The sequence below is a fragment of the Amphiura filiformis genome, chromosome 2, assembly GCF_039555335.1.
Source record: "Amphiura filiformis chromosome 2, Afil_fr2py, whole genome shotgun sequence".
Classification (NCBI taxonomy): Eukaryota; Metazoa; Echinodermata; class Ophiuroidea; order Amphilepidida; family Amphiuridae; genus Amphiura; species Amphiura filiformis.
Genome location: NC_092629.1, coordinates 65406120 through 65478208, shown reverse-complemented (window position 1 = coordinate 65478208; position 72089 = coordinate 65406120). Strand labels below are relative to the sequence as shown.

The window sequence follows — 72089 nt, the reverse complement described above, 5'->3', positions numbered from 1 at the left end:
GGGGACTATCCAGTATGTCATGTATGTCAATGTTGACGCCATACACAATATTTCCTATATTCCTGTGGCACAATAAAATACTAATGTAATGTACGTAACAACTAAAAAATGAGAAAAGATGTAACTTACAACCATCTATCATAAAAGAGCACATGGTTTATTTGTAGTACTTCACTTCACACCAACACCCATAAGACACAAGCGGGTTACTTGCAACGTTAAAATGGCACAAAATATTACACAGCAAAGAAATATGCGGAACAAGTAGTAGATATTTAATATGTACCTGTTCAAAATACATTATGACCAGTGTTGTAGGTCTCGAGACCGGCCTCGGTCTCGAGACCGGTCTCGAGACCAGCCAAACCTGGTCTTGGTCTCGGTCTCGGTCTCGGACCTGCTGGTCTCGGTCTTGGTCTCGGTCTCGGCCCCCCTGGTCTCGAGGTCGCGGTCCGAGACCGGGTTCGAGACCGGCAAAATTGCACCATTCTGGTTATCTGGCAGCAATTCTGCTCAAAGTTTCCATCAATAATAAATCATAGAAGATTAACTAGAAGGCTATATATTTGTACACAAATACGGCTATACCCGCATGTTGTCGGTGTACCCAAACTTACAGTCCTTATTTGCTGAGGACTTAAAATAAAGAAATTGTAAAAGTAGCCCAATTTGGCAGAAAATGTGTAAAAAGTGGAAGTCCAAGTCACAAGCTTTAATTGAATGTAGGTTGCACTGTCGTAGCACTTAAAATAAAGAAATTGTAAAAAGTCCCCTCCCAGGGGAGTCGTCACTCTTACTCTCCATAGGTTGCTGTTGTCAGTCTCTCTTATTCACAGTGAGGCTATGCAATATGATTAGAGGGAAACTATTCCAAAGGGAGTATGTAAATTAAATGGAACAGCCATTTCAGAGGGAGTATGTAAATTAAACAGAACAGCCTTTTTTGGAGACATTTCAGAGGGAGTATGTAAATTAAATGGAACAGCCAATGGGTATGTAACTTAACTGGAACAGCCTTAACGCGTCACGCTGGTATTTCCAATTATGATATAATACGATCTGTCTGTTTAGTCCTACGTGTGTGGGGTGGATGGGTGTGTGGGTGTTAGTAACAATTTAATCCTATGTGCTATCTGTGTTCAAATTCTAAGCCCGGAAGCTGCTTTCTTTGATGAGAAACGGCCCGCCCTTTGTTTTAACATTTGGGGCCCTGGGGCCCATAATATTTGACTTACGAGGCCCATGTACATAATTATATTGAAGTATAATTCTCTAGTGCTATCAGTAGACTCAAGCTGGCCACTGTAGCTACTTTATTTACTGAGTAACGGCCGGCCCTATGTTTTAGCGTTTGGGGCCCTGGGGCCAATATTATGTGATATATGGGGCTCATATGTACATATAACAATGTAATTATCAGGTGCAATCTGTGTACAAACTCTGAGCCATAACACTGCTTTATATGATGAGAAATGGCCGGCCCTTTGTTTTAACATTTGGGGCCCTGGGGCCCAGTATATATCGTCGGTCGCAACACATAGTGACGTACGTGAAGGGCTAAATACGTTTCCGATCAAAATTTTTTTGAGTGATATGCTACTAGTAACGGAGTCGATACTCCTCCACTGTTATCTCTAGGTGGCCCGATTCCATTTGTAATTGAACTTTAAGGTTCAAACTATTAAACTATATCTTTTATAGTGAACAAGGAATACTATATAGGATAATAGCTAGCTCTAAACCTATGCGTCACTATGTGAAACGGAAAATTTTGAAAATCACTCTACGCCACTATGTGTTGCGACCGACGAATTATGACTTATAGGGCTCATGTACATATGTTAAAGTATGATTCTCAAGTGCTATCAGTAGACTCAAGCTGGGCATTGTAGCTGCTTTATTTACTGAGTAACGTCCGGCCCTATGTTTTAGCGTTTGGGGCCCTGGGGCCCATATTATGTGACATATGAGAGTTATATATACATATGACAATATAATACTAAAGACCTATCTGTGTACCAAATCTGAACCCTGTAGCTACTTTATTTGCTGAGAAACGGCCGGCCCTATGTTTTAACATTTGGGCTCCTGGGGCCCCTAGCCTTGTACATCTGGGGCCAAAATGGGCAAAAGGCACATCTACAACTTAGGGCTCATACATATGCAACTTATGAGCCCTAGTGATCTTGTACTTTTAGAGCTAGGCTTGTCAATCTGTTGAACCATATTTTAACATTTGGGCCCTTGGGGCCCACAATATATAACATATGGGGCTCTTGTATGTTTTGAAATATATAGTGCCCCTAGGGCTATCAGTTTACCAACTCAGGGCCCTGTGGCTGCTTCATTTGATGAGAAACGGCGTGCTTTGTATTTTCACATTTGGGCCCCTGGGGCCCGTGACCTTTGACCTCTGGGGCCAAGATGGGCAAAAGGCACATCTACGGGGTAGGGCCCATAAGTGTACCACATATGGGCTCCAGGGCCTTTGTAGTTTTAGCGCTAGCCTTGACAGAATGATGTGTTTGATGGAGAAGGAGGAGGAGGAGAAGGAGGAGAAGAAACCACAGAATAAGACTAGAAGGCTATATATTTGTACACAAATACGGCTATACCCGCATGTTATCGGTGTACCCAAACTTACAGTCCTTGTTTGCTGAGGACTTAAAATAAAGAAATGGTAAAAAGTCGCCCAATTGGGCAGAAAATGTGTAAAAAGTGAAAGTCCAAGTCACAAGCTTTAATTGAATGTAGGTTGCACTGTCGTAGCACTTAAAATATAGCCTTGATCAAGACTTTCTCCTTACTTTTTCTCTATTCATGCTCTTCATAGGACCCATGTATAATCAGTGGTAGAACTGGACTCCTCAAATTTTTAGTCAGGTCAGATTTTTTGTGCGGGTGGCGCTGGCTACATCATGAGCTAGGGAGGATTTGTGCCTTGTGGGCATGGTGGGCATTCTGCTCAAACACTACCCCTGCAGTGCACAGTATGCCTGGAGTAAAGTAAGATAAGAAAGTCCGCTATCTGGCCTAACAATTCAAATGTCAAATAGATTTTTACAAAGTTATGATGGAAAATAATTATTTCGAAAGAATAAGATGTGGTAAAGCTTCCATGAATTTTACGTTCACTAACTATGGACGCCAAAGGACTTGAAACAAGTCTATTAAAATAAAGAAATTGTAAAAAGTCCCTCACAGGGGAGTCGTCTCTCTTATTCTCCATAGGCTGCTGTTGTCAGTCTCTCTTACTCACAGTGAGGCTATGCAATATGATTCAGGGGAAACTATTCCAGAGGGAGTATGTAAATTAAATGGAACAGCCATTTCAGAGGGAATATGTAAATTATACGGAACAGCCTTTTGGGGGCCATTTCAGAGGGAGTATGTAAATTAAATGGAACAGCCAATGGGTATGTAATTTAACTGGAACAGCCTTAACGCTTCAAGCTGGTATTTCCAATTATGATAATACGATCTGTCTGTTTAGTCCTACGTGTGTGGGGTGGATGGGTGTGTAGGTGTTAGTAACAATATACTTCTCAGGTGCTATCTGTGTACATATTCTGAGCCCGGAAGCTGCTTTCTTTGATGAGAAACGGCCGGCCCTTTGTTTTAACATTTGGGGCCCTGGGGCCCAATATATATATGACTTATGGGGCTCATGTACATATGTTAAAGTATGATTCTCAAGTGCTATCAGTAGACTCAAGCTGGGCATTGTAGCTGCTTTATTTACTGAGTAACGGCCGGCCCTATGTTTTAGCGTTTGGGGCCCTGGGGCCCATATTATGTGACATATGGGGATTATATATACATATGACAATATATATATACATATGTTAAAGTATGATTCTCAAGTGCTATCAGTAGACTCAAGCTGGGCATTGTAGCTGCTTTATTTAGTGAGTAACGGCCGGCCCTATGTTTTAGCGTTTGGGGCCCTGGGGCCCATATTATGTGACATATGGGGATTATATATACATATGACAATATAATACTAAAGACCTATCTGTGTACCAAATCTGAACCCTGTAGCTGCTTTATTTACTGAGTAATGGCTGGCCCTATGTTTTAGCGTTTGGGGCCCTGGGGCCCATATTATGTGGTATATGGGGCTCATATGTACATATAACAATGTAATTCTCAGGTGCAATCTGTGTACAAACTCTGAGCCCTAAAGCTGCTTTAATTGATGAGAAACGGCCGGCCCTTTGTTTTAACATGTGGGGCCCTGGGGCCCATATTTTTTTACTTATGAGGCTCATGTACATTATGTTGAAGTATAATTCTCAAGTGCTATCAGTAAACTCAAGCTGGGCATTGTAGCTGCTTTATTTACTGAGTAACGGCCGGCCCTATGTTTTAGCGTTTGGGGCCTTGGGGCCCATATTATGTGACATATGGGGGTTATACATACATTTTACAATATAATACTAAAGACCTACCTGTGTACCAAATCTGAACCCTGTAGCTACTTTATTTGCTGAGAAACGGCCGGCCCTTTGTTTTAACATTTTGGCCCCTGGGGCCCCTAGCCTTGTAAATCTGGGGCCAAAACGGGCAAAAGGCACATCTACAACTTAGGGCCCATACATATGCCATGTATGAGCCCTAGTGATCTTGTACTTTTAGAGCTAGGCTTGTCAATCTGTTGCACCATATTGTAACATTTGGGCCCCTGGGGCCCATAATATATAACATATGGGGCTCTTGTATATTTGTAAATATAGAGTGCCCCTAAGGCTATCAGTGTACCAACTGAGGGCCCTGAGGCTGCTTCATTTGATGAGAAACGGCGTGCTTTGTATTTTCACATTTGGGCCCCTGGGGCCCGTGACCTTTGACCTCTGGGGCCAAGATGGGCAAAAGGCACTTCTACGGGTATGACCCATAAGTGTACCACATATGGGCCCCAGGGCCTTTGTAGTTTTAGCGCTAGCCTTGACAGAATGTTGTGTTTGATGGAGAAGGAGGAGAAGGAGGAGAAGGAGAACTAGAAGGCTATATATTTGTACACAAATACGGCTATACCCGCATGTTATCGGTGTACCCAAACTTACAGTCCTTATTTGCTGAGGACTTAAAATAAAGAAATTGTAAAAAGTCGCCTAATTGGGCAGAAAATGTGTAAAAAGTGAAAGTCCAAGTCACAAGCTTTAATTGAATGTAGGTTGCACTGTCGTAGCACTAAAAATAAAGAAATTGTAAAAAGAGCGAGTATGTAAATTAAATGGAACAGCCATTTCAGAGGGAGTATGTAAATTACACGGAACAGTCTGTTTTGGGGCTATTTCAGAGGGAGTATGTAAATTAAATGGAACAGCCAATGGGTATGTAATTTAACTGGAACAGCCTTAACGCTTCACGCTGGTATTTCCAAATATGATATAATACGATATGTCTGTTTAGTCCTACGTGTGGGGGTGGATGGCTGTGTGGGTGTTAGTAACAATATAATTCTCAGGTGCTATCTGTGTACATATTCTGATCCCGGAAGCTGTTTTCTTTGATGAGAAACGGCCCGCCCTTTGTTTTAACATTTGAGGCCCTGGGGCCCATAATATTTGACTTATGAGGCCCATGTACATGTACATAATTATGTTGAAGTATAGTTTTCTAGTGCTATCAGTAGACTCAAGCTGGCCACTGTAGCTACTTTATTTACTGAGTAACGGCCGGCCCTATGTTTTAGCGTTTGGGGCCCTGGGGCCAATATTATGTGATATATGGGGCTCATATGTACATATAACAATGTAGTTCTCAGGTGCAATCTGTGTACAAACTCTGAGCCATAAAGCTGCTTTATATGATGAGAAACGGCCGGCCCTTTGTTTTAACATTTGGGGCCCTGGGGCCCAATATATATGACTTATGGGGCTCATGTACATATGTTGAAGTATGATTCTCAAGTGCTATCAGTAGACTCAAGCTGGGCATTATAGCTGCTTTATTTACTGAGTAACGGCCGGCCCTATGTTTTAGCGTTTGGGGCCCTGGGGCCCATATTATGTGACATATGGGGATTATATATACATATGAAAATATAATACTAAAGACCTATCTGTGTACCACATCTGAACCCTGTAGCTACTATATTTGGTGAGAAACGGCCGGCCCTTTGTTTTAACATTTGGGCCCCTGGGGCCCCCAGCATTGTACATCTGGGGCCAAAATGGGCAAAAGGCACATCTACAACCTAGGGCCCATACATATGCCACATATGAGCCCTAGTGAACTTGTACTTTTAGAGCTAGGCTTGTCAATCTGTTGCACCATATTTTAACATTTGGGCCCCTGGGGCCCATAATATATAACATATGGGGCTCTTGTATATTTGTAAATATAGAGTACCCCTAGGGCTATCAGTGTACGAACTCAGGGCCCTGAGGCTGCTTCATTTGATGAGAAATGGTGTGCTTTGTATTTTCACATTTGGGCCCCTGGGGCCCGTGACCTTTGACCTCTGGGGCCAAGATGGGCAAAAGGCACTTCTACAGGGTAGGGCCCATAAGTGTACCACATATGGGCCACAGGGCCTTTGTAGTTTTAGCGCTAGCCTTGTCAGAATGATGTGTTTGATAAAGGAGGAGAAGGAGGAGAAGAAGATGAAACCCAAGGATGGCAATATACCCGTCCATGCTTCGCATGCGGGTATAACTAGAAGGCTATATATTTGTACACAAATACGGCTATACCCGCATGTTATCGGTGTACCCAAACTTACAGTCCTTATTTGCTGAGGACTTAAAATAAAGAAATTGTAAAAAAGTCGCCCAATTGGGCAGAAAATGTGTAAACAGTGAAAGTCCAAGTCACAAGCTTTAATTGAATGTAGGTTGCACTGTCGTAGCACTTAAAATAAAGAAATTGTAAAAAGTCCCCTCCTAGGGGAGGCGTCTCTCTTACTCTCCATAGGTTGCTGTTGTCAGTCTCTCTTATTCACAGTGAGGCTATGCAATATGATTAGGGAAAACTATTCCAGAGGGAGTATGTAAATTAAATGGAACAGCCATTTCAGAGGGAGTATGTAAATTAAACGGAACAGCCTAATTTGGGGCCATTTCAGAGGGAGTATGTAAATTAAATGGAACAGCCAATGGATATGTAATTTAACTGGAACAGCCTTAACGCTTCACGCTGGTATTTCCAATTATTATATTATAATACGGATCTGTCTGTTTAGTCCTATGTGTGTGGGGTGGGGGTGTGGGTGTTAGTAACAATATATTTAATTCTCAGGTGCTATCTGTGTACAAATTCTGAGCCCGGAAGCTGCTTTATTTGATGAGAAACGGCCGGCCCTTTGTTTTAACATTTGGGGCCCTAGGGCCCATTATATTTGAGTTATGAGGTCCATGTACATATGTTGAAGTATAATTCTCTAGTGCTATCAAGCGACTCAAGCTGGGCACTGTAGCTGCTTTATTTACCGAGTAATGGCCGGCCCTATGTTTTAGCGCTTGGGGCCCTGGGGCCCATATTATGTGATATATGGGGCTCATATGTACATATAACAATGTAATTTTCAGGTGCAATCTGTGTACAAACTCTGAGCCCTAAAGCTGCTTTATATGATGAGAAACGGCTGGCCCTTTGTTTTAACATTTGGGGCCCTGGGGCCCATTGTATTTGACTTATGAGGCTCATGTACATATGTTGAAGTATAATTCTATAGTTCTATCAGTAGGCTAAAGCTGGGCATTGTAGCTTCCGTATTTACTGAGTAACGGCCGGCCCTATGTTTTAGGGTTTGGGGCCCTGAGTCCCATATTGTGTGACACATGGGGCTCATATACACATAACAATATAATGCTGAAGACCGTTTAGTGTATCAAATCTGAACCCTGTAGCTGCTTTATTTACTGAGTAACGGCCGGCCCTATGATTTATCGTTTGGGGCCCTGGGGCCCATATAATGTGATATATGGGGCTCACATGTACATATAACAATATAATTTTCAGGTGCAATCTGTGTACAAACTCTGAGCCCTAACGCTGCTTTATTTGATGAGAAACGGCCGGCCCTTTGTTTTATCATTTGGGGCCCTGGGCCCATAATATTTGACTTATGAGACTCATGTACATATGTTGAAGTATGATTCTCTAGTTCTATCAGTAGACTCAAGCTGGGCATTGTAGCTGCTTTATTTACAGAGTAACGGCCGGCCCTATGTTTTAGCGTTTGGGGCCCTGGGGCCCATATTATGTGACACATGGGGCTCATATATACATATAGTAATATAATGCTTAAGACCTATTAGTGTACCAAATCTGAACCCTGTAACTATTTTATTTGTTGAGAAATGGCCGGCCCTTTGTTTTAACATTTAGGCCTCTGGGGCCCCTAGCCTTTAACATCTGGGCCCAAAATGGGCAAAAGGCACATTGAAAACTTAGGGCTCATACATATACCACATATGAGCCCTAGTGCCCTTATAGTTTTAGAGCTAGCCTTGTCAATCTGTTGCCCCTTATTTTAACATTTGGGGCCCTGGGGCCCATAATATATGACATATGGGGCTCATGTAAACTTGTATATATAGAGTACCCCTGGGGCTATCAGTGTACCAACTCAGGGCCCTGAGGCTGCTTCATCTGATGAGAAACGGCATGGTTTGTGTTTTTACATTTGGGCCCCTGGGGCCCGTGACCTTTGACCTCTGGGGCCGAGATGGGCAAAAGGCACATCTGTGGGGTAGGGCCCATAAAGTGTGCTACATATGGGCCCTGGGGCCCTTGTAGTTTTAGCGCTAGCCTTGACAGAATGATGTGTTTGATAGAAGAAGGAGAAGGAGAAGGAGATGAAACCACAGGATGGCAATATACCCGTCCATGCTTCGCATGCAGGTATAACTAGAAGGCTATATATTTGTACACAAATACGGCTATACCCGCATGTTATCGGTGTACCCAAACTTACAGTCCTTATTTGCTGCACTCTCGTGCAAATAAAGAACTTGTAAAAAGTCCCCTCCCAGGGGAGTTGTCTCTCCATAGATTGATGTTATCAGTTTCTTTTATTCACAGTGAGGCTATACAATATGATTAGGGGAACACTATTCCAGAGGGAGTATGTCAATTAAATGGAACAGCCATTTCAGAGGGAGTATGTAAATTAAACGGAACAGCCTATTTTGGGACCATTTCAGAGGGAATATGTAAATTAAATGGAACAGCCAATGGGTATGTAATTTAACTGGAACAGCCTTAAGGCTTCACGCTGGTATTTCCAATTATTATATTAATAATTATAATACGGATATGTCTGTTTAGTCCTACGTGTGTGGGGAGGGGGTATTGGGGTGTTAGTAACAATATAATTCTCAGGTGCTACTGTGTACAAATTCTGAGCCCGGAAGCTGCTTTATTTGATGAGAAACAGCCGGCCCTTTGTTTTAACATTTGGGGCCCTGGGGCCCATAATATTTGACTTATGAGGTCCATGGACATATGTTGAAGTTTAATTCTCTAGTGCTATCAGTAGACTCAAGCTGGGCACTGTAGCTGCTTTATTTACTGAGTAACGGCCGGCCCTATGTTTTTGCGTTTGGGGCCCTGGGGCCCATATAATGTAATATATGGGGCTCACATGTACATATAACAATGTGATTTTAAGATGCAATATGTGTACTAACTCTGAGCCCTAAAGCTGCTTTTATTTACAGAGTAACGGCCGGCCCTATGTTTTAGCGTTTGGGGCCCAGGGGCCCATATTATGTGACATATGGGGTTCATATATACATATGACAATATAATACTGAAGACCTATCTGTGTACCAAATCTGAGCCCTGTGGCTACTTTATATGCTGAGAAACGGCCGGCCCTTTGTTTTAACCTTTGGGCCCCTGGGGCTTCTAGCCTTGTACATCTGGGGCCAAAATGGGCAAAAGGCACATCTACAATTTAGGGCTTATACATGTCCAACATATGAGCCCTAGTGCCCTTGTAGCTTTAGAGCTAGGCTTGTCAATCTGTTGCCCCTTATTTTTAACATTTGGGCCCCTGGGGCCCATAATATATAACATATGGGGCTCATGTATACTTGCATTTATAGAGTACCCCTGGGGCTATCAGTGTACCAACTCACGGCCCTGAGGTTGCTCCATCTGATGAGAAACGGCATGGTTTGTGTTTTGACATTTGGGCCCCTGGGGCCCGTGACCTTTGACCTCTGGGGCCGGGATGGGCAAAAGGCATATCTACGAGGTAGGGCCCATAAGTGTACCACATATGGGCCCTGGGGCCCTTGTAGTTTTAGCGCTAGCCTTGACAGAATGATGTGTTTGATAGGAGGAGAAGGAGAAGGAGGAGAAGGAGATGGAGAAGAAACCACAGAATGGGAAGATACCCTGCATGCGCTGCATGCGGGTATAACTAGAAGGCTATATATTTGTACACAAATACGGCTATACCCGCATGTTATCGGTCTACCCAAACTTACAGTCCTTATTTGCTGAGGACTTAAAATAAAGAAATTGTAAAAAAGTCGCCCAATTGGGCAGAAAATGTGTAAACAGTGAAAGTCCAAGGCACAAGCTTTAATTGAATGGAGGTTGCACTGTCGTAGCACTTAAAATAAAGAAATTGTAAAAAGTCCCTCCCAGGGAGGCGTCTCTCTTACTCTCCATATGTTGCTGTTGTCAGTCTCTCTTATTCACAGTGAGGCTATGCAATATGATTAGGGAAAACTATTCCAGAGGGAGTATGTAAATTAAATGGAACAGCCATTCCAGAGGGAGTATGTAAATTAAACGGAACAGCCTATTTTGGGGCCATTTCAGAGGGAGTATGTAAATTGAATGGAACAGCCAATGGATATGTAATTTAACTGAACAGCCTTAACGCTTCACGCTGGTATTTCCAATTATTATATTATAATACGGATCTGTCTGTTTAGTCCTATGTGTGTGGGGTGGGGGTGTGGGTGTTAGTAACAATATATATAATTCTCAGGTGCTATCTGTTCACAAATTCTGAGCCCGGAAGCTACTTTATTTGATGAGAAACGGCCGGCCCTTTCTTTTAACATTTGAGGCCCTAGGGCTCATTATATTTGAGTTATGAGGTCCATGTACGTTGAAGTATAATTCTCTAGTGCTATCAAGCGACTCAAGCTGGGCACTGTAGCTGCTTTATTTACCGAGTAATGGCCGGCCCTGGGTTTTAGTGCTTGGGGCCCTGGGGCCCATATTATGTGATATATGGGGCTCAGATGTACATATAACAATGTAATTTTCAGGTGCAATCTGTGTACAAACTCTGAGCCCTAAAGCTGCTTTATATGATGAGAAACATTTGGGGCCCTGGGGCCCATTCCCATTGTATTTGACTTATGAGGCTCATGTACATATGTTGAAGTATAATTCTATAGTTCTATCAGTAGGCTAAAGCTGGGCATTGTAGCTTCTTTATTTACTGAGTAACGGCCGGCCCTATGTTTTAGGGTTTGGGGCCCTGAGGCCCATATTGTGTTACACATGGAGCTCATATACACATATAACAATATAATGCTGAAGACCGTTTAGTGTATCAAATATGAACCCTGTAGCTGCTTTATTAACTGAGTAACGGCCGGCCCTATGATTTAGCGTTTGGGGCCCTGGGGCCCATATAATGTGATATATGGGGCTCACATGTACATATAACAATATAATTTTCAGGTGCAATCTGTGTACAAACACTGAGCCCTAAAGCTGCTATATTTGATGAGAAACGGTCGGCCTTTGTTTTAACATTTGGGGCCCTGGGGCCCATAATATTTGACTTATGAAACTCATGTACATATGTTGAAGTATGATTCTCTAGTTCTATCAGTAGACTCAAGCTGGGCATTGTAGCTGCTTTATTTACAGAGTAACGGCCGGCCCTATGTTTTAGCGTTTGGGGCCCTGGGGCCCATATTATGTGACACATGGGGCTCATATATACATATAGTAATATAATGCTTAAGACCTATTAGTGTACCAAATCTGAACCCTGTAACTATTTTATTTGCTGAGAAATGGCCGGCCCTTTGTTTTAACATTTGGGCCTCTGGGGCCCCTAACCTTTAACATCTGGGCCCAAAATGGGCAAAAAGCACATTGAAAACTTAGGGCTCATACATGTACCACATATGAGCCCTAGTGCCCTTATAGTTTTAGAGCTAGCCTTGTCAATCTGTTGCCCTTATTTTAACATTTGGGGCCCTGGGGCCCATAATATATGACATATGCGGTTCATGTAAACTTGTATATATAGAGTACCCCTGGGGCTATCAGTGTACCAACTCAGGGCCCTGAGGCTGCTTCATCTGATGAGAAACGGCATGGTTTGTGTTTTTACATTTGGGCCCCTGGGGCCCGTGACCTTGACCTCTGGGGCCGAGATGGGCAAAAGGCACATCTGCGGGGTAGGGCCCATAAGTGTACTACATATGGGCCCTGGGGCCCTTGTAGTTTTAGCGCTAGCCTTGACAGAATGATGTGTTTGATAGAAGAAGGAGAAGGAGGAGAAGGAGATGGAGATGAAACCCAAGGATGGCAATATACCCGTCCATGCTTCGCATGCGGGTATAACTAGAAGGCTATATATTTGTACACAAATACGGCTATACCCGCATGTTATCGGTGTACCCAAACTTACAGTCCTTATTTGCTGAGGACTTTTAAAAATAAAGAAATTGTAAAAAGTCTCCCAATTGGGCAGAAAATGTGTAAAAAGTGAAAGTCCAAGTCACAAGCTTTAATTGAATGTAGGTTGCACTGTCGTAGCACTTAAAATAAAGAAATTGTAAAAAGTCCCCTCCCAGGGGAGTCGTCTCTCTTACTCTCCATAGGTTGCTGTTGTCAGTCTCTCTTACTCAGGTAGTATGTAAATTAAATGGAACAGCCATTTCAGAGGGAGTATGTAAATTAAACGGAACAGCCTTTTTGGGGGCCATTTGAGGAGGGAGTATGTAAATTAAATGGAACAGCCAATGGGTATGTAATTTAACTGGAACAGCCTTAACGCTTCACGCTGGTATTTCTAATTATGATATAATACGATCTGTCTGTTTAGTCCTACGTGTGTGGGGTGGATGGGTGCGTGCGTGGGTGTTAGTAACAATATAATTCTCAGGTGCTATCTGTGTACAAATTGCCGAGGACTTAAAATATAGACATTGTAAAAAGTCGCCCAATTGGGTGGAAAATGTGTAAAATTGAAAGTCCAAGTCACAAGCTTTAATTTAATGCAGGTTGCACTCTCGTAGCACTTAAAATAAAGAACTTGTAAAAAGTCCCCTGCCAGGGGAGTTGTCTCTCCATAGATTGCTGTTGTCAGTCTCTCTTATTCACAGTGAGGCTATGCAATGTGATTAGGGGAAAACTATTCCAGAGGGAGTATGTAAATTGAATGGACCAGCCATTTTAGAGGGAGTATGTAAATTAAACGGAACAGCCTATTTTGGGACCATTTCAGAGGGAGTATGTAAATTAAATAGAACAGCCAATGGGTATGTAATTTAACTGGAACAGCCTTAACGCTTCACGCTGGTATTTCCAATTATTATATTAATAATTATAATACGGATATGTCTGTTTAGTCCTACGTGTGTAGGGTGGGGAGGGGGTATGTGGGTGTTAATAACAATATAATTCTCAGGTGCTACTGTGTACAAATTCTGAGCCCGAAGCTGCTTTATTTGATGAGAAACGGCCGGCCCTTTGTTTTAACATTTGGGGCCATGAGGCCCATAATATTTGACTTATGAGGCCCATGGACATATGTTGAAGTTTAATTCTCTAGTGCTATCAGTAGACTCAAGCTAGGCACTGTAGCTGCTTTATTTACTGAGTAACGGCCGGCCCTATGTTTTAGCGTTTGGGGCCCTGGGGCCCATATAATGTAATGTATGGGGCTCACATGTACATATAACAATGTGATTTTCAGGTGCAATCTGTGTACTAACTCTGAGCCCTAAAGCTGCTTTATTTACAGAGTAACGGCCGGCCCTACGTTTTAGCGTTTGGGGCCTGGGGCCCATATAATGTAATATATGGGGCTCACATGTACATATAACAATGTGATTTTCAGGTGCAATCTGTGTACTAACTCTGAGCCCTAAAGCTGCTTTATTTACAGAGTAACGACCGGCCCTATGTTTTAGCGTTTGGGGCCCAGGGGCCCATATTATGTGACATATGGGGTACATATGTACATATGACAATATCATACTGTAAACCTATCTGTGTACCAAATTTGACCCCTGTAGCTACTTTATTTGCTGAGAAACGGCCGGCCCTTTGTTTTAACCTTTGGGCCCCTGGGGCCTCTAGCCTTGTACATCTGGGGCCAAAATGGGCAAAAGGCACATCTACAATTTAGGGCTTATACATGTGCAACATATGAGCCCTAGTGCCCTTGTAGCTTTAGAGCTAGGCTTGTCAATCTGTTGCCCCATATTTTTTTAACATTTGGGGCCCTGGGGCCCATAATATATAACATATGGGGCTCATGTATACTTGTGTTTATAGAGTACCCTTGGGACTATCAGTGTACCAACTTATGGCCCTGAGGCTGCTTCATCTGATGAGAATCGGCATGGTTTGTGTTTTTACATTTGGGCCCCTGGGGCCCGTGACCTTTGGCCTCTGGGGCCGAGATGGGCAAAAGGCACATCTACGGGGTAGGGCCCATAAGTGTACCACATATGGGCCCTGGGGCCCTTGTAGTTTTAGCGCTAGCCTTGACAGAATGATGTGTTTGATAGGAGAAGAAGGAGGAGGAGGAGGAGGAGGAGAAGAAACCACAGGATGGGAAGATACCCTGCATGCGCTGCATGCGGGTATAACTAGAAGGCTATATATTTGTACACAAATACGGCTATACCCGCATGTTATCGGTCTACCCAAACTTACAGTCCTTATTTGCTGAGGACTTAAAATAAAGAAATTGTAAAAAGTCGCCCAATTGGGCAGAGTATGTAAATTAGATGGAACAGCCATTTCAGAGGGAGTATGTAAATTAAACGGAACAGCATTTTTTGGGGACATTTCAGAGGGAGTATGTAAATTAAATGGAACAGCCAATTGGTAATAGTCTCTCTTACTCACAGTGAGGCTATGCAATATGATTCAGGGAAACTATTCCAGAGGGAGTATGTAAATTAAATGGAACAGCCATTTCAGAGGGAGTATGTAAATTATACGGAACAGCCTTTTGGGGGCCATTTCAGAGGGAGTATGTAAATTAAATGGAACAGCCAATGGGTATGTAATTTAACTGGAACAGCCTTAACGCTTCACGCTGGTATTTCCAATTATGATAATACGATCTGTCTGTTTAGTCCTACGTGTGTGGGGTGGATGGGTGTGTGGGTGTTAGTAACAATATACTTCTCAGGTGCTATCTGTGTACATATTCTGAGCACGGAAGCTGCTTTCTTTGATGAGAAACGGCCGGCCCTTTGTTTTAACATTTGGGGCCCTGGGGCCCAATATATATGACTTATGGGGCTCATGTACATATGTTAAAGTATGATTCTCAAGTGCTATCAGTAGACTCAAGCTGGGCATTGTAGCTGCTTTATTTACTGAGTAACGGCCGGCCCTATGTTTTAGCGTTTGGGGCCCTGGGGCCCATATTATGTGACATATGGGGATTATATATACATATAACAATATAATACTAAAGACCTATCTGTGTACCAAATCTGAACCATGTAGCTGCTTTATTTACTGAGACATGGCTGGCCCTATGTTTTAGCATTTGGGGCCCTGGGGCCCATATTATGTGGTATATGGGGCTCATATGTACATATGACAATGTAATTCTCAGGTGCAATCTGTGTACAAACTCTGAGCCCTAAAGCTGCTTTAATTGATGAGAAACGGCCGGCCCTTTGTTTTAACATGTGGGGCCCTGGGGCCCATATTTTTTTTTTTACTTATGAGGCTCATGTACATAATGTTGAAGTATAATTCTCAAGTGCTATCAGTAAACTCAAGCTGGGCATTGTAGCTGCTTTATTTACTGAGTAACGGCCGGCCATATGTTTTAGCGTTTGGGGCCTTGGGGCCCATATTATGTGACGTATGGGGGTTATACATACATTTGGCAATATAATACTAAAGACCTACCTGTGTACCAAATCTGAACCCTGTAGCTACTTTATTTGCTGAGAAACGGCCGGCCCTTTGTTTTAACATTTTGGCCCCTGGGGCCCCTAGCCTTGTAAATCTGGGGCCAAAACGGGCAAAAGGCACATCTACAACTTAGGGCCCATACATATGCCATGTATGAGCCCTAGTGATCTTGTACTTTTAGAGCTAGGCTTGTCAATCTGTTGCACCATATTGTAACATTTGGGCCCCTGGGGCCCATAATATATAACATATGGGGCTCTTGTATATTTGTAAATATAGAGTGCCCCTAGGGCTATCAGTGTACCAACTGAGGGCCCTGAGGCTGCTTCATTTGATGAGAAACGGCGTGCTTTGTATTTTCACATTTGGGCCCCTGGGGCCCGTGACCTTTGACCTCTGGGGCCAAGATGGGCAAAAGGCACTTCTACGGGGTAGGGCCCATAAGTGTACCACATATGGGCCCCAGGGCCTTTGTAGTTTTAGCGCTAGCCTTGACAGAATGATGTGTTTGATGGAGAAGGAGAAGGAGAAGGAGAACTAGAAGGCTATATATTTGTACACAAATACGGCTATACCCGCATGTTATCGGTGTACCCAAACTTACAGTCCTTTTTTGCTGAGGACTTAAAATAAAGAAATTGTATGTGTAAAAAGTGAAAGTCCAAGTCACAAGCTTTAATTGAATGTAGGTTGCACTGTCGTAGCACTTAAAATAAAGATATTGTAAAAAGTCCCCTCCCAGGGGAGTCGTCTCTCTTACTCTCCATAGGTTGCTGTTGTCAGTCTCTCTTACTCAGATAGTATGTAAATTAAATGGAACAGCCATTTCAGAGGGAGTATGTAAATTAACCGGAACAGCCTTTTTGTAATTTTTCCAATTGGCGTTAAAAATGTTTAATACACACCTACATTTGTAATGCTTGTTTGGGGAGTAAACAAAATATTCTGTGTCCGTGGCCTGAACTAAAGGTCTGTAGTGCAAATCTGTCTGATTATCCAGCGTTTAGAGACTGTGTAGTCAACCGTTGCTGTCAAAAGACCTTTGATTCTGGGTACTTGTCCGAGTATTTAATGACAATGTACCATTATGCCTACTGCGAATACGGTGGCATAGCACAATTCTCCACTGACGTATATAGAACATCATTAACAAACTTTAGTACTTCTCGGACCTAAAGATTATAAGAGATTATACACTTGGATGATGTTGTATTCATACTTGCGTCTACCAGCATCTACTGTGACGTCGCCCGAAGCTAGCCTTTCGAATATGCTTCTTGTGTGGCATGTGTAAATAACGAGTTATGTATGAAGCATGCACGCAAGGTTAACATCGTAACACGTCTGCGCATGTCCGTAGGTGCTAGACAAAGTATAAACTTTCATTTAACATTCTAACCAAGCACATGCACCTCAAATCTAATCTTCTACCTCTCTTCTGGCAAACATAGTCCAAGGGTCCCTTAAACGTACTATAGTAACAATATACTTCTTATGTGAAAGCTATTCCAGAGGGAGTATGTAAATTAAATGGAACAACCATTTCAGAGGGAGTATGTAAATTAAATGGAACAGCCTATTTTGTGGCCATTTCAGAGGGAGTATGTAAATTAAATGGAACAGCCAATGGGTATGTAATTTAACTGGAACAGCCTTAACGTTGATGTCATCTATATTATAATTACACTATTCTCTGTGGATCTGTTTAGTCCTACGTGTATGGGGTGGGTGTTAGTAACAATATAATTCTCAGGTGCAATCTGTCTACAAACTCTGAGCCCTGCTTTATTTGATGAGAAACAACCGGCCCTTTGTTTTAACATTTGGGGCCCTGGTGGGGCCCATAGTATTTGATTTATGAGGCTCATGAACATATATTGAAGTATAATTCTCAGGTGCTCTCAGTAGACTCAAGCTGGGCACTGTAGCTGGTTTATTTACTGAGTAATGGCCGGCCCTATATTTTAGCGTTTTTGGCCCTGGGGCCCATATTATGTGACACATGGGGCTCATATGTACATATAACAATATAATTCTCAGGTGCAATCTGTGTACAAACTCTGAGCCCTGAAGCTGCTTTATTTGATGAGAAACGGCCGGCCCTTTGTTTTAACATTTGGGGCCCTGAGGCCCATAATATTTGACTTATGGGGCTCATGTACATATGTTGAAGTATAATTTTCAAGTGCTATCAGTAAACTCAAGCTGGGCATCGTAGCTGCTTTATTCACTGAGTAACGGCCGGCCCTATGTTTTAGCGTTTGGGGCCCTGGGGCCCATATTATGTGACATATGGAGGTTATATATACATATGACAATATAATAATTAAGACCTATCTGTGTACCAAATCTGAACCCTGTAGCTACTTTATTTGCTGAGAAACGGCCGGCCCTTTGTTTTAACATTTGGGCCCCTGTGGCCCCTAGCCTTGTAAATCTGGGGCCAAAATGGGCAAAAGGCACATCTACAACTTAGGGCCCATACATATGCCATATATGAGCCCCAGTGATCTTGAACTTGTAGAGCTAGGCTTGTCAATCTGTTGCACCATATTTTAACATTTGGGCCCCTGGGGCCCATAATATATAACATATGGGGCTCTTGGATATTTGTAAATATAGAGTACCCCTAGGGCTATCACTGGACCAACTCAGGGTATATAACAATGTGATTTTCAGGTGCAATCTGTGTACTAACTCTAAGCCCTAAAGCTGCTTTATTTACAGAGTAACGACCGGCCCTATGTTTTAGCGTTTGGGGCCCAGGGGCCCATATTATGTGACATATGGGGTACATATATACATATGACAATATAATACTGAAAACCTGTCTGCGTACCAAATCTGAGCCCTGTAGCTACTTTATTTGCTGAGAAACGGCCGGCCCTTTGTTTTAACATTTGGGCCCCTGGGGCCTCTAGCCTTGTACATCTGGGGCTAAAATGGGCAAAAGGCACATCTACAATTTAGGGCTTATACATGTGCAACATATGAGCCCTAGTGCCCTTGTAGCTTTAGAGCTAGGCTTGTCAATCTGTTGCCCCAAATTTTTAACATTTGGGGCCCCGGGCCCATAATATATAACATATGGGGCTCATGTATACTTGTATTTATAGAGTACCCCTGGGGCTATCAGTGTACCAACTCTCATCTAATGAGAAACGGCATGGTTTGTGTTTTACATTTGGGCCCCTGGGGCCCGTGACCTTGACCTCTGGGGCCGAGATAGGCAAAAGGCACATCTGCGGGGTAGGGCCTATAAGTGTACCACATATGGGCCCTGGGGCCCTTGTAGTTTTAGCGCTATGCTTGACAGAATGATGTGTTTGATGGGAGGAGAAGGAGGAGGAGAAGGAGATGGAGAAGAAACCACAGAATGGGAATATACCCGTCCATGCTTCGCATGCGGGTATAAGAAACCACAGGATAACAATATACCCGTCCATGCTTCGCATGCGGGTATAAGGATAACAATATACCCGTTCATGCTTCAAATGCGGGTATAACTAGAAGGCTATATATTTGTACACAAATACGGCTATACCCGCATGTTATCGGTGTACCCAAACATACAGTCCTTATTTGCTAAGGACTTAAAATAAAGAAATTGTAAAAACTCGCCCAATTGGGCAGAAAATGTGTAAAAAGTGAAAGCCCAAGTCACAAGCTTTAATTGAATGTAGGTTGTCAGTCTCTCTTATTCACAGTGAAGCTATGCAATATGATTAGGGGAAAACTGTTCCGGAAGGAGTATGTAAATTAAATGGAACAGCCATTTCAGAGGGAGTATGTAAATTAAACGGAACAGCCTATTCTGGGGCCATTTCAGAGGGAGTATGTAAATTAAATGGAACAGCCAATGGGTATGTAATTTAACTGGAACAGCCTTAACGCTTCACGCTGGTATTTCCAATTACCATCATATAATATTATAATACGGATCTGTCGTACGTGTATGGGGTGGGTGGGTGTATGTTAGTAATAATATAATTCTCAGGTGCTATCTGTGTACAAATTCTGAGCCCGGAAGCTGCGTTATTTAACGAGAAACGGCCGGCCCTTTGTTTTAACATTTGGGGCCCTGGGGCCCATAATATTTGACTTATGAGGCCCGTGTACATATGTTAAAGTATAATTCTCTAGTGTTATCAGTAGACTCAAGCTGGGCGCTGTAGCTGCTTTATTTACTGAGTAATGGCCGGCCCTATGTTTTAGCGTTTGGGGCCCTGGGGCCCATATTATGTAATATTTGGGGCTCATATGTACATATAACAACGTAATACTCAGGTGCAATCTATGTACAAACTCTGAGCCCTAAAGCTGCTTTAATTGATGAGAAACGACCGGCCCTTTGTTTTAACATGTGGGGCCCTGGGGCCCATAATTTTTGACTTATGAGGCTCATGTATATATGTTTAAGTATAATTCTCTAGTTCTATCAGTAGACACAAGCTGGGCATTGTAGCTCCTTTTATTTACCGAGTAACGGCCGGCCCTATTTTTTAGCGTTTGGGGCCCTGGGGCCCATGTTGTGTGACACATGGGGCTCATATATACATATAACAATATAATGCTTAAGACCTATTAGTGTACCAAATCTGAACCCCGTAGCTACTTTATTTGCTGAGAAACGGCCGGCCCTTTGTTTTAACATTTGGGCCTCTGGGGCCCCTAGCCTTGTACATCTGGGGCCAAAATGGGCAAAAGGCACATCTTCAACCTAGGGCCCATACATATGCCACATATTCTTCATTCTTCATCTGATACAGTGCATCCCTCAGAAATGAGTATTGCTGCACCTTGAATATTAACATGGCGAGGCGAACAAAAGTGCTAGTGATGAACGTGAAGAAAGTTTATTATATACAGTGCTTCGTGCGAGTAAAAATAGCATCAGCAATTATGGAAGCTGGATGCTAGCAAGTCCGTGCCGAAATGCTTCTACGGACGGTGCTGCAACGAGGATGGAGGAAGATCATTCCATAGCTTGATGGTATATGGAAAGAACGAGTACTGGAAAGCTAAAACTCTTGCACGCGGTTGGATGAACTTGTGACTGTGGCCTCTCAGTGAGTCAATGTTCCTGCCACTTCTGATGGTGAGGTAGTCAGCAGCTGGAATATCCACAATGGATGCTACAATTTTGTAACACATCGCCACCTGCGATCTCATCCTCCGTTGGTGTAGTGTATCCCACTGCAGTGACTGAAGCATGTCAGTGACGCTACTGGTACGGCGATAATCACTAGTTACAAATCGTGCTGCCCGTCTCTGTACAGCTTCTAGACTCTGGATATTACGTTGCGTGTGGGGTGCCCAGGCAGATGATGAATACTCGAGAATTGGGCGGACAAAGCTCTCGTAGCACTTGGTCTTAATGTCAGGAGGACATTTGCTGACATTTCGCCGCAGGAAACCAAGTGTCTGGTTTGCCTTTTTGGTTATGGTGTTGATGTGAGCATTCCAGGATAAGTCAGAGCTGATGGTTACTCCCAGGTACTTGGAATTGGTTGTTAAGGCTAGATGTTGGCCATGTAGTGAATAAGTGGTGTGAATGGGAGATCGCTTGTTGGTAATACGCAGGACTTCACATTTATCAGGATTGAATGACATACCCCACTGCTTTTCCCATGTCTGGAGACAGTTTAGATCTTCTTGTAACAATCTGGCATCATCGGGACTTTTGATGACTCGGTAGAGCAGAGAGTCATCTGCAAATAGGCGCGTGGCTGATGTGACACACTCTGGCAAGTCGTTAATAAAAACCAGGAAAAGCAAGGGGCCCAGGACGGACCCCTGCGGGACTCCAGATGTTACAGATGTTACAGATGAGACTTGCCCCTCAAGTAGAACACGCTGGGAGCGATTGGATAAGAAGTCCTCAATCCATGCCAAGGTGTTACCACCTATCCCGTAATGAGATAACTTATGAAGGAGGCGCTTATGTGGCACAACATCGAAGGCTTTGGAGAAGTCTAATAATATTGCGTCAATTTGTTGTCTCTCAAGTGATCTTATACTTTTAGAGCTAGGCTTGTCAATCTGTTGCACCATATTTTAACATTTGGGCCCCTGGGGCCCATAATATATAACATATGGGGCTCTTGTATATTTGTAAATATAGAGTACCCTAGGGCTACCAGTGTACCAACTCAGGGCCCGGAGGCTGCTTCATTTGATGAGAAATGGCGTGCTTTGTATTTTCATTTGGGCCCCTGGGGGCCGTGACCTTTGACCTCTGGGGCCACGATGGGCAAAAGGCACTTCTACGGGTAGGACCCATAAGTGTACCACATATGGGCCCCAGGGCCTTTGTAGTTTTAGCGCTAGCCTTGACAGAATGATGTGTTTGATGGAGGAGGAAAAGGAGGAAAAGGAGGAGAAGAAACCACAGGATGGGAAGATACCCTGCATGCTATTGCATGCGGGTATAAGGAGAAGAAACCAAAGGATAACAATATACCCGTTCATGCTTCGCATGCGGGTATAACTAGAAGGCTATATATTTGTACACAAATACGGCTATACCCGCCAGTGATGTATCGTTCGAGTCCGGACTCGGACTCGAGTCCGGACTCGAGTCCACTTTATGTTGGACTCGGACTTGGCTCGGACTCGGACACAAAAAGACTCGGCTCGGCTCGGACTCGGACACGAAAGGACTCGGACTCGAAGCCGAGTCCTGTCCGAGTCCAATTAAATGCATGTAAAATGTGAAATGATTATCTAAAAATTTCAAAATAGATCTCAAATTTGTTGACTTTACTTATTAATTTGGCCATTTTCCAAATTAATTGAGGCTGTAAAATCTGTGATCTGCCATATATCCTACATAGCCACCAAATTATTTAGATTTATCTGTCACTTGGCAGAATCATATTATTTATATCATTAATGAAATAATTTATAATTACTTAAATGCATAATTTTATTAAATATTTGGACTACAAAAAATATCTAAGAGTTCTTTCATAGAACTTTCCAATCCATTAAAACTCTTGAAAGAGAGAAACATGCACACTGGACCCTACATTTCAGCTCCCACTCAGTAAAATGGTACTCATCCATAGTGGTTTGTGTGTGCTATTCACTGCACATTTGTGTGGGACAATTTTGAAAAAATGTTTAGAATTATTACAGGTGAATTTCTGTTAATATTATTATTATGACAATGATGATGATGATGATAACGATGATGACGTATGTGATGATAATGGTGATGATGATGATGATGATGATGATCTTATATTTCTGTAATGTATAATTTCAAATTTTGAATACATTGCAATTCATTTACATGTACATGTATGCTTCTCTAGCCTGGGCGCAAAAGTTTACATGTAGTGTGACACACACACACAAAACATCCCCACATGACTGCTGTCTGATACAGGTGATCTGATACATACGTTCAGGTGTTACATATATGGGTCTTTGAAATATTGTGTGTAGGGGTGGTTGGATGACTTAGATTGAGTCTTTAAAATGTCAACTGATGTGTGAGGTGGGGTGGGTGGGTTTGGTAGGGTGGGTGTGTACAATGTATAGGGAAAGCGGTGTGTGCTATGGTGTAGTGAGTGACCTTTGACCACTGACCTTCTTTTTCTACAATTTTATCATCAAAATGCCATAAAATTATGCGGAATCTTTGAAATTTTCTTTTTTTCAGTAAATTTGTATTGTAAATTTTCAAATTGGAAACAAAATATAAAATGTTGCTCCATTTTTTGGAAATAATGACCCATTTTATACCAAATGACCCCCTTCTTTAAAAATGTTATACCCAATTACCCCTTTTTCATCTTGTTATACCCATGGAAGACCCATTTTTGTACAAACAGGCTCCTACTACTAAAGCAATGCCAGTAGACAGATACATGTCACATTAAAGTTGAATGACCTCCCCCCACCACACCTCTGGGCATGGACTCTGACCGAGTCCGGACTCGGTTCTTATTTTTGTTGGACTCGGACTTGGCTCGGACTCGGCACCCCGGACTTGGACTCGAGTCCGGACTCGGACACAAAAGGACTCGGACTTGGCTCGGACTCGGATACTAATGGACTCGGCTCGGCTCGGACTCGGACAAGCTGGACTCGGGTACAAGTCTGATACCCGCATGTTATCGGTGTACCCAAACTTACAGTCCTTTTTTGCTGAGGACTTAAAATAAAGAAATTGTATGTGTAAAAAGTGAAAGTCCAAGTCACAAGCTTTAATTGAATGTAGGTTGCACTGTCGTAGCACTTAAAATAAAGAAATTGTAAAAAGTCCTCCCAGGGGAGTCGTCTCTCTTACTCTCCATAGGTTGCTGTTGTCAGTCTCTCTTACTCAGGTAGTATGTAATTAAATGGAACAGCCATTTCAGAGGGAGTATGTAAATTAAACGGAACAGCCTTTTTGGGGCCATTTCAGAGGGAGTATGTAAATTAAATGGAACAGCCAATGGGTATGTAATTTAACTGGAACAGCCTTAACGCTTCACGCTGGTATTTCCAATTATGATATAATACGATCTGTCTGTTTAGTCCTACGTGTGTGGGGTGGAGGGGTGCGTGCGTGGGTGTTAGTAACAATATAATTCTCAGGTGCTATCTGTGTACAAATTGCTGAGGACTTAAAATATAGAAATTGTAAAAAGTCGCCCAATTGGGTGGAAAATGTGTAAAAATTGAAAGTCCAAGTCACAAGCTTTAATTTAATGCAGGTTGCACTCTCGTAGCACTTAAAATAAAGAACTTGTAAAAAGTCCCCCTGCCAGGGGAGTTGTCTCTCCATAGATTGCTGTTGTCAGTCTCTCTTATTCACAGTGAAGCTATGCAATATGATATGGGGAAAACTATTCTAGAGGGAGTATGTAAATTAAATGGAACAGCCATTTTAGAGGGAGTATGTAAATTAAACGGAACAGCCTATTTTGGGACCATTTCAGAGGGAGTATGTAAATTAAATAGAACAGCCAATGGGTATGTAATTTAACTGGAACAGCCTTAACGCTTCACGCTGGTATTTCCAATTATTATATTAATAATTATAATACGGATATGTCTGTTTAGTCCTACGTGTGTAGGGTGGGGAGGGGGGGTATGTGGGTGTTAATAACAATATAATTCTCAGGTGCTACTGTGTACAAATTCTGAGCCCGGAAGCTGCTTTATTTGATGAGAAACGGCCGGCCCTTTGTTTTAACATTTGGGGCCATGGGGCCCATAATATTTGTCTATTGCTATCAGTAGACTCAGGCTGGGCACTGTAGCTGCTTTATTTACTGAGTAACGGCCGGCCCTATGTTTCAGCGTTTGAGGCCCTGGGGCCCATATAATGTAATATATGGGGCTCACATGTACATATAACAATGTGATTTTCAGGTGCAATCTGTGTACTAACTCTGAGCCCTAAAGCTGCTTTATTTACAGAGTAACGGCCGGCCCTATGTTTTAGCGTTTGGGGCCCTGGGGCCCATATAATGTAATATATGGGGCTCACATGTACATATAACAATGTGATTTTCAGGTGCAATCTGTGTACTAACTCTGAGCCCTAAAGCTGCTTTATTTACAGAGTAACGGCCGGCCCTATGTTTTAGCGTTTGGGGCCCTGGGGCCCATATAATGTAATATATGGGGCTCACATGTACATATAACAATGTGATTTTCAGGTGCAATCTGTGTACTAACTCTGAGCCTTAAAGCTGCTTTATTTACAGAGTAACGACTGGCCCTATGTTTTAGCGTTTGGGGCCCAGGGGCCCATATTATGTGACATATGGGGTACATATATACATATGACAATATAATACTGAAAACCTATCTGTGTACCAAATCTGAGCCCTGTAGCTACTTTATTTGCTGAGAAACGGCCGGCCCTTTGTTTTAACATTTGGGCCCCTGGGGCCTCTAGCCTTGTACATCTTGGGCCAAAATGGGCAAAAGGCACATCTACAATGTAGGGCTTATACATGTGCAACATATGAGCCCTAGTGCCCTTGTAGCTTTAGAGCTAGGCTTGTCAATCTGATGCCCCATATTTTTAACATTTGGGGCCCTGGGGCCCATAATATATAACATATGGGGCTCATGTATACTTGTATTTATAGAGTACCCCTGGGGCTATCAGTGTACCAACTCACGGCCCTGAGGCTGCTTCATCTGATGAGAAACGGCATGGTTTGTGTCTTTACATTTGGGCCCCTGGGGCCCGTGACCTTTGACCTCTGGGGCCAAGATGGGCAAAAGGCACATCTAAGGGGTAGGGCCCATAAGTGTACCACATATGGGCCCTGGGGCCCTTGTAGTTTTAGCGCTAGCCTTGACAGAATGATGTGTTTGATAGGAGAAGGAGGAGAAGGAGAACTAGAAGGCTATATATTTGTACACAAATACGGCTATACCCGCATGTTATCGGTGTACCCAAACTTACAGTCCTTATTTGCTGAGGACTTAAAATAAAGAAATTGTAAAAAGTCGCCCAATTGGGCAGAAAATGTGTAAAAAGTGAAAGTCCAAGTCACAAGCTTTAATTGAAAGTAGGTTGCACTGTCATAGCACTTAAAATAAAGAAATTGCAAAAAGTCCCCTCTCAGGGGAGTCGTCTCTCTTACTCTCCATAGGTTGCTGTTGTCAGTATCTCTTACTCACAGTGAGGCTATGCAATATGATTAGGGAAAACTATTCCAGAGGGAGTATGTTAATTAAATGGAACAGCCATTTCAGAGGGAGTATGTAAATTAAACAGAACAGCCTTGTGGGGGCCATTTCAGAGGGAGTATGTAAATTAAATGGAACAGCCAATGGGTATGTAATTTAAATGGAACAGCCTTAACGCTTCACGCTGGTATTTCCTATTATGATATAATACGATCTGTCTGTTTAGTTTTACGTGTGTGGGGTGGATGGGTGTGTGGGTGTTAGTAACAATATACTTTATGGGAAAGCTATTCCAGAGGGAGTATGTAAATTAAATGGAACAACCATTTCAGAGGGAGTATGTAAATTAAATGGAACAGCCTATTTTGTGGCCATTTCAGAGGGAGTATGTAAATTAAATGGAACAGCCAATGGGTATGTAATTTAACTGGAACAGCCTTAACGTTGATGCCATCTATATTATAATTACACTATTCTCTGTGGATCTGTTTAGTCCTACGTGTATGGGATGGGTGTTAGTAACAATATAATTCTCAGGTGCAATCTGTGTACAAACTCTGAGCCCTGAAGCTGCATTTATTTGATGAGAAACAACCGGCCCTTTGTTTTAACATTTGGGGCCCTGGTGGGGCCCATAGTATTTGATTTATGAGGCTCATGAACATATATTGAAGTATATTCTCAGGTGCTCTCAGTAGACTCAAGCTGGGCACTGTAGCTGGTTTATTTACTGAGTAATGGCCGGCCCTATATTTTAGCGTTTGGGGCCCTGGGGCCCATATTATGTGACACATGGGGCTCATATGTACATATAACAATATAATTCTCAGTTGCAATCTGTGTACAAACTCTGAGTCCTGAAGCTGCTTTATTTGATGAGAAACGGCCGGCCCTTTGTTTTAACATTTGGGGCCCTGGGGCCCATAATATTTGACTTATGGGGCTCATGTACATATGTTTAAGTATAATTTTCAAGTGCTATCAGTAAACTCAAGCTGGGCATCGTAACTGCTTTATTCACTGAGTAACGGCCGGCCCTATGTTTTAGCATTTGGGGCCCTGGGGCCCATATTATATGACATATGGAGGTTATATATACATATGACAATATAATAATAAAGACCTATCTGTGTACCAAATCTGAACCCTGTAGCTACTTTATTTGCCGAGAAACGGCCGGCCCTTTGTTTTAACATTTGGGCCCCTGTGGCCCCTGGCCTTGTAAATCTGGGACTAAAATGGGCAAAAGGCACATCTACAACTTAGGGCCCATACATATGCCATATATGAGCCCCAGTGATCTTGTACTTTTAGAGCTAGGCTTGTCAATCTGTTGCACCATATTTTAACATTTGGGCCCATGGGGCCCATAATATATAACATATGGGGCTCTTGGATATTTGTAAATATAGAGTACCTCTAGGGCTATCACTGGACCAACTCAGGGCCCTGAGGCTGCTTCATTTGATGAGAAACGGCGTGCTTTGTATTTTTACATTTGGGCCCCTGGGGCCCGTGACCTTTGACCTCTGGGGCCAAGATGGGCAAAAGGCACTTCCACGGGGTAGGGCCCATAAGTGTACCACATATGGGCCCTGGGGCCCTTGTAGTTTTAGCGCTAGCCTTGACAGAATGATGTGTTTGATGGGAGAAGGAGGAGGAGGAGGAGGAGAAGAAACCACAGAATGGCAATATACCCGTCCATGCTTCGCATGCGGGTATAAGGAGAAGGAGAAGGAGAACTAGAAGGCTATATATTTGTACACAAATACGGCTATACCCGCATGTTGTCGGTGTACCCAAACTTACAGTCCTTATTTGCTGAGGACTTAAAATAAAGAAATTGTAAAAAGTCGCCCATGTGTAAAAAGTGAAAGTCCAAGTCACAAGCTTTAATTCAATGTAGGTTGCACTGTCGTAGCACTTGAAATAAAGAAATTGTAAAAAGTCCCCTCCCAGGGGAGTCGTCTCTCTTACTCTCCATATAGGTTGCCGTTGTCAGTGTCTCTTACTCACAGTGAGGCTATGCAATATGATTAGGGGGAAACTATTCCAGAGGGAGTATGTAAATTAAATGGAACAGCCATTTCAGAGGGAGTATGTAAATTAAACGGAACAGCCTTTTTTGGGGGACATTTCAGAGGGAGTATGTAAATTAAATGGAACAGCCAAATGGGTATGTAATTTAACTGGAACAGCCTTAAAACGCTTCACGCTGGTATTTCCAATTATGATATAATACGATCTGTCTGTTTAGTCCTACGTGTGTGGGGTGGATGGGTGTGTGGGTGTTAGTAACAATATCATTCTCAGGTGCTATCTTTGTACAAATTCTGAGCCCGGAAGCTGCTTTCTTTGATGAGAAATGGCCCGCCCTTTGTTTTAACATTTGGGGCCCTGGGGCCCATAATATTTGACTTATGAGGCCCATGTACATAATTATGTTGAAGTATAATTCTCAAGTGCTATCAGTAGACTCAAGCTGGGCACTGTAGCTGCTTTATTTACTGAGTAACAGCCGGCCCTATGTTTTAGCGTTTGGGGCCCTGGGCCCATATTATGTGACATATGGGGCTCATATGTACATATAACTATATAATTCTCAGGTGCAATCTGTGTACAAACTCTGAGCCCTGAAGCTGCTTTTATTTGCTGAGAAACGGTCGGCCCTTTGTTTTAACATTTGGGTCCCTGGGGCCCATAATATTTGACTTATGGGGCTCATGTACATATGTTGAAGTATAATTCTCAAGTACTATCAGAAAATTCAAGCTGGGCATTGTAGCTGCTTTATTTACTGAGTAACGGCCGGCCCTATGTTTTAGCTTTTGGGGCCCTGGGGCCCATATTATGTGACATATGGGGGTTATATATACATATGACAATATAATACTACTAAAGACCTATCTATGTACCAAATCTGAACCCTGTAGCTACTTTATTTGCTGAGAAACGGCCGGCCCTTTGTTTTAACATTTAGGCCCCTGGGGCCCTAGCCTTGTACATATGGGGCCAAAATGGGCAAAAGGCACATCTACAACTTAGGGTCCATACATATGCCACATATGAACCCTAGTCATCTTATACTTATAGAGCTAGGCTTGTCAATCTGTTGCACCATATTTTAACATTTGGGCCCCTGGGGCCCATAATATATAACATATGGGGCTATTGTATATTTGTAAATATAGAGTACCCCTAGGGCTATCAGTGTACCAACTCAGAGCCCTGAGGCTGCTTCATTTGATGAGAAATGGCGTGCTTTGTATTTTCACATTTGGGCCCCTGGGGCCCGTGACCTTTGACCTCTGGGGCCAAGATGGGCAAAAGGCACTTCTACAGGGTAAGGCCCATAAGTGTACCACATATGGGCCCCAGAGCCTTTGTAGTTTTAGCGCTAGCCTTGACAGAATGATGTGTTTGATGGAGGAGGAAAAGGAGGAGGAGGAGGAGGAGAAGAAACTAGAAGGCTATATATTTGTACACAAATACGGCTATACCCGCATGTTATCGGTGTACCCAAACTTACAGTCCTTTTTTGCTGAGGACTTAAAATAAAGAAATTGTATGTGTAAAAAGTGAAAGTCCAAGTCACAAGCTTTAATTGAATGTAGGTTGCACTGTGGTAGTACTTAAAATAAAGAAATTGTAAAAAGTCCCCTCCCAGGGGAGTCGTCTCTCTTACTCTCCATAGGTTGCTGTTGTCAGTCTCTCTTACTCAGGTAGTATGTAAATTAAACAGAACAGCCTTTTTGGGGGACATTTCAGAGGGAGTATGTAAATTAAATGGAACAGCCAATGGGTTTGTAATTTAACTGGAACAGCCTTAACGCTTCACGCTGGTATTTCCAATTATGATATAATACGATCTGTCTGTTTAGTCCTACGTGTGTGGGGTAGACGGGTGCGTGCGTGGGTGTTAGTAACAATATAATTCTCAGGTGCTATCTGTGTACAAATTGCTGAGGACTTAAAATATAGAAATTGTAAAAATTGGGTGGAAAATGTGTAAAAATAGAAAGTCCAAGTCACAAGCTTTAATTTAATGCAGGTTGCACTCTCGTAGCACTTGAAGAACTTGTAAAAAGTCCCCTGCCAGGGGAGTTGTCTCTCCATAGATTGCTGTTGTCAGTCTCTTTCTTATTCACAGTGAGGCTATGCAATGTGATTAGGGGAAAACAATTCACGAGGGAGTATGTAAATTAAATGGAACAGCCATTTTAGAGGGAGTATGTAAATTAAACGGAACAGCCTATTTTGGGACCATTTCAGAGGGAGTATGTAAATTAAATAGAACAGCCAATGGGTATGTAATTTAACTGGAACAGCCTTAACGCTTCACGCTGGTATTTCCAATTATTATATTAATAATTATAATACGGATATGTCTGTTTAGTCCTGCTTGTGTAGGGTGGGGAGGGGGTATGTGGGTGTTAATAACAATATAATTCTCAGGTGCTACTGTGTAGAAATTCTGAGCCCGGAAGCTGCTTTATTTGATGAGAAACGGCCGGCCCTTTGTTTTAACATTTGGGGCCATGGGGCCGATAATATTAGACTTATGAGGCCCATGGACATATGTTGAAGTTTAATTCTCTAGTGCTATCAGTAGACTCAAGCTGGGCACTGTAGCTGCTTTATTTACTGAGTAACGGCCGGCCCTATGTTTTAGCGTTTGGGGCCCTGGGCCCATATAATGTAATATATGGGGCTCACATGTACATATAACAATGTGATTTTCAGGTGCAATCTGTGTACTAACTCTGAACCCTAAAGCTGCTTTATTTACAGAGTAACGACCGGCCCTATGTTTTAGCGTTTGGGGCCCTGGGGCCCATATAATGTAATATATGGGGCTCGCATGTACATATAACAATGTGATTTTCAGGTGCAATCTGTGTACTAACTCTGAGCCCTAAAGCTGCTTTATTTACAGAGTAACGACCGGCCCTATGTTTTAGCGTTTGGGGCCCAAGGGCCCATATTATGTGACATATGGGGTACATATGTACATATGACAATATAATACTGAAAACCTATCTGTGTACCAAATCTGAGCCCTGTAGCTACTTTATTTGCTGAGAAACGGCCGGCCTTTTGTTTTAACATTTGGGCCCCTGGGGCCTCTAGCCATGTACATCTGGGGCCAAAGTGGGCAAAAGGCACATCTACAATTTAGGGCTCATACATGTGCAACATATGAGCCCTAGTGCCCTTGTAGCTTTAGAGCTAGGCTTGTCAATCTGTTGCCCCATATTTTTAACATTTGGGGCCCTGGGGCCCATACTACATAACATATGGGGCTCATGTATACTTGTGTTTATAAAGTACCCCTGGGGCTATCAGTGTACCAACTCAGGGCCCTGAGGCTGCTTCATCTGATGAGAAACGGCCGGGTTTGTATTTTTACATTTGGGCCCCTGGGGCCCGTGACCTTTGACCTCTGGGGCCGAGATGGGCAAAAGGCACATCTGCGGGGTACGGCCCATAAGTGTACCACATATGGGCCCTGGGGCTCTAGTAGTTTTAGCGCTAGCCTTGACAGAATGATGTGTTTGATGGAGGAGGAGAAGGAGGAGGAGGAGGAGGAGAAGAAGATGAAACCCAAGGATAAGAAGATACCCTGCATGCTCTGCATGCGGGTATAAGGAGAAGGAGAACTAGAAGGCTATATATTTGTACACAAATACGGCTATACCCGCATGTTATCGGTGTACCCAAACTTACAGTCCTTATTTGCTGAGGACTTAAAATAAACAAATTGTAAAAACTCGCCCAATTGTTCAGAAAATGTGTAAAAAGTGAAAGCCCAAGTCACAAGCTTTAATTGAATGTAGGTTGCACTGTCGTAGCACGTACAATAAAGAAATTGTAAAAAGTCCCCTCGCAGGGGAGTCGTCTCTCTAGGGGGAAAACTGTTCCGGAAGGAGTATGTAATTTAAATGGAACAGCTATTTCAGAGGGAGTATGTAAATTAAACGGAACAGCCTATTCTGGGGCCATTTCAGAGGGAGTATGTAAATTAAATGGAACAGCCAATGGGTATGTAATTTAACTGGAACAGCCTTAACGCTTCACGCTGGTATTTCCAATTACCATCATATAATATTATAATACGGATCTGTCTTACGTGTTTGGGGTGGGTGGGTGTATGTTAGTAACAATATAATTCTCAGGTGCTATCTGTGTACAAATTCTGAGCCCGGAAGCTGCTTTATTTGATGAGAAACGGCCGGCCATTTGTTTTAACATTTGGGGCCCTGGGGCCCATAATATTTGACTTCTGAGGCCCATGTACATATGTTAAAGTATAATTCTCTAGTGTTATCAGTAGACTCAAGCTGGGCGCTGTAGCTGCTTTATTTACTGAGTAATGGCCGGCCCTATGTTTTAGCGTTTGGGGCCCTGGGGCCCATATTATGTAATATGTGGGGCTCATATGTACATATAACAATGTAATTCTCAGGTGCAATCTGTGTACAAACTCTGAGCCCTAAAGCTGCTTTAATTGACGAGAAATGGCCGGCCCTTTGTTTTAACATGTGGGGCCCTGGGGCCCATAATTTTTGACTTATGAGGCTTATGTATATATGTTTAAGTATAATTCTCTAGTTCTATCAGTAGACTCAAGCTGGGCATTGTAGCTGCTTTATTTACCGAGTAACGGCCAGCCCTATTTTTTAGCGTTTGGGGCCCTGGGGCCCATATTGTGTGACACATGGGGCTCATATATATATATATATAACAATATAATGCTTAAGACCTATTAGTGTACCAAATCTGAACCCTGTAGCTACTTTATTTGCTGAGAAACGGCCGGCCCTTTGTTTTAACATTTGGGCCTCTGGGGCCCCTAGCCTTGAACATCTAGGGCCAAAATGGGCAAAAGGCACATCTACAATTTAGGGCTTATACATGTGCCACATATGAGCCCTAGTGCCATTATAGCTTTAGAGCTAGCCTTGTCAATCTGTTGCCCCTTATTTTTAAAATTTGGGGCCCTGGGGCCCATAATATATAACATATGGGGCTCAAGTATACTTGTTTTTATAGAGTACCACTGGGGCTATCAGTGTACCAAATCACGGCCCTGAGGCTGCTTCATCTGATGAGAAACGGCATGGTTTGTGTTTTTACATTTGGGCCCCTGGGGCCCGTGACCTTTGACCTCTGGGGCCGAGATGGGCAAAAGGCACATCTGCAGGGGTAGGGCCCATAAGTGTACCACATATGGGCCCTGGGGCCTTTGTAGTTTTAGCGCTAGCCTTGTCAGAATGATGTGTTTGATGGAGGAGGAGAAGGAGGAGAAGAAGATGAAACCCAAGGATAAGAAGATACCCTGCATGCGCTGCATGCGGGTATAAGAAACCACAGGATGGGAAGATACCCTGCATGCTATTGCATGCGGGTATAACTAGAAGGCTATATATTTGTACACAAATACGGCTATACCCGCATGTTATCGGTGTACCCAAACTTACTGTCCTTATTTGCTGAGGACTTAAAATAAAGAAATTGTAAAAAAGGCGCCCAATTGGGCAGAAAATGTGTAAACAGTGAAAGTTCAAGTCACAAGCTTTAATTGAATGTCGGTTGCACTGTCGTAGCACTTAAAATAAAGAAATTGTAAAAAGGCTCCTCCCAGGGGAGGCGTCTCTCTTACTCTCCATAGGGTGCTGTTGTCAGTCTCTCTTATTCACAGTGAGGCTATGCAATATGATTAGGGGAAAACTATTCCAGAGGGAGTATGTAAATTAAATGGAACAGCCATTCCAGAGGGAGTATGTAAATTAAACGGAACAGCCTATTTTGGGGCCATTTTAGAGGGAGTATGTAAATTAAATGGAACAGCCAATGGATATGTAATTTAACTGGAACAGCCTTAACGCTTCACGCTGGTATTTACAATTATTATATTATAATACGGATCTGTCTGTTTAGTCCTATGTGTGTGGGGTGGGGGTGGGGGTGTTAGTAACAATATATATAATTCTCAGGTGCTATCTGTGTACAAATTCTAAGCTGCTTTATTTGATGAGAAACGGCCGGCCCTTTGTTTTAACATTTGGGGCCATGGGGCCCATTATATTTGAGTTATGAGGTCCATGTACATATCTTGAAGTATAATTCTCTAGTGCTATCAAGCGACTCAAGCTGGGCACTGTAGCTGCTTTATTTACTGAGTAATGGCCGGCCCTATTTTTTAGCGCTTGGGGCCCTGGGGCCCATATTACGTGATATATGGGGCTCATATGTACATATAACAATGTAATTTTCAGGTGCAATCTGTGTACAAACTCTGAGCCCTAAAGCTGCTTTATATGATGAGAAACGGCTGGCCCTTTGTTTTAACATTTGGGGCCCTGGGGCCCATTGTATTTGACTTATGAGGCTCATGTACATATGTTGAAGTATAATTCTGTAATTCTATCAGTAGGCTAAAGCTGGGCATTGTAGCTTCTTTATTTACTAAGTAACGGCAGGCCCTATGTTTTAGGGTTTGGGGCCCTGAGGCCCATATTGTGTGACACATGGGGCTCATATACACATATAACAATATAATGCTGAAGACCGTTTAGTGTATCAATCTGAACCCTGTAGCTGCTTTATTTACTAAGTAACGGCCGGCCCTATGATTTAGCGTTTGGGGCCCTGGGGCCCATATAATGTGATATATGGGGCTCACATGTACATATAACAATATAATTTTCAGGTGCAATCTGTGTACAAACTGTGAGCCCTAAAGCTGCTTTATTTGATGAGAAACGGCCGGCCATTTGTTTTAACATTTGGGGCCCTGGGGCCAATAATATTTGATTTATGAGACTCATGTACATATGTTGAAGTATGATTCTCTAGTTCTATCAGTAGACTCAAGCTGGGCATTGTAGGTGCTTTATTTACAGAGTAACGGCCGGCTCTATGTTTTAGCGTTTGGGGCCCTGGGGCCCATATTATGTGACACATGGGGCTCATATATACATATAGTAGTATAATGCTTAAGACCTATTAGTGTACCAAATCTGAACCCTGTAACTATTTTATTTGCTGAGAAATGGCCGGCCCTTTGTTTTAACATTTGGGCCTCTGGGGCCCCTAGCCTTTAACATCTGGGCCCAAAATGGGCAAAAGGCACATTGAAAACTTAGGGCTCATACATGTACCACATATGAGCCCTAGTGCCCTTATAGTTTTAGAGCTAGCCTTGTCAATCTGTTGTCCCCTATTTTAACATTTGGGGCCCTGGGGCCCATAATATATGACATATGGGGCTCGTGTAAACTTGTATATATAGAGTACCCCTGGGGCTATCAGTGTACCAACTTAGGGCCCTGAGGCTGCTTCATCTGATGAGAAACGGCATAGTTTGTGTTTTTACATTTGGGCCCCTGCGGCCCGTGACCTTTGACCTCTGGGGCCGAGATGGGCAAAAGGCACATCTGCGGGGTAGGGCCCATAAGTGTTCCACATATGGGCCCTGGGGCCCTTGTAGTTTTAGCGCTAGCCTTGACAGAATGATGTGTTTGATAGAAGAAAGAGGAGAAGGAGGAGAACTAGAAGGCTATATATTTGTACACAAATACGGCTATACCCGCATGTTATCGGTGTACCCAAACTTACAGTCCTTATTTGCTGAGGACTTAAAATAAAGAAATTGTAAAAAGTCGCCCAATTGGCAGAAAATGTGTAAAAAGTGAAAGTCAAAGTCACAAGCTTTAATTGAATGTAGGTTGCACTGTCGTAGCACTTAAAATAAAGAAATTGTAAAAAGTCCCTCCCAGGGGAGTTGTCTCTCTTACTCTCTATAGGTTGCTGTTGTCAGTATCTCTTACTCACAGTGAGGCTATGCAATATGATTAGGGGAAACTATTCAAGAGGGAGTATGTAAATTAAATGGAACAGCCATTTCAGAGGGAGTATGTAAATTATACGGAATAGCCTTTTTTGAGGCCATTTCAGAGGGAGTATGTAAATTAAATGGAACAGCCAATGGGTATGTAATTTAACTGAACAGCCTTAACGCTTCACGCTGGTATTTCCAATTATGATATAATACGATCTGTCTGTTTAGTCCTACGTGTGTGGGGTGGATGAGTGTGTGGGTGTTAGTAACAGTATAATTCTGTGTACATATTCTTAGCCCGGAAGCTGCTTTCTTTGATGAGAAACGGCCCGCCCTTTATTTTAACATTTGGGGCCATGGGGCCCATAATATTTGACTTATGAGGCCCATGTACATAATTATGTTGAAGTATAATTCTCTAGTGCTATCAGTAGACTCAAGCTGGCCACTGTAGCTACTTTATTTACTGAGTAACGGCCGGCCCTATGTTTTAGCGTTTGGGGCCCTGGGGCCAATATTATGTGATATATGGGGCTCATATGTACATATAACAATGTAATTCTCAGGTGCAATCTGTGTACAAACTCCGAGCCATAAAGCTGCTTTATATGATGAGAAACGGCCGGCCCTTTGTTTTAACATTTGGGGCCCTGGGGCCCAATATATATGACTAATGGGGCTCATGTACATATGTTGAAGTATGATTCTCAAGTGCTATCAGTAGACTCAAGCTGGGCATTGTAGCTGCTTTATTTACTGAGTAACGGCCGGCCCTATGTTTTAGGGTTTGGGGCCCTGAGGCCCATATTGTGTGACACATGGGGCTCATATACACATATAACAATATAATGCTAAAGACCGTTTAGTGTACCAAATCTGAACCCTGTAGCTGCTTTATTTACTGAGTAACGGCCGGCCCTATGATTTAGCGTTTGGGGCCCTGGGGCCCATATAATGTGATATATAGGGCTCACATGTACATATAACAATATAATTTTCAAGTGCAATCTGTGTACAAACTCTGAGCCCTAAAGCTGCTTTATTTGATGAGAAACGGTCGGCCCTTTGATTTTAACATTCGGGGCCCTGGGCCCATAATATTTGATTTATGAGGCTCATGTACATATGTTGAAGTATAATTCTCTAGGTCTATCAGTATACTGAAGCTGGGCATTGTAGCTGCTTTATTTACTGAGTAACGGCCGGCCCTATGTTTTAGCGTTTGGGGCCCTGGGCCCATTTTTTGTGACACATGGGGCTCATATATACATATAACAATACAATGCTGCAGACCTATTAGTGTACCAAATCTGAACCCTGTAGCTACTTTATTTGCTGAGAAACGACCAGCCCTTTGTTTTAACATGTGGGCCTCTGGGGCCCCTAGCCTTGAACCTCTAGGGCTAAAATGGGCAAAAGGCACATCTACAATTTAGGCCTCATACATGTGCCACATATGAGCCCTAGTGCCCTTGTAGCATTAGAGCTAGCCTTGTCAATATGTTGCACCTTGTTTTTAACATTTGGGGCCCTGGGGCCCATAATATATAACATATGGGGCTCATGTATACTTGTATTTATAGAGTACCCCTGGGGCTATCAGTGTACCAACTCAGAGCCCTGAGGCTGCTTCATCTGATGAGAAACGGCATGGTTTGTGTTTTTACATTTGAGCCCCTGGGGCCCGTGACCTTTGACCTCTGGGGCCGAGATGGGCAAAAGGCACATCTGCGGGGTAGGGCCCATGAGTGTACCACATATGGGCCCTGGGGCCCTTGTAGTTTTAGCGCTAGCCTTGACAGAATAATGTGTTTGATGGAGGAGGAGGAGAAGGAGGAGGAGAAGATGAAACCCAAGGATGGGAAGATACCCTGCATGCTCTGCATACGGGTATAAGGAGAACTAGAAGGCTATATATTTGTACACAAATACGGCTATACCCGCATGTTATAGGTGTAGCCAAAATTATAGTCCTTATTTGCTGAGGACTTAAAATAAAGAAATTGTAAATAGTCGTCCAATTGGGCAGAAAATGTGTAAAAAGTGAAAGTCCAAGTCACAAGCTCCCAGGGAGTCGTCTCTCTTACTCTCCATAGGTTGCTGTTGTCAGTCTCTCTTACTCACAGTGAGGCTATGCAATATGATTAGGGGAAACTATTCCAGAGGGAGTATGTAAATTAAATGGAACAGCCATTTCAGAGGGAGTATGTAAATTAAACGGAACAGCCTTTTTGGGGACATTTCAGAGGAGTGTGTAAATTAAATGGAACAGCCAATGGGTATGTAATTTAACTGGAACAGCCTTAACGCTTCACGCTGGTATTTCCAATTATGATATAATACGATCTGTCTGTTTAGTCCTACGTGTGTGGGGTGGGTGGGTGTGTGGGTGTTAGTAACAATATAATTCTCAGGTGCTATCTGTGTACAAATTCTGAGCCCGGCAGCTGCTTTCTTTGATGAGAAACGGCCCGCCCTTTGTTTTAACATTTGGGGCCCTGGGGTCCATAATATTTGACTTATGAGGCCCATGTACTGTACATAATTATGTTGAAGTATAATTCTCAAGTGCTATCAGTAGACTCAAGCTGGGTAGTGTAGCTGCTTTATTTACTGAGTAACGGCCGGCCCTATGTTTTAGCGTTTGGGGCCCTGGGCCCATATTATGTGACATATGGGGCTCATATGTACATATAACTATATAATTCTCAGGTGCAATCTGTGTACAAACTCTGAGCCCTGAGGTTGTTTTATTTGATGAGAAACGGCCGGCCCTTTGTTTTAACATTTGGGGCCCTGGGGCCCATAACATTTGACCTATGGGGCTCATGTACATATGTTGAAGTATAATTCTCAAGTACTATCAGAAAACTCAAGCTGGGCACTGTAGCTGCTTTATTTACTGAGTAACGGCCGGCCCTATGTTTTAGCTTTTGGGGCCCTGGGGCCCATATTATGTGACATATGGGGGTTATATATACATATGACAATATAATACTAAAGACCTATCTGTGTACCAAATCTGAACCCTGTAGCTACTTTATTTGCTGAGAAACGGCCGGCCCTTTGTTTTAACATTTAGGCCCCTGGGGCCCCTAGCCTTGTACATATGGGGCCAAAATGGGCAAAAGGCACATCTACAACTTAGGGCCCATACATATGCCACATATGAGCCCTAGTCATCTTATACTTATAGAGCTAGGCTTGTCAATCTGTTGCACCATATTTTAACATTTGGGCCCCTGGGGCCAATAAAATATAACATATGGGGCTCTTGTATATTTGTAAATATAGAGTACCCCTAGGGCTATCAGTGTACCAACTCAGGGCCCTGAGGCTGCTTCATTTGATGAGAAACGACGTGCTTTGAATTTTCACATTTGGGCCCCTGGGGCCCGTGACCTTTGACCTCTGGGGCCAAGATGGGCAAAAGGCACTTCTACGGGGTAGGGCCCATAAGTGTACCACATATGAGACCTGGGGCCCTTGTAGTTTTAGCGCTAGCCTTGACAGAATGTTGTGTTTGATGGGAGAAGGAGGAGGAGAAGAAACCACAGGATGGGAAGATACCCTGCATGCTATTGCATGCGGGTATAACTAGAAGGCTATATATTTGTACACAAATACGGCTATACCCGCATGTTATCGGTGTACCCAAACTTACAGTCCTTATTTGCTGCACTCTCGTGCAAATAAAGAACTTGTAAAAAGTCCCTCCCAGGGAGTTGTCTCTCCATAGATTGCCGTTGCCAGTCTCTCTTATTCACAGTGAGGCTATACAATATGATTAGGGGAAAACTATTCCAGAGGGAGTATGTAAATTAAATGGAACAGCCATTTCAGAGGGAGTATGTAAATTAAACGGAACAGCCTATTTTGGGACCATTTCAGAGGGAGTATGTAAATTAAATGGAACAGCCAATGGGTATGTAATTTAACTGGAACAGCCTTAAGGCTTCACGCTGGTATTTCCAATTATTATATTAATAATTATAATACGGATATGTCTGTTTAGTCCTACATGTGTGGGGAGGGGGTATTGGGGTGTTAGTAACAATATAATTCTCAGGTGCTACTGTGTACTTTATTTGATGAGAAATGGCCGGCCCTTTGTTTTAACATTTGGGGCCCTGGGGCCCATAATATTTGACTTATGAGGTCCATGGACATATGTTGAAGTTTAATTCTCTAGTGCTATCAGTAGACTCAAGCTGGGCACTGTAGCTGCTTTATTTACTGAGTAACGGCCAGCCCTATGTTTTAGCGTTTGGGGCCCTGGGGCCCATATAATGTAATATATGGGGCTCACATGTACATATAACAATGTGATTTTAAGATGCAATATGTGTACTAACTCTGAGCCCTAAAGCTGCTTTATTTACAGAGTAACGGCCGGCCCTATGTTTTAGCGTTTGGGGCCCAAGGGCCCATATTATGTGACATATGGGGTTCATATATACATATGATAATATAATACTAAAGACCTATCTGTGTACCAAATCTGAGCCCTGTAGCTACTTTATTTGCTGAGAAACGGCCGGCCCTTTGTTTTAACCTTTGGGCCCCTGGGGCCTCTAGCCTTGTACATCTGGGGCCAAAATGGGCAAAAGGCACATCTACAATTTAGGGCTTATACATGTGCAACATATGAGCCATAGTGCCCTTGTAGCTTTAGAGCTAGGCTTGTCAATCTGTTGCCCCTTATTTTTAACATTTGGGCCCCTGGGGCCCATAATATATAACATATGGGGCTCATGTATACTTGTATTTATAGAGTACCCCTGGGGCTATCAGTGTACCAACTCACGGCCCTGAGGATGCTCCATCTGATGAGAAACGGCATGGTTTGTGTTTTTACATTTGGGCCCCTGGGGCCCGTGACCTTTGACCTCTGGGGCCGGGATGGGCAAAAGGCACATCTACGGGGTAGGGCCCATAAGTGTACCACATATGGGCCCTGGGGCTCTTGTAGTTTTAGCGCTAGCCTTGACAGAATGATGTGTTTGATAGGAGGAGAAGGAGATGGAGAAGGAGAAGGAGATGGAGAAGAAACCACAGAATGGGAAGATACCCTGCATGCGCTGCATGCGGGTATAACTAGAAGGCTATATATTTGTACACAAATACGGCTATACCCGCATGTTATCGGTGTACCCAAACTTACAGTCCTTATTTGCTGAGGACTTAAAATAAAGAAATTGTAAAAAGTCGCCCAATTGGGCAGAAAATGTGTAAAAAGTGAAAGTCCAAGTCACAAGCTTTAATTGAATGTAGGTTGCACTGTCGTAGCACTTAAAATAAAGAAATAGTAAAAAGTCCCTCCCAGGGGAGTCGTCTCTCTTACTCTCCATAGGTTGCTGTTGTCAGTCTCTCTTACTCACAGCGAGGCTATACAATACGATTAGGGAAACTATTCCAGAGGGAGTATGTAAATTAAACGGAACAGTCATTTCAGAGGGAGTATGTAAATTAAACGGAACAGCCTTTTTGGGGCCATTTCAGAGGGAGTATGTAAATTAAATGGAACAGCCAATGGGTATGTAATTTAACTGGAACAGCCTTAACGCTTCACGCTGGTATTTCCAATTATGATATAATACGGTCTGTCTGTTTAGTCCTACGTGTGTGGGGTGGATGGGTGCGTGCGTGGGTGTTAGTAACAATATAATTCTCAGGTGCTATCTGTGTACAAATTGCTGAGGACTTAAAATATAGAAATTGTAAAAAGTCGTAAAAAAGTGTAAAAATTGAAAGTCCAAGTCACAAGCTTTAATTTAATGCAGGTTGCACTCTCGTAGTACTTAAAATAAAGAACTTGTAAAAAGTCCCCTGCCAGGGGAGTTGTCTCTCCATAGATTGCTGTTGTCAGTCTCTCTTATTCACAATGAGGCTATGCAATGTGATTAGGGGAAAACTATTCCAGAGAGAGTATGTAAATTAAATGGAACAGCCATTTTAGAGGGAGTATGTAAATTAAACGGAACAGCCTATTTTGGGACCATTTCAGAGGGAGTACGTAAATTAAATAGAACAGCCAATGGGTATGTAATTTAACTGGAACAGCCTTAACGCTTCACGCTGGTATTTCCAATTATTATATTAATAATTATAACACGGATATGTCTGTTTAGTCCTACATGTGTAGGGTGGGGGATATGTGGGTGTTAATAACAATATAATTCTCAGGTGCTACTGTGTACAAATTCTGAGCCCGGAAGCTGCTTTATTTGATGAGAAACGGCCGGCCCTTTGTTTTAACATTTGGGGCCATGGGGCCCATAATATTTGACTTATGAGGCCCAGGACATATGTTGAAGTTTAATTCTCTAGTGCTATCAGTAGACTCAAGCTGGGCACTGTAGCTGCTTTATTTACTGAGTAACGGCCGGCCCTATGTTTTAGCGTTTTGGGGCCCTGGGGCCCATATAATGTAATATATGGGGCTCACATGTACATATAACAATGTGATTTTCAGGTGCAATCTGTGTACTAACTCTGAGCCCTAAAGCTGCTTTATTTACAGAGTAACGACCGGCCCTATGTTTTAGCGTTTGGGGCCCAGGGGCCCATATTATGTGACATATGGGGTACATATATACATATGACCAAATAATACTGAAAACCTATCTGTGTACCAAATCTGAGCCCTGTAGCTACTTTATTTGCTGAGAAACGGCCGGCCCTTTGTTTTAACATTTGGGCCCCTGGGGCCTCTAGCCTTGTACATCTGGGGCCAAAATGGGCAAAAGGCACATTTACAATTTAGGGCTTATACATGTGCAACATATGAGCCCTAGTGCCCTTGTAGCTTTAGAGCTAGGCTTGTCAATCTGTTGCCCCATATTTTTAACATTTGGGGCCCTGGGGCCCATAATATATAACATATGGGGCTCATGTATACTTGTATTTATAGAGTACCCTTGGGACTATCAGTGTACCAACTTATGGCCCTGAGGCTGCTTCATTTGATGAGAAACGACGTGATTTGTATTTTCACATTTGGGCCCCTGGGGCCCGTGACCTTTGACCTCTGGGGCCAAGATGGGCAAAAGGCACTTCTACGGGGTAGGGTCTATAAGTGTACCACATATGGGCCCCAGGGCCTTTGTAGTTTTAGCGCTAGCCTTGACAGAATGATGTGTTTGATGGAGAAGGAGGAGAAGGAGGAGAACTAGAAGGCTATATATTTGTACACAAATACGGCTATACCCGCATGTACCCAAACTTACAGTACTTATTTGCTGGGGCCTTAACCCGGGAGGGGGTCACTCCCATTGTGGCCTGTACACCATCCGCGATAATCAACTTTTGAAAAGCACCCTAAACAAGGATATAATCCTTGGCTAAAACGATACCCTAAACAGGGATTTTATTCCTTGCATCAAATTTCATACCCTAAATTTATTTCCGCGTATTAGCCATTGCAATTTTGCTACCTTTTTCCCGATTGTTCATGTTTTTGACACCCTAAACACGATACGCGCGTATCGTGCCTACCAACGAAAAACTACCCTTTTTACGTGTTTTCATTATCGGGGATGGTGTACATGCCACAATGGGAGTGACCCCCCCTCCCCGCACCCCCGGGGGCCTTAAAATAAAGAAATTGTAAAAAGTCGCCCAATTGGGCGGAAAATGTGTAAATATGAAAGTCCAAGTCACAAGTTTTAATTTAATGTAGGTTGCACTCTCGTAGCACTTAAAATAAAGAAATTGTAACAAGTCGGTCAACATGCTTTTCCCAGCACCTACCCACGTCCCAAATATTTTAGTAGTATAGATATGATTTTTATTTTATATAATTTTAAATAATTTTTATTTCTTAATATTTATCGCTAGAAGAGTGTTGTTTGTAACCATTTCCGAGCAATTTTGAACGAAAGTTACCTCATGAACGTTTTCACAAAAAGGGTGCTACATGTACATGAACAAATATTTTTTGGATACTGTGTGTTTTTACCAGATAGAAACAACTGAAAAGAAAAGACTTCCAATTTGACAGATATAATTGGCAACATTTATTGATCATTCATACATTGATTCATTTACACAATTATTCCGCTGCCATTAGGATATATCAGAATCATTTCCGCTTCCACAAGTCCGCAACTGATGCGCAGGTACTCTCAGCTGACTTAGATTGTGATTACCCCCAGCAGCTCCCCATTTTACACCTGGGTGGAGTGAAGCAATTGGGAATTAAGCCGTCTTGCCCAAGGACGCAACACACTGGCCGCGGTGGGGGTTCGAACCCACAACCTTTCGATTATGAAGCTCGCGCCCTAACCATTGGACCATCGTGCGGGTAATATCATCTCAGCTGACATTAATCAAATGTAAGTGAGCAACTTGCAACAAGATAATGAATGTGCCGGAAGATGTGGCTACAGATTCCAAATTCAGATGTAACAGCTGTCACATGAAACAGAAAATAAGCAACGCAGAAATATCCATAAATGGAAGTATCACTGTAGAGTTGCGACAAATAGGCCAAAGAGATATTCCTATTTATAGTGAGAAACGGGGTTTTTTTTTGGGGGGGGTGCCTTATGACATAAGACTTCTCAACATTACATAACATATTTAGATGGTAAGGCTTTTTCCCCATACATTGGCTAATTTTGTTAACAAGATGTAAATGACTATAGCCTAATGTCATGAAAGATTTCCTAACATTATATAACATAATCTAGATGGTGTAATTGCTTTTGCACACATTGGTTAAGTTTGTTTTTTAATTACATATAATGACTAGCCTAATAGTATAAAACTTTTCAAAAATAATTACATACCGTAATACAATGTAGATGGTACTTAAAGGTTGTTTTTCTACACATTGAATAATATTCTTTTAAATCAGATGTATATATGACTAGCCTATGGCATAAAAACTTCTTAAAATTATTACATAATGTACATAATATAGATAGTAAGGTTGTCTTGTCACACATTGGATAAAATTCTTAAAATTATTACATAATGTACATTAAATATAGATAGTAAGGTTGTCTTTTCACACATTGGATAACCTTCTTAATCAGTATATAAATTGCTAGCCTAATGGCATAAAATAGTTTCCAAGTTTACATATAAAATAATTTATATGGTAAGTATGTATTTAACATTACAACACATATTTGTGATGGGGATGGTGATGGTCTTTTACACATTGGATAACTTGTTAAGGTGACCAAAACAAAAATCTACGGGCCAATCAGGTAGGGTCGGTTGCTTGGGCTTTTTTGTTTGTTAGCTTTATTTACTTAATAAAGTAACTTGAAGGTATTTGATATAAAATATACACTATTATTAGTATTATAGTTTGGATGTTTGTATCATCAAAATTGATACAACCAGTAAACACCTAAAATTACAACAATTTCTACTGAGTTTAAAAATTACATCTCGTCCAATATTTTAAAACTCATAGTATTGGGCGTAAAGCATCAAATTTTATCATTATGTTTTGGATCCAATATTTTCACACACTTGGATCCACCAAAACATAATAATGGTTGCAATAGGATTTGAACTGTCATATGAGAGCAAATTTTAGCCAAAAGCCTAGCAAATTGTTGACGGACACACACAAACATAATGACACAGATACGACTCGTGATGCCATAAGGTCTTTTCCTTCGGACGACCTAAAAAACCTTTTGAAATTGTGCCTGGTAAACTTGTAGTTTATTGGACAGAGAGGAAGATAGAAAAGAGGAACATACTTTTGTATTTATTTTGCTTTTGATATATTTAAGGGCTGGGGTATGAACGTTTGGACAGTATTTATTTTGGGGCATTAGAGCACATCAGACATATCGAATTGCATTCTGAATACGAAGAATGTCATTCTGATATCAAATAATTTTGATTTTTTGAAATTCGCAATTTAATACACATTTTATGGCAAATCATTAAAAATTGATATAACAGTACTTGAAGTAAATTTTATAAATCTGATGATTTATACTTAAAGTGTATGTAGGTGGGATGAAAAGCTGACGATCAATTGAAAATGTTGACCTTTCGTATTGAAGATATTGATTTTTTTCCCTCAAAACACCAACAAAAATTAGGTCTTTTTGGGGAAAAAATCCATATCTTCAATATGAAAGGTCAAAATTTTCAATTGACCGTCGGCTTTTCCTCGCTGCTACATACACTTTAAGAATATATCATTCGATTTATATAATTTACTTCGAGGACTGTTATATATCAAAAATGTGAAAAATATCAAATTCTTATAATTTGTCATAAAAGTTGTATTATATTGTGATTTTCAAAAAATGAAAATTATTTGATATCAGAAAGACATGCTTCGTATTCAGAATGCAATTCGATAGGTCTGAGGTGCTCTCATGTCCCATAAAAAATACTGTCGAAACGCAATAAACGCTCATTTTAGATCCCTTAAAGGGGGTGGTCAGATATTTTTTAATGTCTGAACTATTCAAGGCATTAATAGCTGTTATCAGTGCCATAGCGCTGATGGGTTGGCGCGCTTGAAGCTTAGCCGATTCTGGTTGGAGGTAATTGAACCAGGTAGAGCATTCCATAACTAAGCTGAGGATATTGTGTTTTCTATCTTTATAGATGGATATCATTAAAACAATATGTTTTCAAGTTTTGACCTATATTGCTCGAGTGGTTTTGATATGAGAAGCATACGTGCATATAACAAAATGACCCCTAAGGATAGTACAGACTCTCAATATGAAAGATTGATGGTCAAGTGAGCTTCAGTCTGTATTACTGGCTTTGGTCAAAGCATTTGAGACAAATCAACAAAAGAAATCAAAGGCCAAGGGTTAACAATTGGGTAAACATTTTGGTTAAGGGCTCGGATAGCGATGTTTTCACATATTTTTTTTTGTAGGAGCTGAGAGCACATACACATCAATTTGCATTTTGAATACGAGGAATGTCCTTCCGATATCAAATAATTGTGATTTTTTTAAACTTGCAAATTGCAGTCTTCGAAGTAAATTGTATAAATCTAATGATATGTATACATATATAGCTTGGAAGGAAAGCTGTATATGATGTGAAGATTTTGTCCTTTCATGTTGATTATAAACATTTTTTTCAAAACATAAAAATGTAGCGAATTTCATAAAATCTGAATTATTTGATATCATGCTCGTATTCAGAATGCAATTTTGTGTGTCTGATATACTCTCAGGCCTCACAAAAATACTGTGCAAAGGGATGAGGTATCAAAATAAACAGAACAAAATTTTCTTTATATCCAATGCTATAATTTTTATTTTAGGTATAGTGTGTTTCAAAATTGCATTTTATTTTAAGTGTTTTTGGATACTTTTTCAGTGGAGTATAAAACATTTGGTGTTTGTGCAACATTAAAAAAACTTGTTTTTGTGGTACTGAAAATGTCACTAAACTGGCAGTCAAATTTTAGCCCACAATGTACATGGTTCTCAGAATGAAAGTTAAAATGACAGCCAAACTGTTACTCATAATGATACTGAAATTTGAAGCCTATTCGCTGCTCAAAATAAGAATCAGGTTGTAGAAAGGTGGTTGTTCTGCATTGTCAAATGATGATAAAATCGATAATTTCTAACAGGTATTATACGTAACATACTATCGATTTTACGACACCAAACATTTGTTAGATCTTAAACATTACTGGAAATAGAACGGGACTAGATTAAATTACATAGATATGTTACATTAAATAAATATGTCGAATACTCGGAGTCTGTAGCGGCCTTAAATTAAAAATAGAGATAACAAAGGTCTCTAAATCAAAAATAGGTATAACAAAGGTCTCTAAATCTAGGTATGAAAAAGTGACTAAATCAAAAATAGGGATAATAAAGACCTATAAATCAAAAAAGTCAATAAATCAAAAATAGGCATAACAAAGGTCTCTGAATATTGAAAATAGGTATAAAAAGTGAATAAATCAAAAATAGAGCTAACAAAGGTCTCTAAATTAAAAATAGGTATAAAAAAGTGAATAAATCAAAAATAGGTATAACAAAAGTCTCTAAATCAAAAATAGGTATAAAAAAGTGAATAAATCAAACATAGAGATAACAAAGGTCTAAATCAAAAATAGGGTTAACAAAGGTCTCTAAATCAAAAATGGGTATAAAAAGGTGAATAAATCTAAAATAGGAATAAGAAACGTCTTTAAATCAATATGTATAAAAAAGTGAATAAATCAAAAAATAGGGATAAGAAAGGTCTCTAAATCAAATAAGTATAAAAAAACAGGATAAATCAAAAATAGGGATAAGAAAGGTCTCTAAATCAAAAATAGGTATGAAAAAGTGAATAAATCAAAAATAGGTATAACAAAGGTCTCTAAATCTAGGTATGAAAAAGTGACTAAATGAAAAATAGGGATAAGAAAGATCTCTAAATCAAAAATGGGTATACATGGTTTAAAAGAATCAATAAATCAAAAATACAAAGGTCTCTAAATCAAATACAAAAGTGAATAAATCTAAAATAGGTATAACAAAGGTCTCTACATCGAATAGGTATAAAAAAAAAAGTGAATAAATCGAAAATAGGTATAACAAATGTCTTTAAATCAAATAGGTATAAAATAGTGAATAAATCTAAAATAGGGATAAGAAAGGTCTCTAAATCAAAAATAGGTATAAAAAAGTAATTATATCAAAAGTAGGGATAAGAAAGATCTCTAAATCAAATAGATATATATATATAAAAAGGAAATAAATCTAAAATAGGGATAAGAAAGGTCTTTAAATCAAATAGGTATAAAATAGTGAATAAATCAAAAGTAGGGATAAGAAAGATCTCTAAATCAAATAAGGTATAAAAAAGTGAATAAATCAAAACGGATAACAAAAGTCTCTACTTCTAGGTATGAAAAATTGACTAAATCAAAAATAGGGATAAGAAAGATCTCTAAATCAAATAGGTATAAAAAAGTAAATAAATCTAAAATAGGGATAAGAAAGGTCTTTAAAATCAAATAGGTATAAAATAGTGAATAAATCAAAAATAGGGATAAGAAAGGTCTTTAAATCAAATAAGGTATAAAAATGTGAATAAATCAAAATAGGGATAACAAAAGGTCTAAATCAAAATAGGTATAAAATGTGAATAAATCGGAAATAGGGTTAACATTAAGGTCTGTAAATAAAAAATAGGTATAAAAAAGTGAATAAAACAAAAATAGGCATAACAAAGGTAAAAAGTGTATAAAAGGTAAATAAATCAAAAATAGGGATGGCAAAGGTCTCTAAATCAAAAATAGGTATAAAAAAGGTATAAAAAAGTGAATGAATCAAAAATAGGGATAAGAAAGATCTCTAAATCAAAAACAGGTATAACAAAGATCTCTGAATTAAAAATAGCTATAAAAAAGTGAATAAATCAAAAATAGAGCTAACAAAGGTCTCTAAATCAAAAATAGGTATAAAAAAGTGAATAAATCTAAAATAGGTATAACAAAGGTCTTTAAATCAAATAGGTATAAAATAGTGAATAAATCTAAAATAGGGATAAGAAAGGTCTCTAAATCAAATAAGTATAAAAAAGAGGAAAAATCAAAAATAATGATAAGAAAGGTCTCTAAATCAAAAATAGGTATGAAAAAGTGAATAAATCAAAAAATAGTATAACAAAGGTCTCTAAATCTAGGTATATGAAAAAATAACTAAATCAAAAATAGGGATAAGAAAGATCTCTAAATCAAAAATGGGTATAAAAGAGTCAATAAATCAAAAATACAAAGGTCTCTAAATCAAATAGGTATAGAAAGTGAATAAATCTAAAATAGGTATAACAAAGGTCTTTAAATCAAATAGGTATAACATAGTGAATAAATCTAAAATAGGGATAAGGTACGAAAGGTCTCTAAATCAAAAATAGGTATGAACAAGTGAATAAATCAAAAATAGGTATAACAAAAGTCTCTACTTCTAGGTATGAAAAAGTGACTAAATCAAAAATAGGGAAAGAAAGATCTCTAAATCAAATAGGTATAAAAAAGTAAATAAATCTAAAATAGGGATAAGAAAGGTCTTTAAATCAAATAGGTATAAAATAGTGAATAAATCAAAAGTAGGGATAAGAAAGATCTCTAAATCAAATAAGGTATAAAAAAGTAAATAAATCTAAAATAGGGATAAGAAAGGTCTTTAAATCAAATAAGGTATAAAAAAGTGAATAAATCAAAATAGGGATAAGAAAGGTCTCTAAATCAAATAGGTATAAAAATGTGAATAAATCAAAGATAGGGATAAGAAAGGTCTCTAAATCAAATAAGGTATAAAAAAGTGAATAAATCAAAACGGATAACAAAAGGTCTAAATCAAAATAGGTATAAAAAGTGAATAAATCAAAATAGGGATAAGAAAGATCTCTAAATCAAATAAGGTATAAAAAAGTGAATAAATCAAAATAGGGATAACAAAAGGTCTAAATCAAAATAGGTATAAACAGTGAATAAATCAGAAATAGGGTTAACATTAAGGTCTGTAAATCAAAAATAGGTATAAAAAAAAGTGAATAAAACAAATAGGTATAACAAAGGTAAAAAGGGTATAAAAAGGTGAATAAATCAAAAATAGGGATGGCAAAGGTCTCCAAATCAAAAATAGGTATAACAAAGTGAATAAATCAAAAATAGGTATAACAAAGGTCTCTAAATCTAGGTATCAGAAAGTGACTAAATCAAAAATAGGAATAAGAAAGATCTCTAAATCAAAAATATGTATAAAAAAGTGAATAAGTCAAAAATAGAGCTAACAAAGGGCTTTAAATAAGAAATAGGTGTGAAAAAAAAATGAATAATCAAAAAATAGGTTAACAAAGGTCTCCAAGTCAAAAATAGGTATAAAAAAGTGAATAATTTAAAAATAGGTATAATAAAGATCTCTAAATCAAAAATAGGTATAAAAAAGTGAATAAAGCTAAAATATGTATAACAAAGGTCTTTAAATCAAATAGGTATAAAATAGTGAATAAATCTAAAATAGGGATAAGAAAGGTCTCTAAATCAAATAAGTATAAAAAAGAGGATAAATCAAAAATAGGGATAAGAAAGGTCTCTAAATCAAAAATAGGTATGAAAAAGTTAATAAATCAAAAAATGGTATAACAAAGGTCTCTAAATCTAGGTATATGAAAAAATAACTAAATCAAAAATAGGGATAAGAAAGATCTCTAAATCAAAAATGGGTATAAAAGAGTCAATAAATCAAAAATACAAAGTTCTCTAAATCAAATAGGTATAGAAAGTGAATAAATCTAAAATAGGGATAAGAAAGGTCTTTAAATCAAATAGGTATAAAATAGTGAATAAATCAAAAATAGGGATAAGAAAGGTCTTTAAATCAAATGGGTATAAAATAGTGAATAAATCAAAAATAGGGAAAAGAAAGGTCTTTAAATCAAATAAGGTATAAAAATGTGAATAAATCAAAATAGGGATAACAAAAGGTCTAAATCAAAATAGGTATAAAATGTGAATTAATCGGAAATAGGGTTAACATTAAGGTCTGTAAATAAAAAATAGGTATAAAAAAGTGAATAAAACAAAAATAGGCATAACAAAGGTAAAAAGTGTATAAAAAGGTAAATAAATCAAAAATAGGGATGGCAAAGGTCTCTAAATAAAAAATAGGTATAACAAAGTGAATGAATCAAAAATAGGGATAAGAAAGATCTCTAAATCAAAAATAGGTATAACAAAGGTCTCTGAATTAAAAATAGGTATAAAAAAGTGAATAAATCAAAAATAGAGCTAACAAAGGTCTCTAAATCAAAAATAGGTATAAAAAAGTGAATAAATCAAAAGTACATGTAGGTATAACAAAGGTCTCTAAATCAAAAATAGGTATAAAAAAGTGAATAAATCTAAAATAGGTATAACAAAGGTCTTTAAATCAAATAGGTATAAAATAGTGAATAAATCTAAAATAAGGATAAGAAAGGTCTCTAAATCAAATAAGTATAAAAAAGAGGAAAAATCAAAAATAGGGATAAGAAAGGTCTCTAAATCAAAAATAGGTATGAAAAAGTAAATAAAACAAAAAATGGTATAACAAAGGTCTCTAAATCTAGGTATATGAAAAAATAACTAAATCAAAAATAGGGATAAGAAAGATCTCTAAATCAAAAATGGGTATAAAAGAGTCAATAAATCAAAAATACAAAGGTCTCTAAATCAAATAGGTATAGAAAGTGAATAATTCTAAAATAGGGATAAGAAAGGTCTTTAAATCAAATAGGTATAACATAGTGAATAAATCTAAAATAGGGATAAGGTACGAAAGGTCTCTAAATCAAAAATAGGTATGAACAAGTGAATAAATCAAAAATAGGTATAACAAAAGTCTTTACTTCTAGGTATGAAAAAGTGACTAAATCAAAAATAGGGAAAAGAAAGATCTCTTAATCAAATAGGTATAAAAAAAGTAAATAAATCTAAAATAGGGATAAGAAAGGTCTTTAAATCAAATAGGTATAAAATAGTGAATAAATCAAAAGTAGGGATAAGAAAGATCTATCACCAAAAACGTTTTAGATGGTGCACAAAAACATGGTTATATAGTGGCAACTATAACTGGAAGCATATACTATCTTATGGGGTATTGTTGTACGTTTTTGCTTCCCATATCTTAACAGCTCTTAACTGCTGGAGTGAATAATTTGATTGTTTTAATTATAGACAATATAAGACAGGAAACACAATATGGAACAAGACGGTTCTCGAATCATGAGTCTTGCCTGCTTTTACGACCACCTGCTTTTGTGATTACTTTTTGGTAGAGTTTAAACCATAACACACAACTAAAGTTGTTCACTTATGTGGGCTTCGGACGCAACGACTGTCTTTTTCAAACTGATGGAATTGGTTTTATTGATCTGGGTTGTCACATGACGAGCTGGCGATGTCATGTGACAGAACAGGTTCGTAAATCGGTGGTAGTGGTTACTTTGGGTAGCAAAAGTAAAAAATAGGCACAGCGGTCCCAAATAAATCGTCCGAAGATAACCAAAACATTAACCAAAAATGTCACATATACAACCACACACACATACAGCCACACATATATACATTCAGCTATACGAAAAAGTGATTACATAGTCTCTTACTTTATCAGGCGAAACAAAAATGGAAACACTCAACTGAAAAATAGGATTGCAAGTTGTTTGATTGACACAATAACAACAATAAGCGCTCCTGGTAAGCGAAATAAACAAGTAGTCTTAATTAATAATTTTAAACAATAATAAACATTTGTAGGGCAAACTTGGGTTATTTTGCTCTGTCAAGTAATTTTGCTCCAATTCATTAATTTGCAATTAATTTGATATTAATAAAATTTATATATATCGATATTAATAATTTTTGAAATTTAAAATTTTGTATATCATGATGTACTATATTCTTAGAGGGTAGGAAATAAAAATCATGAAGAACTTCAGGAAAACTCCTGCTATTTTCTTTTTTATTTGAAGTCTTCTCCCATTTCTTTGAGGCTCTGTTGCATCTTTTGCAATAACCAATCCAGGTTACTCAAGTTCATTTGGACTGTTGTTGTGTGAAGGAAACGGACCAATTATCGAATGTACAATAGAGTGTATGATGATCAGTCATATTGCTTTATTGTACATTTTCTAATTGAATCCCGGCAGCATCGTGATTGAAACCCTGGATCTTTGGATTACGAGTCAAGATGCTAGGTTACACATCCCTTATAAAGAAAAGGAGTAAAACTTATATTTACAGCCTAGAATGATCCAGACGTGCTAATTATAATTTTAATTGTGTTTGCAGGCTTGTTCATGATAAACCACTCATTGGTTGCCGTTAGGTATCTGATATCTTTTGGTTACTGGAAAAAGGTCTGAATGACAGCTAAATAGTAATATCATGCTATAACAGTGGCAAAATAACCCAAATTTACCTTAGATTAAAGGTCTGAATGACAGCTAAATAGTAATATCATGCTATAACAGTGGCAAAATAACCCAAATTTACCTTAGATTAATTGTTATCAAGTGGTCATATTTTATACTTATACTTGATTATTGAATGATATACATGTAAGCTTCTTGGATAAGATGTTAGAGGATGGGTATTGAACTGAAGGCTTATAGATAATAACATCATTGCTCTTCTCCATCTAACTTATTAGCTCTCTTGGTAGAGCATCGGTACAGTGATCTGAAGGTCTTAGGTTCAAATCCTGGATGGTCAGTTATTGTTATTACCAGCTGGCATTTATGTATGTGGAAATTTGTGTTAAAAATCTTGCTCATAATACTGAAAAATATTCATGTATGCTTCACAAACAAAAAAATTGTTGTGGCCTTCTGGGGATTTTTTTTTTTTTTTGGCAAGTCTATGAAGATAGTGGCCATTAATAGTTGATAATTCCACTTTCCAAAATACACATTTTGTTATTGGTATCAATTATATCTTTCCCTTTGTTTGAATTTTTTGATTGTTCTTATCCAACTGATTCTAATCTGAAAAATTTGGAAAAAAGTTTTTACTAGGTGTATACAAAAGAATAATGACTTTTAAGTCATTATTTAAAAATAATAATAATGACTTTTAAGTCATTATTTAAAATTTTGGAAATTGTAAAAAAGGTTTTAAAATGTTTTTTTTTGTTTTGTTTTGTTTTGAATATGACGGACACTACAGCTTGAAAGTGATTTATGGACAATGAAACATTTTTGTTTTTGGCTCTATCAGGGCTCATTAAAAACTGAATGTTCTATTATACCTTAATGTGAACCGGTAATGCTAATGAACGATACAAACATGCTTATACACACTTTGTAATATACACTCCATATTGTCAAGGCACTAGTCCTTCAGAGGTGACTTCTAACAGCATTATGTCTGCTGGTACAATTATACCTGTATTAAAAATAAATGATTTTTTACTTATACTTCCTTACTGTGCGCTCCATCCTGAATAATTCCTCATTTTTGTTCCAGTAGTTGTTGATCATGATGTTAAGTGGTAAAAGTTGACTGGATGTAGATGTAGAAGGCAATACGTAGACTCTTTTGAAACAGTGTCACAATTGGATACATGTAGTCACGCATGGCCATGGTGTAAATGACAAAGTCGACGACTGGCTTGATGACCTTACCACTGATGATGGCGGTGTTGATGGTACGGAAGGATTACTAGGTACCGCACTGGACAAGGGTATCGTAACAAAGGTCCTGTATCAGGAATATAAGAAAAGTATAATGCGTATGCAATTTTGCACTTGTGGTACATTTACTTCTAAAGTATTTCCTATGGACTAAAGTACCATAGACTTTATAGAGGAAAAGAGAGTAAAATTTAATTCTCTATATTTTGTTTCTATTTAAGTAAATTGTTAACAACTCAATTTTCCAGTGTAAACCTATCAAGCTGACAGTATATGCCCAATGGTCTCACTCCTAATGACATATGGTTTAAAACCTATATTTCACAAACATATTGATCAAAATTTGATTTCACCTTGTAAAGAATGAGTTATTAGTACCCAACACATGCACAGATCAGTCTATGATTGTACATGGTTTTGGAACTTTGTCCTTGCATATACTACTGAAAATATAGTTACTAATTTCTTGACATCCTCAACTTTATCATGTTCATTATTCTGGCCACTCTCATTGTATAATGGGCATTTGATTGCTCTTGATGAGATTATTGTAACAAGCTTCTATCTTATTAGTTTCACCTTTCAACTGATGGCTCTATCAGTTTTAGATGCGATTATCTTAACAGTTTGACCTTGAACTGTAAAGTTGACTTTTAAACTTACTTGATCAGGTTAACCTTGGGCTCATTATTCTGGCAACTCTCGTAGTACAATGGGCATGTGATGGCTCTTTCATACATACAGCTCATGGATGGACTTGTTGTTACGTTTGTGGAGGGTGTAGACAAACTGGCTGAAGAGTTGTGGAGTCTCCATCTGGATCTTCTTAGGGATCCCTTGACGAGGTTTTGCAGAGTCTCGATGGTGTAGGTTGGTTCGCTCTCTCATTTTTTTTTTTCTCATGCTCAAAGTGGAGACATGCGACACATTGGGATGCTGTGAAATGAGCAATAATTTTTAATTAAAAATTGTCTCAAGGTTATTGCACTTTCGTTACTGATAACTCGATATTTACTTGTCACCATCATGGATAATTCCGTCACAGTTGCAAACATTTTGTTTGTTAGTTTATATGAATTATTCTTTGATTTAATTAACTCTAAATCGAACTCCCAATTCTCACCACTCATCAAATACTGTAGATAGCTAAAGAACAGCTTATTTTGTAATTTAGAACCAGTTTGAATATTATATGTTAAAATATAAATTGTACATTAATATTCATTATAAGTCTGTTTTTTAATTGAAATGAATAGGCAGTTGGGTAAAACGAATAAAAACACTGATGGACTTCTAAAGGCATTTCTGCAGCTTGGATCAGTGATGATACCAAAGTTGAAGTTACCCCCCTAAAAAGTATGTAAAATTTTTGAATTTGGTTTTTTAAAAAGTTTACATTATATTTTCTGATCCTCAGCAACATTAAAACTGCTTATCTAATAAAGAACTTTGGGAATAGGACTCGCTAAATATTTTAACCGGCGAGGCAGGTACCAGGGAATAATCACACGGCTTGGTAGATGCGTCTTGGTTCACTCGTCTCGGCTAGTCTCTCTGATTGGTACTTCTGTTCCTCGGCTCTTCATCGTAGATTTGGCTTGAGTAAGGGCGCTAATATAAAGTTCTTCATAGAACTAGAGGTTCAACCAGGGACTTATTTAGGCTTTTAGAATCAGCCAAGCACGAGTATTATCACACAAACATGAAGACAATCAAAACCCAATTTACTGTTAAATTAAGTTATATTTATTACTTACTACATCTTCTTCATTCGGTATAAAACTTTATATTAAAACTAACAAGAGAACTAGGAGTAGAACAAACTCCATTATCCAGTAATAATTAGCGAGAATTGTACTCGCTCTAAACTAAGAAGTTGTGTTCAAATCTTGACGCACACGGAGAGTTTATGGAGAGATGTTAACCATCTGAGTAAATGCCACAGACTACAATTAAACATCCGTTTGCATCGTCCACAAAACCTCTCTTTACAAAAGACCATTGTGACGTTTAACGATAGTCTAATCGACATGATACGAGAGAGTGATCTCACTCGAGGTGAATGACACCATAGTTTTGAATAAATAAATAAATTAAAATAGAAGGCACGGGCTATAAAATAATATATCGCCACAACATACGCCCTCCCTAAAAGTTTTGGCGCCTGACAAAAGTAAATTTATTGAACACCAAATTTGTTCTACTTTCCAGTTCATAATTGAATTGCAAATTTCATTTATGTTTATACAATCATTATTTGACTGTCTCTGATAACAATTCAGGACATTTTTATAATTCATTGATTATTAAACAAAATTTTATGAAGGTAAATCCATGCGATATAAATCCTCTTATCCTCGTCAGTGTATCCTCGTTGTGTGACGATTCCTTGTTACGAAATGTAATTCATCAATGCATCGTCGTATCAGCATCTGTGGAACTCCTGATACCGAATTGACCCGAAAATTTACAATTGTTAAAGGCCTAATTTTCAGGTAATTTCGGTTTCACGGAAAAATCAATGACTAAATTTTATTTACATTACACAAACATCCCTTACATACCCTTTCACGTACTTAGGCAAAACTCTTCTCCGGGGTTCCAAAATGATTACATCGAGATGGGAATGTTTCTTTTGAGGATTTTCTCTAACTGATTTCCTTCAATATCGCAATACATTGTAACACGCTGTAGTACATTTCGCGAAATACAATAATATACCTTACTTTAATTGAATCAAAATAAAATGATGGTGGCATCAACATTACAATTCTACATTTCTTAATTTCTTAAATGTTTCATTACTTTATTACCTACAAACAATTTTGTTCCAATAATGTACAAATCCACAACATACGCGCCAACCAAATATACATTCGGGTTCATTGTCATTATAATTCAAAATACATTATTTTGTGATATTCCAATTCCACACAATTACAAATAGTACAATTGTGACAAACTTTCAAATTACAATTCAAAATCAATTCAACATATAACTTTCTACATTTATCAAATGCCAAATATATTTGTTTTCATTTTGACGTCCTTGACTTTTATATTAGTCATTCATAAATTTGTAAATGCACACAAATCTTTAGAAGTATTCTTTGATAATTACAAATCACCTAATAATTATTATGCCTCATTTCACATTTATCAAGACATCATTTTTTTTTTTTTTTTCACACAGCCTTTTGATCGAGTTGCTTACAACTGATCTAACAATGATACTGATTCCATAGTCTGGCCTTTACAGTTTACCAGTAATTTTGACAGGATTGGTCTTCAGAGACTCAAGAGCAGCTGCGTTCAAGTTTGTCTCTGGTTCCCAAGTGTTTCTTGATTTTGGAAAATCCCGCCACTTTATGAGATATTCTAGACGCCCATTTCTATAGCGTCCTCTGATAATATGCTCAATCACGTATTCAGGAGTTTTATCCTGAACTGGTGGCAGACCTGGAATGATTAGAACCTTTGTTTTCTCAGATTCTTGTGTGGCCAAAAGAGGAAGAAACGAGTCCTCAGGACAATCGTCTAGAACAAGTCCTGGAATTGGATCTCTTTGTTCTAAATCGGTTGGTTCAGTATCATTGCTTGGTCGGACATACCTATCATATGCAAATTTCATACGATTGACGTGAATTGGTGTAGTAATCAATTTGTTGTTTTCTAGATTACGTACACGGAAATTGACTGGACCTGTTTGTTCAACAAGCAGGTATGGACCCGACCAGAATTTCTGAAGTTTGCGTGAAAGTCCTTGCTGCAATGCAGGAATATATATCCATACTGAGTCTCCAACTTGATAAGGAACTTCCGTTGCACTCTCATCGAAACGTTCTTTCATCTTGTTTTGATTTTGCTCTGCGTGACGTTGTGAGATCTTCCTTACAATTTCTAATTGAGAGATTAGATGATGAATGTGCTCTCTGAGATTCTGTTCTGCATAATTGCAGTCTGACGTGAGCGTTACATCTAAAGGAAGTCTCGCTTCTCTACCATACAAGAGAAAGAACGGACTGAATCCAACGGAGTTTTCAGCAGGAGTTGTACGGTATGCAAACTGTATGGCTGTGATATATTGATCCCAATCAGTATGGAATTCATTTACATAGTGTGAAATGGTGTCTAAAATTACAGCATTGTACCGCTCTTGTATCGCGTTGCATTGTGGGTGATAACTTGAGGTATTCAATTTCTGTGTTCGCATGATTCGACACACTTCCAAAACGATCTTGCTTAGAAAATTTGTTCCTCTATCGCTTAATAACGTTTCTGGACAACCGTGGACACATATGACATTATCGAAAAATGCTCTTGCTATTGTTGAAGCATTTGTTACTTTCAAAGGTACCAAAATGGGCCACCTGGTGCAGTGATCCGTAAAGCAAAGAACATAACGGTTGCCAGAGGTTGTAATTGGTAAAGGTCCTAAAATATCAACACTAACGCGTTGGAAAGCACCTGGTACTTTCATGATTTGCATTGGGGCGATAACTTTGTGCCTATGCGTTTTGCGTTGAGAACAGGATATGCAAGATCTAACCCAGTTATCTACATCACGATACATCCCTTTCCAGAAGTACCGCTGACGAATTTTGCTGTAAGTTCTTTGAAATCCAAAATGTGCAGCTAACACGTGATCATGGCAGTTGTTCAGAACTGTATCAACAAAAGTGATTGGAACATACAACTGATAAGTATTCCTTTCTGGCATGTGCCTCTTTGCTGGAGTATGCCAAATGTGATATAATAATCCTTCATGCACATAATATTGATCAGCCTGCAACAACAGATTTCTAGCTTTCAGAGCATCATCTGGCAATTTGTCGTGCTCTAGAAAATTCAACATAGAACTAGCAAAATTATCGGTCAGGAATGCTTCTTTAAACCCTTGTAAAGTGATTTCAGCTGGAAGAGTCGGTACATCTTTGTTTTCCACCTTTTGTCATTCCCAACACGTTTACCATATTGATAACGTATATTTTTTGACAACATTCACTTCAGGTTTTGTGTCACTTCTAACATCACTATCTACATTGTCATCAGGCAGCTCAGACAAAACGTCCTCCGAAATCTTGTCTAAGTCTGAACCTATCCATACATTGTTTAATTCTTCAGAATTTTGTGAATCAGACTTACAATGGTTACAATCGACACAGGTGTTTAGAGAGTCATAGTTTAACCTACTAAGTGCATCAGCGTTACCATTATTGCGTCCCCTGACATGTACTACATCAAATGTATATGCTTGAAGTTTAATTGCCCACCTAGCTAAATGACCAATTGTTTGTTTCTTGCTGAAAAGCCATTTCAGTGCACAATGATCTGTGACTACTGTAAATTTTACACCATGTTGTAGATATGGCATATTTTTTGACTCCTTCAACAACTGCCAAGGCCTCTAATTCTGTGGTCGTGTAATTCTTCTCACCTTTGTGCAAAGCTCTACCACCATAAGATATGACTCGTTCTTTACCATCCTGATTCTGAGCCAAAATGAATCCTAACCCTACCCCACTGGCATCGGTTTGTAAAATGAATTCCGTGCCATCAAATCTAGGATAGGCCAAAATTGGTGGTTCTTGCAACTTTTGTTTGAGTGTTTCAAAAGCAGTTTTGCACTTTTCATCCCAAACGAAGTGCACTTCTTTTCTTGTTAAATTGGTGAGGGTTCTGCAATCTTACAAAAATCTTTGATGTATTTTCTGTAGTACCCTACAAAACCCAAAAATGACCTGACCTCAGAGATCTTCGTAGGACGGGGATACGCCTTTACAATTTTGACTTTGTCGGGATCTGTCGCAACACCATTTTCACTCACTATATGACCTAAGTATTTCACTTCTTTCTGACCAAATGAACATTTCTTTGGCTGTAGTTTTAGACCAGCTTGACGAAAACGGTCAAACACTTGTTTTAGATGACATAAATGCTCAGAAAATGAATTACTGAAAATGATGACGTCATCCAGATAACATAGAACAAACTGCCAGTTAAGACCTCTCAAAACTTCTTGCATTGCGCGTTGAAATGTCGCAGGAGCATTATGAAGGCCAAATGGCATTCTTTGGAATTCAAATAGACCATCTTGTGTCACAAAAGCGGTGAGGGTTTTGAACTCTCTTCTAAGCCTATTTGCCAATAACCTGAAGCAAGGTCTAAAGTTGAGAAGTATTTGGGTTTGGCAGCGCCTAAGCTATCTAGTGCGTCGTTAATGTTTGGCAAAGGAAAATTGTCACGTGGACAAATATCATTCAATTTCTTGAAATTTATCGCAAATCTGTAAGAACCTGGAGAACCAGCCTTGGGTACCATACATACAGGAAAACACCATGGACTAGTTGACTCTTTAATAATTCCTTGATCTAACATTTCATTGACTTGTTTCTTGATTTCCGCTTGAATATGTGGAGTATATCTATATGGTCGAGATCTAATTGGTGGATGTCCATTTGTTTTTATTTCATGTTTTACACCAGAATAATCTCCATGCGGACCTCCTTCCACTTTAAATATATCAATGTATTCATTGAACAAATTAGTAATTTCTGACATTTCTGAAGATGACAAATGATCAGTGTTTACAGAGACTTTAGAAAGTACTTCTTGAAGCCTAGGATCATCCTCCTTACTATCTATTGGCGATGAATGAATTTCATTGACAAATTCTTCCTTCAAGTTAGGAAATGGAACTATTTTCTCAGATTCAATCAGTGTAAAAGTGCCTAATTTAGTCCTAGGATACAAAATGATTGGTTCATCAGTTGTATTCATTACAACTAAATGAGCACATTGATCAATTACACTTGACACCGTATTGGCAACTAAAATTCCCAGGGCAGTAACACGCCTACCACCTTGACAGAGACCAATGGTTTGTACTGGTAGCCTATTGTTTATCTTTGCACAAACTACAGACTGAGTGTGAGGAGGAATTTCTTGTTTCTCTAGCACTCTAATCTGACTACGCTTTTTGCGCTTCAACTTACTATCACCACAATCAATAATGGCACAATGTTTCTTCAAAAACTTCTTGCCTAAAATGATGCAAGAACTAAGATTGCGTGCAATATTCAAAGGCACCGGAAAAAGTACACCATTGACAGATATGACCAAAACAATAAATCCTGTTACCTCTAAATCACTACCATTTGCTACTCGAGCAGATTTAATACGAGGTTTTTGTATCATATGATGAACAGAATGCAGGTTTGAATACAACCAATCATGGTTTATTAGATTAATTGAAGCACCTGTGTCAACCAAACATTCATCCCAAACGAAGTGCACTTCTTTTCTTGTTAAATTGGTGAGGGGTTCTGCAATCTTACAAAAATCTTTGATGTATTTTCTGTAGTACCCTACAAAACCCAAAAATGACCTGACCTCAGAGACCTTGGTAGGTGGGGGATACTCCTTTACAATTTTGACTTTGTCGGGATCTGTCGCAACACCATTTTCACTCACTATATGACCTAAGTATTTCACTTCTTTCTGACCAAATGAACATTTCTTTGGCTGTAGTTTTAGATCAATTACACTTGACACCGTATTGGCAACTAAAATTCCCAGGGCAGTAACACGCCTACCACCTTGACAGAGACCAATGGTTTGTACTGGTAGCCTATTGTTTATCTTTGCACAAACTACAGACTGAGTGTGAGGAGGAATTTCTTGTTTCTCTAGCACTCTAATCTGACTACGCTTTTTGAGCTTCAACTTACTATCACCACAATCAATAATGGCACAATGTTTCTTCAAAAACTTCTTGCCTAAAATGATGCAAGAACTAAGATTGCGTGCAATATTCAAAGGCACCGGAAAAAGTACACCATTGACAGATATGACCAAAACAATAAATCCTGTTACCTCTAAATCACTACCATTTGCTACTCGAGCAGATTTAATACGAGGTTTTTGTATCATATGATGAACAGAATGCAGGTTTGAATACAACCAATCATGGTTTATTAGATTAATTGAAGCACCTGTGTCAACCAAACATTCAACTGGATTACAATTTATGGAAGCCGAAATGGTATTTGAATCAGACAAATTAATTTCAACAAATAAATCGGAATTGTTCATATCACTCTGTCCAAAAGGTGGTAAAGGGCTATGTCCTCCCTTTTTGTCACAATTGGCAAATACATGTTCATTCTTACGAATATACTCACTCCCACCTGCATGTTTTTGAACATGCTTGTTTTTCTTACGATCCTTCGCAGATGGGTACATTAGTTTAAAGGTTTACCGTCAATTCCCTGTTTTGCATAACATTTTCTCCACCCATGGCCTATACGTCCACATCTATAACATGTTATGTTTCGTTTGGCAGACCTATTGATGGGCACATGATCTTGATATGAGGAAGGAAACCTTTTTACTATCTTTGTCACTTTCTAACTTCCCCAGTCTAGTACTTATTTTAGAAACCATGTTTGCTACAGAATCCAATGTTACATTTACTTCATCCACTGAATTACTAGAGTTTTCTACAGTTTTAGTACTAGATGTGTCACTTTCGGCGGTTTGCTGCACTGCGATACCTAATCGTGCCGCGTCTAAGGCATTACGGAATGTCTTAGGTTCTTTGGAAAACACAAATCCACGCAAAGGAGGCAATAGACCTCTGACAAAAATTGACATTTGCTCGGAATCTGTTTTACCAACTTGTCTGCACCAGCGCATAATATCTGACGCGTACACGTCCAAAGTTTCATTGGTGAGTTGTTTACGCGACAGCAATTTTGATTCAATTCCCCAACGCCACGAATCACCCTCAAAATTCTCCTTAAGAAGAGCCTTAATCTTATCAACCGTATCCTTATCGCTTTCGGGTATTGACTCAAGAAAGACGCTAGCATTGCCCTCAATTTTAATTGTCAGAGCCAATGCTGCTTTTGGCGCAGTATAATCTCGAAGTGCAGCATAATTTGAAAATTTGGTAATAAAAGAATCTAAATCATCTTCAGGATCTCCTGAATATTTGATTTTAAATCGTACATGTCGTACTTAGTAGCCATGTTTAAATCAAAATCTAATATTTCATCATCAGAACTACTATCAGATGTATTAGAAATTTCTTCAGAGCTATCATTAAACGTTTCTTGTAATTTAATTTCATCATCACCAGAAGCCATGGATGTTTACAAAAATTAAATCCATTACAATATTTGTCATCAAAATAAGTTGATAAATTGACTCGCTTTAATAAAGCAAAATTATTTAGAATATTTTCAAAGTCAACTTATTAATTCACATCAACAAAGTTTTTCAAATAACCTATATACAAGTTTCCACTATCTATTTACATGCCATTAATTCACTGACCAAATAATTCATATTAGCAATCATAGTACATACTACAAAAATGATGACCATCAATGAACCCGGTTGACTGACAAAGAAAGCCAATTCAATTGAATGAGTATACTGTGCGCGAATTTTAAATACATGCCACGCCACAGTTTATGACGGCTGAATGAACAATCAAACACAATACAAAGCTAAGCTTATTAGGACTGACCAAAGAAAGCAAGCTTCAATTCAATGAATACAATTGTACACTCCATTGATTACACATAAATGCAAACCCGTCACATACACAGCTGGTATCGATTGGCAGCCAACGCCCATGTTTAGCGCAAAATTACTCAACTCGCCAAATTTTGAAATGAAATAGGCCTACTACGTGCCTAGACTATAGATAAAACATACAATATATGTTGATGCCACCAAAACAAAACTTACCACCATCATTTTAACTTACCAAAATAAAATTTGAAACAAAAAATGGTAAGGGTAGCCCGTAGCATCACTCAGAAACTCCGCTGACGTCTTCGGCCGGCGATGAACAAGATGTATTAATATATTGGGTAAAAATTGTCTCTTGTAAGTGTGATCTTTAAAATAACATTGATATAAAAATATCAAAACGCCTTGGCTTTCTCCACCATTTCTAATAAAGAACTTTGGGAATAGGACTCGCTAAATATATTAACCGGCGAGGCAGGTACCAGGGAATAATCACACGGCTTGGTAGATGCGTCTTGGTTCACTCGTCTCGGCTAGTCTCTCTGATTGGTACTTCTGTTCCTCGGCTCTTCATCGTAGATTTGGCTTGAGTAAGGGCGCTAATATAAAGTTCTTCATAGAACTAGAGGTTCAACCAGGGACTTATTTAGGCTTTTAGAATCAGCCAAGCACGAGTATTATCACACAAACATGAAGACAATCAAAACCCAATTTACTGTTAAATTAAGTTATATTTATTACTTACTACATCTTCTTCATTCGGTATAAAACTTTATATTAAAACTAACAAGAGAACTAGGAGTAGAACAAACTCCATTATCCAGTAATAATTAGCGAGAATTGTACTCGCTCTAAACTAAGAAGTTGTGTTCAAATCTTGACGCACACGGAGAGTTTATGGAGAGATGTTAACCATCTGAGTGAATGCCACAGACTACAATTAAACATCCGTTTGCATCGTCCACAAAACCTCTCTTTACAAAAGACCATTGTGACGTTTAACGATAGTCTAATCGACATGATACGAGAGAGTGATCTCACTCGAGGTGAATGACACCATAGTTTTGAATAAATAAATAAATTAAAATAGAAGGCACGGGCTATAAAATAATATATCGCCACAACACTTACAACTCCATTTTGCCAAAAATACGACTTATTATAAAAAAATTAGGCGATAACTTATTTAACCTGCTTTACTAACCTGTAGTCTTGTTAGGAGTGGTATTAGAGTCAACTTTGTGCCAACGTCACATTGCAGATTTGTTGTGGTGTTACTTCACAGTGTTCTTGTTTCCCATACACGAATTCAAACTTTATCCAATGAAGAGCTATATGAATAAATAAATGGTTGCGAATCGCAATGGTAAAGAAAGATTGAATTTTAAAAGGCCGCTGATTGCTCAAATTGTACTTAAAAATTAAAATGGTTACGAATTGCAATGGTATAGAGATTGAATTTTAAAAGGTTTTTTACTTTTTTTAATTACTCAAAATGCAAGTTCTGACATAATTGTATAGACCACTTTTTAGCTGTACATCATAGAAACATGTTTTTATTTAATCAAAGTATTATAAATAGGAAAGCATATAAAATGCTCCTAAATTTCCTTATTTCGGAGCATTAGTAACCACTTTTCTGTCATTAGACGTGTGTGTAGTGAAATAAAAGTACCATAATATTGGTACCTATTGTGAGCACCAAGGTGTTTTTTGTTTTGTTTGCAAAAGTTAAGTCTGACTTAGCTAAATTAAGTTTGATTAGGGCATAAGCTGGCATTGTATAGCAAAATGGTGCATATTTTAGGCAAAATGCTACGCAATTTTGTAGTATTTTGAATGCAAAAAAAAAATAAGTTGCTACATAAATTTTGAAATGTGTTGGTTTAAATTATGTCCTGAGTTTGTGTGTTGCAGGCTGCGCATTATTTCCTTTGTGGGAGCAGTTTTACTGCATTTGGTTTTGTTATTTGAGAAATCCAGAAAAATATATTTATAAACAAAAATTTTTCAAAAGATATATTTCATGAATACATTTTATTTACAAGCAATATGAAATCACTTAATATCAGGACTGCAAAAAATGAATCTATCTTGCCATCTTGGGTGTGCTTGTTACCAATTCAACAAGTCATTAGGTTCAACATTTTTACCAGTGAGAAGGTACAACAGCTAGGCTGGTCGTTTATTTACATGCAAATGCCATGTCATGTCATGAGTAGAAAGCTAAAACGTTTAATTTTTGATGGGTTATTTTGGAGAAACAGCAAATTTGCATTCATGAGTAGATATGATGCTGTTACATGCAATGATAAGTTTAGAAATATGTGTGAGATCTTAAAATCAGTCAATTTTAGAAAGCTAGAATGCTTCAATTTTCTTGGGTTGTCTTGGAGCAATGAGAAGTTTAGAAATTTGTGTGAGATCTTAAAATCAGTCAATTTTAGAAAGCTAAAATGCTTCAATTTTCTTGGGTTGTCTTGGAGCAATGATAAGTTTAGAAATATGTGCGAGATCTTAAAATCAGTCAATTTTAGAAAGCTAAAATGCTTCAATTTTCTTGGGTTGTCTAGGAGTAACAGCACTTTTTCTTTTATTTTGTAGAAGATGGAAGTTTTATAACTTCTCACTAAATTTTATGGCAACAGCAGTAGGTTCATGATAGCTATAATATGAGGATAATACATATGCTTTGTAGTGCTGTGGAGTTGGCTTAATATAGATATGGTCTAGTAGAGTGCCTTTGGCTGTGGTAGGCATATTGATTAGTTGGTTATATTGCTGAAGTGGTCGAATTGGAGCATTCTGTTTGAGATCATGATTGAAGTCTCTCTAGGATGACAGTATAGTCAACATCTAGAATTGCAATTTGTGTGCATATGTTGGCAATAACTTCACTGAATGCAGCAGCATTTGTATTGATCGGCTTGTACACTGTTATGGCAAGTATTGATGGGGAACCAGCGGTTCTTACTGCCAAGACATCACATTCATTGACTTCGAGTGGTACTTGGTAGTACTTAATAGAGCTTCTGACATACATAGCAACACCTCGGCCTCTTGCTAAATCTTGTGGTTTTGCAATGGCAACAAGGTGATAATTCGGGAGGTGATAGTTCACCAGATTGTGACTTGTATTGAGCCAAGTTTCTGAAAGACAGATTATGTCCGCTTTGCGGAATTCGAAGTTGCTTTGGAGGTCTTCATAATGCTTCGACAGGCTTTGAATATTGTGATGAGCAATTATGAAGTGCTTCTTCTGGTCTATGTGAAGTAGTGGGTTTGATTGAGACATATCACATGCAGACATTGTAGCTATATGCTGTGCAATTGTTTCATCACAAAATATTTTTTGTGGATTATAGTCTTCGAGGAAGAGCCCACTGAGACTAGTGACACGGCTAAGTGCCACATAACCCATAGCTGCTCTTGCATTTTGAGTGAAATGACTACTTGTTCAGTAGTTTGACCTTGGACCTTGTGTATTGTCATGGCCCAGGCAAGTTTGAGAGGATATTGTTGGCGAATGACAGTAGAATTTGAACCGTTTGGTACAAATGTAACTTTATGTGGCTTTATGGCAACACATTCATTGTGTGGTGGTGGTAGAGGGTTCTTTTGTCTTGCATTTGATCCAACTTTTACATGGTAAAAGTGGACATATACAGCAGTAGGTTGGTTGTTTGCATTATTTGGTTGAATGGCTTTGATAGTGCCAGTGACTCCATTACAGAGACCATCAGACACATCCAAATTTGCAGTGAGCATGACTTTAGCTCCAACAGCAAGTTGTAATTCAGGCACCAAACTGGTATCTTCTGATTTGTATGGTTCTTTGACCAGCTGCTTGTACAATATCTAGAGCCATGACTGTTATTGCTGCATTTGGCAAAGATTCTAGCATGGATAAATTGTGCTTGTCTACATCCACATTGTATGCATACAAGTGCAAGGCTTCTGATGGTGGTTTGACATTGGCATCTGCATTAATAATGCGAGATTTCAGAATTTCATCATCTGTCTGATCTATTGGATCCTCTCGTTTGTGTACACGGAGGCGATTTAGAAGCTGCGCAAACGTGAGGTCATCACGCTGACGCATAATTTCTGTGAGTTCCCAATGTTGGAAGTTTGTATTCCATAGCTCTTGTAGAGGGTTGTTATCTGGCACACATAAAGGAGTACCTGCTTTCACAGGAGGAATTTGATAAAATCCCCAACTGCTAGTACAGATACATTTCCAAAGTATGAGCTGTTTGAGGCACGTTTTATTTGCTGTAATCTACCATGGATGTACCTGAGTTGTTTCTTACTGACCATTGAGATCTCATCTGTGATGAGAATTTGAACATGTTGCAGTTTAGATCTTAGTGTGTTTAGTGTGTCTTCGCACAGAGGTCTGTAGTTATTTGGAGCTTGTGTACTGTAATTGAATGTTGAACATATTGTTTGTCCTTCTATGTTGAAGGCAGCAGTGCCCATGTGTGCGACAACTAGCACTGTTGTATCATCAGGTGATTCAGCGAGTGGCGCAAAAAGCTTTTGAGCATGATATCTTATACATTTGATGACGTGTGATTTGCCAGTACCTGCTCCTCCGGAGAGGAATATACGAAATGGTTCTGGATTTTCACCGTTTACTTTCTTGATACACCACTGGTGTACATGTTTGAATACTTGCTGCTGTTTGTCATTGAGTGTTCTGAACATGGCTGTGATTTGGTCATTTGTGAGCCCTGGAATACAGGTCTCCACGGACATTGGGTATGTGGCTTGAGTTGATGCATGTGCTATGTTTGGCTGCAATTCTGGAATTTCTATTTGATCAAACTCATCATCAGAATCTAGGCGATTCTTGTTTTGGAGATCATCAAGACGTTGTTGTTCTGCTTGTGGTGCCAAAGCAGCCCATGCATCTTGCAAGTTTCCTGCTTCTTGCATGGCTTGCCAGGCTTCATCGAGTTGCTCATTTGCAGTTTCATATTGTGCCATGTTTTCAGTGACAATTTCATGAACAGATTTTCTGCCATTCTTTGTATCTACGCTACCGGTCATGTAATATGACTGATAGGTCTCAAATTGAGCAGGCTTGAGCCTGATATCACGGTGTGGCAAGTATAGTCTTATGATATTCATATAGTACTTCTCTGGGTCCTTTTTCAATTGTACCTTTGGATAGCGAATAATGGCAGGTCTCTGCTTGCGTTCCTTAAGAACACCTAGATCATCCTGCAATTCATATTCATTTGTGCTGTCATTATTATCATCTTTCTTTGATTGCATATGATATCTGGAAGCAAATGTTGCCAAGCAAACATCACTGAATTTGGATGTTTGAGGTCTTGCGTAGTATTTGTCAAGCATATTTGGCATCCATACTTGGTCATTTTCAGACATATTTTTTAGACTTTCCAGTGGCAGTGAGATTCTTTGTCCATTTGGATCTGTTTGGATAAATATGACTTTTCTTGTGGATTTTTTCAGAGGCATACTACAGACTCTGTAGATGCATTCCATGACTGGTACTTCTCGATGTGTCAAGTACACACTTCCGAGCTTTCGAAGTTCAGTGATTGCCTCACTGTTTCCTTCTCTAGCTTCTTTTGATGCATTTTTGAGCAGATCGCCCATTTCACGTTCTGCTTTGCTAATATAAGACACAATGTACATTGTGCAACTGTAAGCATCCAAAACATATTGGATATCCATATTGCCATTCCATGCCCGTAATAGATGTGGGTTATAGTTGTTAATCCAGACATCATTAGGCTTTCGTTTTAGGTATACAGTTGTTGATTTAGAAAGTAAGTCAAGAGATTCTTCCAGTTCTTTCTGTGAGATATTTGCTGTATTGAGAAGTTCAGTTGTGCTGTCAAATTCAGTTTCAGGGTCTGAAAGAACATTCCAGACTTCCTTGAGTTTTTCTTTGGCTGTTTCTACAGCATTTTGGGATTCATCAGGAAGATTTGGTCTGCAAATCAATGTGCGTTCAGTTGGTGGCTTGGGAAAGTTAAATCGGCATATTTTGCCAGTTTTCCTGCATGATTTAGTGTGATTTTTGCTATGAGTTTGTACACTGGTTACAATTTCATGAAGCTCTGGATCACTTTCAGGAGGCAAATTACATGCGACGTATTCGTCGATGAATTCTACCAGTTTTTCATCATTATCTTGGTCTAATTTCGGAGCATCCTCCACCCACGCAAGCATGTGGATGTGAGGCCAGCCTCTCTGTTGAATTCAGTACGGTAGAAATAATCTACTACTTTGCCAATTGGTTTAGCTTCAGATTGGATTACTTGTGTGATCAGGTTTAGGACTCTTTGCTGAAACATCCTGGTAGCACATACAGGATCTTTCATTATGTTTTCGCAGTGTTCATCCCAGCTCATATTTTTGTGTTCTTCAGGTGTCATTGGTGGTTTGCCGTGTAATTAACGGATGGCATTGTCAATTTCACACCACCTTCGATCGGCAGCACTGAAAGTGACAAACCAAGTTGGTATTCAAGTTGGCGTATCATTGCGAATAGATCTTTGAGGGTTCTCTCCCAGTAAGCTGGGGTGCCCTTATTTGAGCCATATATCGATAGCCGTCATCTCTGTGTAATAATTGCTTCACTTGTGCTGGGTTTGTCAGCATAGGTGGTGTGATATCTTTGCCATTGGCAGTCTTTGTGTGTCCTTGTCTCATTGCTATAGATATTTTAGACATTATCTGATTCAGTTCTGTTGCATATTGAGCAAAGAATATATATTGTGGATCACTTGCAAAGCGGTTATCGCTAGAAAACAGCCTTGCATTG

The 72089-nt window shown here is 39.4% G+C and overlaps 1 long non-coding RNA gene across 1 annotated transcript; it reads right to left on the bottom strand.

Annotated features, from left to right (window-relative positions):
* Nucleotides 1-55399: 55399 nt before the first annotated feature.
* On the bottom strand, nt 55400-66608 carry LOC140136576 (uncharacterized). Its single transcript, XR_011856695.1, has 3 exons — nt 66489-66608; nt 56405-56677; nt 55400-55808 (listed from the first exon to the last, which is right to left on the bottom strand). It is a non-coding gene; the product is annotated as an uncharacterized lncRNA (long non-coding RNA).
* Between the last annotated feature and the right edge of the window lie 5481 nt (nt 66609-72089).